The sequence below is a fragment of the Euleptes europaea genome, chromosome 3 (genome assembly GCF_029931775.1).
Source record: "Euleptes europaea isolate rEulEur1 chromosome 3, rEulEur1.hap1, whole genome shotgun sequence".
Lineage (NCBI taxonomy): Eukaryota > Metazoa > Chordata > Lepidosauria > Squamata > Sphaerodactylidae > Euleptes > Euleptes europaea.
In genome coordinates, this window is record NC_079314.1 from 11,753,888 (window position 1) to 11,815,723 (window position 61,836).

The 61,836-nt window shown below is 45.5% G+C and overlaps 2 protein-coding genes across 2 annotated transcripts; both read left to right on the top strand.

Moving 5' to 3' along the window:
* The first annotated feature begins 20,106 nt into the window (after positions 1–20,106).
* LOC130474652 (phospholipase A2 inhibitor gamma subunit B-like) lies at positions 20,107–27,806 on the top strand. The gene is made up of 5 exons (XM_056846344.1): positions 20,107–20,155; positions 22,368–22,484; positions 24,727–24,876; positions 26,366–26,506; positions 27,580–27,806. Exons 1-5 carry the CDS (start codon positions 20,107–20,109, stop codon positions 27,804–27,806), a joined length of 684 nt encoding a protein of 227 aa, XP_056702322.1.
* A 10,343-nt stretch (positions 27,807–38,149) lies between these two features.
* On the top strand, positions 38,150–52,610 carry LOC130475053 (phospholipase A2 inhibitor and Ly6/PLAUR domain-containing protein-like). The gene is made up of 5 exons (XM_056846767.1): positions 38,150–38,207; positions 45,112–45,228; positions 46,748–46,897; positions 48,944–49,084; positions 52,398–52,610. Exons 1-5 carry the CDS (start codon positions 38,159–38,161, stop codon positions 52,604–52,606), a joined length of 666 nt encoding a protein of 221 aa, XP_056702745.1. The 5' UTR covers positions 38,150–38,158; the 3' UTR covers positions 52,607–52,610.
* Positions 52,611–61,836: the final 9,226 nt, after the last annotated feature.

Here is a 61,836-nt window from a genome sequence, read left to right on the forward strand (position 1 = left end):
CCTCCTCAGCTCCACCCCAAAAATCTACACTGGGAAAGGGGAGTGAAAGCGAGAATAAAAGCAGCGCTGCGATGGTAGCTGCCAATGAAACAGTGTTTTAATTTGCACAGCCAATCAGATCTCTAATGGCCAATCAGAAGCCCTGCTGGGCAAGAGCCCCACCTGGCCACACCTAATTTCTAGAAACACTAGGTGGGAGTTAGGAAAGGTGATTGTGGGCACCAAATTGGGGGCCCTGACTCTACGGTATCAGGCAGGGACTTTCTCTCAGACTTGCTCACTTTCAGTGCAATCCTAAGCATGGTTACACCTTTCTACAGCCATTGACGTCAATGATTGTACTCTTCGAGCCCACTGATAGGTGTAACATTGCTTAGGATGGCACTTTCAACAGGGCCTGAACCTGGGACATTTTACATACAGTTTCAAGGCAGGGAACCAGGGAGGATTATGGCTCCAAGAAACACATTCCAGAAATAGTTCACATTTCACTAAAGAAAACCGGCCAGACTAGGGTTGCCAGCTCCAGGTTGGGAAACACCTGGAGATTTTGGGGGTGGAGTCTGAGGTGGGTAGGGTTTGGGGAGTAGAGGGACTTCAGTGCCATAGAGTCAATTGCCAAAGCAGCCATTTTCTCCAGGTGAACTGATCTCTATCGGCTGGAGATCAGATGTCATAGCGGGAGATCTCCAGCCACTTCCTGGAGGTTGGAAACCCTAGGCCAGACCTATGCATGTGGGCATGTGGCTTTGGATTGGGTCCAGTTAAGATTGTCAGGTGCCCCTCCCCATGGCCGGTGAATTCCAAGCCCACCCTCCATTGTTTACACTTAATACTGTCAGCTCTAGGAGAGAAAGGGGGAGATGCTGACGGTGCAAGTGCTGTGACGTCACTTTCAGGTGATCATCTGTGATGTTCTAGGAATTGACCCAATCTCTATGGCATTTACCATAGAGATCTCTGATTGGGTGGCTTCCTAGGGCTTTGCTTGGCTATGTGTGTTTGTGTGTGATATCATTGTGACATCATGGCGGCAGCGATGCTTCTCCTTCCCAGGATCTGCCCCCCCCCCCCCAGATCCTAGGGATCACAGGCACAGACCTGGCAACCCTAACTCTAGTAGCACGGCCTGGCCAATAATGGTGGTGCCATTGTAACCCAGACTTGGATGTGCTACATGCAGAAAACAGGATGGGAACATGCAGTGACGCCAGTGGCCCCAGATACCAAAAGCAAAGACTGAAGCCAGAGGCAACTAAGTACATATGTAGTGTTTTGCACTGATACAGTTTAGAGGACATTATAGTCTGGCCAACAAATCCCAAATAGACTCAGAAGTGCTATTTGGAAGAAAACACGAAATAAAGTGTCTCAAAGCAGATGGCCCAGGTGAAAAATTAGGTTTTCCAGGCAGTGCCTGCAGGAGGGTTGTGTGTGTGTGTGTGTGTAGGGGGGGGGGGACATCCCATGAGAAAAAAAAGGAAAATACTAATCTACTTACAGGGAGTTCTTACCATAGAGTTCTTGATGATTCCTAGAGCCATCTGATTCCTACTCTACCACAGGGTTTCTGGCGGTTCCTAGAGCTACCCTTTGCCAGCTCCAGGAATGACCAGGAACACTGGAAGGCCTTATTTTTCTTTTAAAATTTTCTCCTGCCACCACTTCCAGCAGGATCTGGTGGGCAAAGGGACCTGGGGGCAAGGACCCTCTGGCCTCCACCAGGGCTGGGCAGCCCTATGAAAAATGCAGTGAAGCAAGGCTGATCTGCCAGTTGTATAAGGCTCCTATGAACACTATATCGCAGAGGACAGTGGTCCCATTTTGCAGCAGAGGCACTGACTGCATATCAAAACAGAGACGACAAAGAAATACACGCAAATGCTCAGGTTGCCAGGTCCCTCTTTGCAACCGGTGGGAGGTTTTTGGGGCTGAACCTGAGGAGGGTGGGGTTTGGGGAGGGGAGGGACTTCAATGCCATAGAGGCCAGCTGCCAAAGCAGCCATTTTCTCCAGGTGAACTGACCTCTATCGGCTGGAGATCAGTTGTAATAGCAGGAGATCTCCAGCTAGTACCTGGAGGTTGGCAACCCTAGCAAACACACAAACCTGGCAGAATGATGGGAATTTTGGAAAGTTGTTGGGTTTTTTTTTTTTTGGTCCACCTTGACCATGCCAACAGAAAGGCATGTTGTGTTGATGGGTGAAATAATTGTGAACGGCTACTACTGGAAATGGAGGCCTCCCTCTCACCTCTCGGTTTTTGTTTTTCCTGTCCAGGGAACGTGGTCTCAATCATCACCACGAAGGCCTGCTCCACACAGTCTAGATGTAATTTCTTAAAACACGGGGCCAGAGGGTGGACTGGAGAATTCGAGACCGTTGTTAAAAACATTCAATGTAGCAAAGCCCTGGCACCGTCTGGATCCTTCTTCCTGGCTCTCTCTGGCTTCCTGCTCCTGAAGTTACTCTTGTAAGAGGGCTGTCTGCCTGCAGTGCAGCCCTGAAGGATGCTCTGAATGTTTCTGTGGATTCTTCTCTAGAACCTGCTATGACAGAGGGACTTATTTTGAATATTAAAATGGTTAGAAATATATGGCACTCAAAAGGCTTTTTGAAATACAACTGAAACATAATTATATTTTCCTCCTTTTTGTGCGATTTAAAAGTCAGGTTAGCAAATCTTCATAACAGGAATGTAGACTGTAACAGAATAACAGAACTGAGAAGTCTGAGATGGTTAAGCTCAAGTGATATATTGTACTTCCAAATGTGTCACGGTGGTTCATGTACAAGTGTTTAAACCTTTATTTTCTACTGAGTGTTTCGGTTTCTTTCTTAAAATTAAATCTCTTTTACAATTTCTTAAACTGAGGCTTCTTTCTTTTACACAGTGGTTCTTTAGTTGTAGGAGTTAGGAACCTTAACACACTTCCACAGTTTCTCTCTCAAACTAGCCTGGGATCTCTTGTTTTAGAAGAGCTATTTGCCATTAAACTCATAAGAATTATTTTATAAATCTTAGAGCTGTTTTTGCTAGATAAATGATTATGGATCCTGTCCTGATCCAACCCCCACCCCAAATTATCCAATTGCTAGGGTTGCCAACCTCCAGGTGGTGGCTGGAGATCTCCTGCTATTACAACCGATCTCCAGGCAAAAGAGATCAGTTCTCCTGGAGAAAATAGCTGCTTTGGCAATTGGACTCTATGGCATTGAAGTCCCTCCCCTCTCCAAACCCTGCCCTCCTTGGGCTCCACCCCCAAATCTCCAGGTATTTCCCAACCTGAGTTGGCAACTCTACCACTTGCAAAAGCGGCCATTTTCTCCAGGGGAACTGATCTCTGTCTCCTGGAGATCAGTTGTAATAGCGGGAGATTTCCAGCCACCACCTGGAGGTTGGCAACTTTATTTATGGCATTGTACCCCACTAAGGTCCCTGTCCTCCCCAGGCTCCACCCCAAAATCTCCACAAGTTTCTGAACCTGGATCTAGCAATCCTGTCCCCCCTATCACTCGCCAGTGGCCTGGGAGGACTTGGCAACCCTAGTCTGACCTTATTTATTCATTTCCAAGTTGTAAGAAGATATAAGCGGGCACCACTTCTTCGCAATTGCAAATTTCACTGCACCCAGAAACCAGAGGTCAAGGAACAGCAGGGATTTGATTCAAAGTGCTGGAATTCCCCTGGATTTCATTCATGTTGAGAGCCAGTGTGGTGTAGTGTTTAAGAGCGGTGGTTTGGAGCGGTAGACTCTGATCTGGAGAACTGGGTTTGATTCCCCCCTCCTCCACATGAGGGGCAGAGGCTAATCTGGTGAAGTGGATTTGTTTCCCCACTCCTCCACATGAAGCCTGTTGGGTGACCTTGGACTAGTCACACTCTCTCAGCCCCACCTACCTCACAGGGTGTCTGTTGTGGGGAAGGGAAAGGAAGGGAAGGTGATTGTAAGCTGGTTTGATTCGTCCTTAAGTGGTAGAGAAAGTTGGCATATAAAAACCAACTCCTCTTCTAACTTCGGAGGTTCCATGAAATAGTCAGCAGATCTCCTCTGGATAACCAGATGTTTGGCACACTTCAGATGTGAAATGGGGCTGGGCAGAGGAGTGGGGAAATTGTCCTGATGCCGTTCAGCAAAGGGGTGGTTCCCCCCCTCTTCTAGAACGTTTCCCCTCTCGTATACACACTCTAGCTATATCAGGTTGAGGCAGAGAGACGTTGCTGCTTTGTAGGTTCCCACTCTAGCTGCCATTCCAACTTCAGCATACCTCTGGGTTTAAGCAGATTAAGGCTGCCAGCCCCCAGGAGGACTCCTGGAATTACAACTGATCTCCAGACTACAGTTTCCCTGGAGAGGGTGGATTGTATAGCATCACATCCCTTCTGAGCTTCCTCCCATCCCCAGTCTCTGCCCTCCCAGGCCCTATGCCCAAATCTCTAGGAATTTTCCAACCTAGAGTTAGCAAACCTACCTGGAGGAAATGGAAGTTTGGGAGGGCAGACTCTATGGTATACCATAAAGCACAGGAGAAACAGAAGTCCTAGAGTGGCATCACTTCCCTGCTGAGCTTTTTCCATTCTCCAAACTCTGCTTTCCCCAGGCACCACTTCCAAATCTTCAGGAATTTTCCCAGCTGGAGTTGACAACCCCAAAGCAACCCCGTTTGAGTATCTACCCTCTTCACACCTTTGTGCTATGGTAGAGTTTTGTGGGCTGCTTGATGGGAGACTTGGTGGCTAATAGCTCCAAGCCTTCCCTCGGTGTGGGGGAACTGGATGATGAATTTATAAGGAAATTTCCCAGTGGGACTTTACCCTAGGGCCTTGGCAATTCCGGCAGTGCTTCGTAGTCCACTTGGCTCAGACCCTTGATTAGGAATGATGTCAACTCACCAACTGCCTCATCTTGCACCATTCATGGAAGGAAGCTATGTAGGGTAGTGAGCCCTGCGACAGCACCCCCCGGGGTCTTTGGGGGTGGTGGAGCCTGCAGGTGGTAAGCATCATGGACGCTCTGATGTCACAGACCCCACCCCCACACTGCTCTAGCATTAGGGTTGTCAGCTCCGGGTTGGGAAATACCTGGAGATTTTCGGAGCGGAGCCTGAGGAGGGTGGGGTTTGGAGAGGTGAGGGACTTCAATGCCATAGAGTCCAATTGCCAAATCAGCCATTTTCTCCAGGTGAACTGATCTCTATCAGCTGGAGATCACTTGTAATCACAGGAGATCTCCAGCTAGTTCCAGTTCCAGTGCAAAAAGAGCGCCTGTATGTAAATGAGCATTTAGGAATAACTTGATTATAAATTTCGGCGTATCTTCAAAGCGGCCGTTAAGTAATAAGCCGTTAAGTAATAAGGATAGAGTAACAGCCTTATCATTACCAGACAGCAGATAGATTAAGCGGTAGTCATGAGAACATACAGGAAAGTGTGAAATCAATGGAGCAATCAAAGAAGATCTTATAGAAGAATACAAATCACAACTGAATAAAAAATGGGTGTTTCTGTCTTTGCCTTTCCTCATGGGCATTCTCTCTGTTTGACTGGGGTTTTCAAAAATCTGCCAGTTAATTCATTGAGGGGTAAGGCAATTTGTCTGGCCAAGAAGAAAAGTCTTCGAAAAGTTGGAATGGTTAAAAATTCAAAATAATCTGGGAGCAGTGGAAAAGATGGGGTGCTCTGTCCCCAGAAGGAGGGTGCTCATTTCCTTCTTGAATCACCACATAGTTCAAGATGGTCTCTTCATTCTAATTCCGTATCTTATTCATTACTAAATAGGGTTGCCAGCTCTGGGTTGGGAAATACCTGGAGATTTCAGGGGCAGAGCCTGAGGAAGGTGGGGTTTGGAGAGGGGAGGGACTTCAATGCCATAGAGTCCAATTGCCAAAGCGGCCCTTTTCTCCAGGTGAACTGATCTATATCGACTGGAGATCAGTTGTAATAGTGGGAGATCTCCAGCCACCACCTGGAGGTTCCAAAACAAACACAATTATGAAAATATGCCGGCGTAAACGCTCAGTTCATATCAGTTCGTTGTCTATAATGTTCATAAATATATCACATAGCAGCGGAAACCAGACATAGAGCAATGGAGATCCGGTAAGCTTCCATTTCGTGTAGACTTTCTCAAGCCTTCAATCTTTCCGTGCAAAATTCATTCAAAATTAAAAGGAATGTACCTTTCCTGTATCTTGGGACGGCAAAAGCTTACTTTTGCCGTCCCAAGATACAGGAAAGGTACATTCCTTTTAATTTTGAATGAATTTTGCACGGAAAGATTGAAGGCTTGAGAAAGTCTACACGAAATGGAAGCTTACCGGATCTCCATTGCTCTATGTCTGGTTTCCGCTGCTATGTGATATATTTATGAACTTATAGACAACGAACTGATATGAACTGAGCGTTTACGCCGGCATATTTTCATAACTGTGTTTGTTTTGGGACTTCACCCATTGTTGTATATTTGTTGCTTTAGAAGTGTACCTGTTTTCAATATTCCCATTATATTCTTCTAAATTGCAAGTATTGCTTTGTCTCTTTCCTATATTGGAAACATTTATTTGGTGCCATATTTTGAATTCCATGCTCCTGTAAGAACTTGTAAGCCGTTTGTTTGATCACAACCACCTGGAGGTTTGCAACCCTATTACTAAAGGGAGGTCTGAGGGAAAACTTGGATAGGAAATCCGTAAACTTAGAGGTTGGCAACTCTATCTACCATTCCCTCTCGTCATAAATCTCTTGTCATAAAGACAAAAAGGTGTGAAAAAATAACATTCATTGTGCGGCTGAAAGGGAGAGAGTACCCCGTGAAATGCTGGCCCTGGGGCTTCCTACCTCTCCAGGAAGTGAGGGCCTCAATGCAGATTTGTACATTCTCACTTCCTAAAATAATCACTTGGGTGGGGCCAGACCCGTGAGGGGGGAGATCAGTCTGTTACTAAACAAACCAACAAAAGAAATGCAAACTTGGGTGTTGAACTTGGGTGGTTGCTCCGGGCAGTGGGGGCATGGCAGAAAAAGGGGTTCCAAATTTACATGCGTCAAACTGCAGTCCTAAGAACATTTGCCTGCCAACCTCCAGGTAGTCAAGGAATCAAAATAATGCACTTGTACAGCTAACAATAAAAGCACAGACTCAAACTGAAATGCAATTAGGTCTATTCAAAAGAACAACCTCAATAATAAGAATAAATACATGCTCAAGGAGCAAAAGACAAAAACCAATCAAAATTCACAGTTACAGTATCCCAAAGGTAAGTGTAAGTATATAATTTCTCTAAAAGGTAAATAGAGGTATAATAGGCAAAAAGTCCAAACATCCAACTGGTAAGTATGCACAGGCAACGGAGTAGTTATAAACCGCAATGGGCTTCCGGTAAAGTCCCCATTTCATATTCTTTTTTCAAGCTTCAAATGTATCCGTGTGCCAATAACCTAAAAGCCAAAAGAGAAAATGCAAAACCACCAATAATATATACTAAAATTACTGTTAAAGTCAATTGATTCATATTATATACATACCCTTATGGGAAAAGAAGCTTATAAGCTTGCAGTTAAATATGGACAGCTTTGGTAAAGCGTCTAAAGTGACTTATGCTGAGTTACATTAATATAACATTCTCTTAATTCCACAGGTGTCATCAGTTTGCAGTCAAGCTGGATGTTACCGTATATACAGAAAAATAAGCACCATAACATTTTACAGAAAGCTAGAAAGGTCCATAAAGGAGTTTAAACCATTTGGAATAATAGTATCAAATAAAAAGATAAAGCGGGACTCTTGTTGTGACAATATTCTATCCATATCCTGGTTCTGAAAAGGTCTACCATGGTACTGCCATATCACAAAAACCTGCATTTCTGAGTCAGAATGTTTGAGATCCCTATAGTGCTCCGTGAGTGGAGCCTCTAAATTTAAATTTCTAATGCTAGACCTATGCTCCCCGATACGGAGTTTAATAGCCCTCTTCGTTTTCCCCACGTACAAAAGGCCACATGGGCAACGGATCAAATAAATAACACACTTACTATTGCAATTACTAAAATGTCTTAATGTAAAAGTAAAGACATTTTAGTAATTGCAATAGTAAGTGTGTTATTTATTTGATCCGGAAGAAAAAAAGGGGAATGAAACCCAACCTAAAAACAAAAGCTGGGTACCCGAGGTTGGGTGAGAGGAAGATTTATATAAATCTATGTAGAAATATTACAAATATAATTTATTAGAAGTGCTATGCAAAATTTAAAATTCTTTAAAAGCATTAAAATAGCACAATGGCAAAACTTAGGTTGATATCAATAACCACAAACCCAAAGGCGTTTTGGCCTCTAGGTCCTTCATCAGTGGTTAGTTAAAACCTTTCCAGCTAGTACCTGGAGTTCCAGCTAGTACCTGGAGGTTGGCAACCATAAAATACCTGGAGATTTTTGGGGGTGGAGCCTGAGGTGGGAAGAGTTTGGGGAGGGGAGGGACTTCGATGTCATAGAGTCCAATTGCCCAAGCGGCCATGTTCTCCAGGTGAACTGATCTCTATCGGCTGGAGATCAGTTGTAATAGAGGGAGATCTCCAGCTACTACCTGGAGAAGCAATGGGTGAGCTAATACCCATTGTTTAGCTTTGTGCGCCGCAGGGGCCATTCAGCTCTGCTTCCTATCAGGCCATTTTCCCTTCCTGCTCCTGGCTTGGCAGGCTAATAATGCAGCCTCTGGCCAATTCTAGCCGTTCAGCAGAGCAGGTTATTTCTCAAAATGATGATAATATGATTTGTGGGAACAAGGGCAGTTCAATTCATCCATCACAGGTAATTTAGTCAGATATGAGGTCACTCTTTGGAACGGCTGGAGCAGACCCTGAAGCCAGAACGATTCCTCACATACAGACAGACTCCTCAGGCTTCTGGCACTCTCTGCAGCCGGCCTCCTTCTGAAAGCTCTTTTCTTTTCAGCGGACTCTGAAAATGCAGAAGGCGCACACGCCCAAAATTCTGTTAAGTTAAGGCTTGTATTGTCTCGGAAGAACTGGACCCTCTTGTCTTAATCCATCACGCTGAGTTGTTCTATTATACGTCTGTAACATGGCCAGGGACAGATAGTGTTGTGTTTTGTCCTGTTTTTTTTTTTTTAATCTTGATTCATTGCAAAGGGAATTTCCAGCCACAGGCAATAGCAGCTAGGGATGTCAGATTGCTGGAATTACACTTCACCTCCAAACTAGAAATCAGTTCCTCTGGAGACAATGGGTTCTTTGGAGGGTGGACTCTATGTAGGGTTGCCAGGAAATTTTTTGGAGTGCAGCCAGAGGAAGGCGGGGGTCGGGGAGGGATTTCAATACCATAGAGTCCAATTGCCATAAAGTCCAATTGCCAAAGCGGCCATTTTCTCCAGGGGAACTGATCTCTATTGGCTGGAGATTAGTTGTAATAGCAGGAGACCTCCAGCTAGTACCTGGAGGTTGGCAATCCTATCTCTATGGCATTGAGCCCCACTGAGGTCCCTGTCCTCCTAGGGTTGCCAGATTCAGGTTGAGAAATATCTGGAGTTTTGGGGGATGGAGTCTGAGGAGGGCGGGGTTTGAGGAGAGGAGGGACTTCAATGCCATAGAGTCCAATTGCCACAGCAGCCATTTTCTTCAGGTGAACTGTTCTCTATCGGCTGGAGATCAGTTGTAATAGCAGGAGGTCTCCAGCTAGTACCTGGAGGTTGGCACCCCTCCATGCACGTTTTATTCAGAGTGTTGTTTTTTAAATGCATTGCCTCATGCCTGTTTTATTACTGATTCACAGATTCTAGAGTGGAACATCAGAAAGGAAAACTGGTTGAGAGGCAGCGCTCTCCTCAGCTCCTCTGGCTCAGGTCTTTCCGCTCCCCACTCCTGTTTTTGGCAGGTCTGGCTTCTGGTTTGGCAAGAGTGCTGGCTAAAAGTCGGGAGTATCCTATTGGGTCTGACACTTGTCCAAACAAGGGCTGGGCCTAACTAGGCCAAGGACTTTTATGATTGCCTTGAGCTTTGCAGATGATGCAGCCCACACAGTTCATCTCAGAACTGAATGTTCTCTGGGTGCTTCTATACAAAAGAGCTTCTGATGTAAAAAAAAAATAATGAATGGGAGGATCAAATTTTAGAAGAAGTTGGTTTTTATATGCTGACTTCGGCCTTTTATGCATGGTCGGTTTAGCCTCCTTCATTCCCTGTTTCAGCCAGGATCAAAGTAACTCGGGTTGGGTCAAACTGTATGCATTGGCTGGAATGATCAGGGATGAAACCCTGCGCTAATGGAGGCATGTATACAGAAATTGCGGGAGGAGTGAGCTCCTCTTTCCTGGTTGGTTGAAGGACCCAGCCACACACCCCTCCCCCTGTTCCTTTTGATTGGTCCACCAAAATTGAGCAACATGATTGGTCCATCCACATTTAAAAATTTTAAAAAATATTTCGATATATCGAGTCAGCGACATTTCGAATTAAAAATTGATGCAAGGCGTCCTATCACATTTCCGAGCACACGAGACAGACTGCGGGGCAGTAAAATTTAAGTGATTGCCATAGTCCTCAGGAGGCGGGTTTGATTTTTCCCACCCCTGCTTGTGTCGGGGGGGGGAACGAACCCAAGCCCTCCTGCACCTTGGCCTCCACCCAAAATGCGATTAGGTCCAGGGTCTCCCTCTCCCTCCAAGAGACCCCGTGAATATCGGCAGCACGGATTTGGGAGGCCATGGGATAAGACGACTATCACTGACTATCACCGACAAGCAAGGGATGTTAATGAGGAATTGAAAATAGCGCCCAAAAAAGCCGAGCGGGAAAATGCAAAAGGGCGAGTAACGGCTCCTGCATCCCAGCCACCCACCCCGTGCCCAGTTACAAATAAATAAATACACAAGACAGCGAAGGAGGAATCACAGTTAATACAAACAGCACCACATTTGAATTTTGGCCATTGACAATCTCTCGACTGTTTGGAATTTCGAAATAGCGAAGTAGTGAAAATAAAAAATTAAACAAAAAAAAAGGTGGCAAGTTCGCGCAAATGACGATGGGATGGGGAAGGGTTTGGAAAAGGGTGGGCCGTTATGCGAGGAGTCTTGACCCGAGAATGGCACATGCACATGCTGTGGATTTGGAATGAGCCAGGATCCAGGGTTTGACTCGGGTCAGAAGAGGAACAGGAAAAGCTGTGTTCGTTTAAGGTTGAAACAGGGCCCGTTGACGCACTAGCAACTTACCTTGCAAATTACATGCATCCAGTACACAAGAATCCAGACAGCTTTTAAATTCCTGTTCCCACCGCGCCTCCTTTCCCCGCTGCACTTGAAAATCCCCAGACCGGCAAGCTTCCAGGCATGCCCAGTCGGCGCTCCAAGCAAGGACAGCGATTGGTTCAGCTTTAGTAAGGGAGGCTGGGGGAGTGCAGGGGTTGGCTGGCAGCAGGATTGAGGACGCATTGCATGTTCCCACTTCAAGGCACCGAGTGTGGAGGACGTTTTATTTTTTTAACTCGCCTTATCAGCGGATCCTCTTACCGCGGAGAAACTGCGCTCTGGAGACGTCCTGGGCATCCTTCGGGTGAGTTGCTGTGGGAACATGCAAGGAAATAGGGCTGTCAATTTGGTTCGGCCCGAACTGAAAATAAGCCGAATTTCCCTTGATTCGGCGGTTTGTAGTTCGGGAGGAACCAAACTCAAAACTGGCGGGCAACCGGGGGGGCTGAATTCAGCGAGTTCGGGAGTTCGCGAATAAATTCGGCCGATTCAGGGCCGTCAGTAAGCAGCATAACCTTCAGTAAGCAGCATTCTCCTCCCCCGGCCAATCGGTGGCCAAGCTGGGTCTTCTTCTGGCCAATCAGTCAGGATTGAGTACTGGAGGAATCAGCTGATGTGCGGCTGGCCGGGGAAAGAGATAGAGAGAGGGAAATCCTCATGTGTGTGTAAGGGGGTGCTTGTGCACATTCGCTCCTTTCCGTGGCTGCAGGGGGCGCATTTTTTGGGGTAAAGACCCCAAACTTTCAGGGGATATTCAGACAAGTTTTCTTAAGAGACCACCCAAGTTTTGTAAACATTGGGTCAGGGGGTCCCGAGATATGGGCTCCCCCCTTTTTCTTTCCATGGCTGCAGAGGGCGCATTTTTGGGTGTGCCGACCCCAAACTTTCAGCGGAGCATCAGACAAGGCTTCTTAAGATACCCCCCAAGTTTTGTAAACATTGGGTCAGGGGGCCCGAGATATGGGCTCCACCCCTTTTTCCTCTCCCCCCTTTTCCATTTTTGTGGCTGCAGGGGGCGCTTTTTTGGGGGTGCAGCCCCCAAACTTTTATCATAGCTTCAGAGAATCCCTCTTAAGAGACCACCCAAGTTTTGTAAAGATGGGTTCAGTGGGGGCTGAAATATCGGCTCCCCCCTTTTCTCTTTCTGTGGCTGCAGGGGGCGCATTTTTGGGTGTGCCGACCCCAAACTTTCAGCGGAGCTTCAGACAAGGCTTTTTAAGAGACCACCCAAGTTTTGTAAACATTGGGTCAGGGTCCCCCGAGATATGGGCTTTCCCCTTTTCCCTATTGGGATGAATGGATCACCCTCGAGAGATGCATACATATGGATCTTATATTGGATACAAATGGAATCATATTGGATTACCCAGCCTCCCAGCCCCTCCTGCTGGAACAGAAGACAGCCACAGTAAGACCCCTTTGGGGGCTTTAATCTATAATTTTTCTTTTCTGTGTGTGTGTGGGGGGGAAAGCAGAGTCTGTGTGTGTGTGTGGGGAGGGAGCAGTTTCTGTGGGTGGGGGGGGGGAAGCCAAAGGGGGCTTTTGCCAGTTCTGCCTGGGGTGTGTGTTCCCCCTCCAGTCTCTCTCTCCCTGGTTTGAGGGGGGGCTTCATTTTTATTCTTCAGGTTTTTCCTCATTCATAAGATCAGTTAGGTTATTTTGATGCTTGCTCAAAACTGGTTTTCAAATGGTGACTTAAAGAATGCATCTGCCTGGTCCCAAGTCCAATGCAAAAGGAGAAATTCCACCCCCTCCTGCTCATTATGCATAGCTAGCTGCCTCTGTCCCTTTCCATGGTATGCAAACTCCCAGGTGTCAGGTGTTGCTTTGCACTGTTGCAAAGGTGTTGCATTGCGTGCTTGTGTTGCTTTGCAGTTGTATTGTTTTGCAAAATTCTTTGCATGTTTGCAAAGGTGTTGCTTTTCAGTTGTGTTGCTTTGCAAAGTTCTTAGCACCTGCCCCGCCCTTGCTCTCATCAGCTGTTTGTCGGGGCTGGGAGCTTTGTGCGTGGGCGGCAAGCTCTGCTGAGAGATACACATTAAGGGTGGGGGGGACCCATATCTCAGCCCCCCCTGACCCAATCTTTACAAAACTTGGGGAGTCTTTCAATATACGTCCTTTGAAGCTCTGCTGAAAGTTTGGGACCTCTAAGCCCAAAAATGCCCCCCCCCAGAGCCGCGGAAAGGCACGATTGTGTTTTTAATGGCTTTATTCGGCCGAATTTTTTTCCCGAACTTTGAATTCCCGCCGAATTGAACGGATCCGAAGTGGGGGAGTTCGGACTTCGGCATGTACCGAACCCACAAGGGCCAAATTCGGCCGAATCCGAACTGTACCGAATTTTTTTTTTTGACAGCCCTACAAGGAAAGCCCGCGGAAGCCGGCGCCGCAAATGGTAAGTGCGGACACGGCCAGGGTTGAGCCGAAAAGGAATCAGGTAACATGCATTTTCAAAAACTGATCCTGGCTGAAACAGGGAATGAAGGAGGCTAAACCTACCATGCATAAGTGACCTTCCTCTTCCACTTAAGGGAGACTCAAACCGGCTTGCAATCATCTTCCCCTCCCCACAACAGACTTCCTGTGAGGTAGGTGGGGCTGAGAGAGCTCTAACAGAGCTGTAACTTCAAGGTCACCCAGCTGGATTCGTGTATAGGAGTGGGGAAACAAATCCAGTTCACCAGATTAGCCTCCGCAGCTCATGTAGAGGAGTAGAGAGTACCCGGTTCTCCAGAGCAGACTCCACCGCTCCAACCACCGCTCTTAACCATCACACCACACTGGCTTACTGCGCCACAGCCATTTTTCCAAAACATTTCAGCCTCGAACGGTCAGGGTCCCTCTGAATATGTAGCTGAAAATGTCATTTGAAGATTTCCTTCCCGTTTCTGAAAAACAGCTTTGCAAATATCTCGACCTTTCCTTTTTATCCCTGCCTGTCTCATCTCTCTCACACCACTCCTCATTCGGTCATTGAATTTCAAGTAAATGGAAGCTAAATTAAATTAGCCCAGAGAATTGGTATGGAGAGGGGGCCGAGAGACAAGTTCAGGCAAGGAACCAAATGGAACAAAATGAAAACTTTACTGTAAAACGGAGACAAGCAGCTGGTTTGGGTGAATTATTATTATTGTTGTTGTTGTATGAGATTTTAGCCAAAATCATTTAATCAGTACTCAAGTTAAACTTTGGCAAACACTTGCCTCCAAAATTTCACAGAAAACTAAGGGTACCACTATTCTTAAGGCTGCCAACCTCCAGGAGGGGCCTGGAGTTCTCCTGGAATTATCACTGGTCTCCAGAAGAACAGAAATCACTTCCCCTGGAAGAAATGGTTGCTCTGGACTGGAGGGAGGACTCTTGTCAAGAGAAATGGTCACCTCTGTATCAATCAACCTAACAGTTCAAACATCAGCATCTGGCCATGTCATAAATTTAAAGCAACAGCCTGTTTCCTGATATGTCATCCACGTTTTAAATGTAGCGTGGGGAAAGTTGCATCTCAAACACTGACAAACTCTTCCTTCTGCTGTTCCCAAGATAAGATGGAAAGCTTGAGATTGAATCTCTGCATTTTAAAGTGATTTGACTTAACTGCCCTTTGAGATGTCAGGCGGGAGGGAGGGAATCTTGCTTCTCTTAAGGAGTCCAAACCCAGTATTGGTCAAACTATCAGAAGGAGATTTATTCCAGGGGCCAGGTCTTGGGACAAGGGAATCAAATAATCCTTGCAAAGACGTGATGGGCCGGAAACCCCCATCTTTGACAACTCTATCACTGGACTTGCTGAGGTCCCTACCAGCCCCAAACCCCATCTTCTCCATTCTCCATCCCCAAATCTCCAGGAATGTCCTAACCTTGAGCTGACATTTCTTTCCTCACATGAAGTCTTCTTTAACCCAATGCTGAAACATGTTGTCCACGATCCCTCCCCCAAATTTTCATTTATGTGGCAAGTTTCGTGAAGCAATTACTCAATAAGCGATTTTCTAAGCACCCTTTCCTTAATTAGCTATGTAGTTTCATGTGCTTTTGTGGTTTGTGATTTGATGTGGCGTATTTCGCTTGTGGTTTCTCCTTTTATGTGGGTGGCACAACACCTATTAGTAAAACATAACGTTCCATTCACTGTACTGTCCAGGAATTACACCCTTCTAAGCCAGTTGAAGTCAATGCACTTAGAAGGGTGTATCTCTGTTCAGGACTGCATGGCTGTATTTGTAGCTGGTTGACAGATCACACCCAAAGAGTGCTTGTTAATGGTTCCACTTCGAGAGGAATGACAAGTAGTGTGCCTCAGGGATCTGTCCTGGGCCCTGTGTTATTCAACATCTTTATAAATGAAATGAATGAAGGGATAGAGGGGATGCTCTACATTTGGAGATGATACTAAATTGGGAGGGGTTGCAAATACCGTAGGAGACAGGATGATCTTGACAGGCTGGAAAACTGGGCTAAAACCAGCAAAGTTCTCGACACTGGCTTTTCGGGCCGAACAGGGACAGGAAGCTGTCTACAGGCAGCTCTGCCCCCTGGCACGCCCTGGGAATGCCCCCTGGGACGCCCTGGGAATGCCCCCTGGGATGCTGGCACACACCCCAGAACGCCAATGCAGGGATTTGTGCCAGTGGGATGCCAGTGGAAGACCCAGCTGGCATCCCTGGGTGGCGCTGCCATGGCAGCGTTGGGAGACTGGCATCTGGGCCTCTCCACCGGTGTTGGGGCCATTCAAAGCAGCATAAGTAGCCCAGGAGCCAGCACCGGGGGGGGGGGGGCAACGCCGGCGCAGCCCCTTCCTGGCCTCCTGAGAACTTCTGTCCTTGAAGTTCAGGAATGGGCTGTTAGTAGACCATACGCTGAACATGAGTCAGCAATGGGATGCAGTAGCTTAAAAGGCAAATGCAATTTTGGGTTACATCTATGGTGTCCAGTTCATGAGAAGTGATGGTATCGCTTTACTCTGCCCCATTTAAACCTCACTTGAAGTATTGTTTTCAGTTTTGGGCACCACAGTTTAAGAAGGATGTTGACGAGATAGAATGTCCAGAGGAGGGCAAAAATGATGGTGAGGGGGTCTGGATACCCTAAGGAAAGATTGAAGGAGCTGGGTATGTTTAACCTGGAAAGTTGACAACTGAGAGTGATATGGTAGCCACTTCAAGCATTTTCAAAGGCTGTCATATGGAAGATGAAAGGGCAAGAGTCCAGTAGCACCTTAAAGACTAACAAAAATATTTTCTGGTAGGGTATGAGCTATCATGAGCCACAGCTCACTTCTTCAGATACAGCTAGCATGTGAATCCATCTGTCTTTAAGTAGAGGAGAGTGAATTCAGACAAGCATTAGTATGTAAATGTTAACAGTATGTAAATGTGAATAGCAGGCATGATGGGATTAGGTGTGGTATTCAGAAGAGTCTGTGATGTCCAGGGGAGAGATGGGTGTGGAGAAATCAGCATTGGTAATGAGCCATGAATGCAAGGTCTTTATTCAGCCCAGGTAAATGCATTGACTTTAGTTTGAATATCAACTGTAATTCAGAAAAACTGCTGAATGAAAGGAGACGTCCCGGGGAGCGAAGCAAACATTTTTTCATGGGCATCCGCGCAAGAAAACACGTGTCCACAAGAAAGATTGTTTCAAAAGTGGTTTGGATTGCCTCTCTTTTAACCCGGCTTATTTTGCTCAGGGGGGGGGGGAAACCGATCTGCAGTGAATAACCAAAATTTGACTCCGACGCAAACGAGTGTCGAAACAGCAGCAAATCTCCGTGAAGAATACCCCCCTGTGTTGTACAGGGGATTGGAGTAGATTCCTGAGGTTCCTTCCAGCTCTATGTTTCTAAGGAGACTACTGGATTTTTTAAAACTAGTTTGGCCCTGAAAACATCAAAAAGACTCAGAAAAGAGGTCTTTATGTAAAGCTAAATCCCAAGATTACATGAGAATAAAGAAACAAATAATTAAAGGTGGAAACTGTCTTGTTTTACTGAAGATTTTTTTGTATTGTTCTTTTAAAATATTTTACATTTTTTAAAAATCATGTCTTTTACTCTGCTCTGAATCACTGGTGCGGAAAGCTAAAAAAAATCTCACAGGAAGAAAATTTGTTTCTGACAGTGAAGCTTAAAAAAAACATTTATTACATTTACAGGAAACTTTTGACTAGCAAACTTTCTGCCCCATTACTCCTGTAAGAAGAAGAAAAATATCTTTCTTCATGAGACAGAGCATCTTTTTAAAATTTGTTTGCTTATTCAGCAGGATAAAAAAATCAACATCCCTGGAAATAATGTGTTGCAAAAAGGGAGGGGATTATATGCAAAAACCAGGATCAGCATTTCCAGATTATCTTTTGTTAACCGAAGTCAACTAGAGCAGAAACTAAAGCATTATGAAATTGTACTGTAATGGGAGAGAAATTCTCTTGTCACCACACATGAAAAGTGATAATGTCGTGGCCATTTTATGTGTAAAGGGGGGAGTCCGTGGACTTTGAGTGGTTTTCTCTGTATCCTTTTGTGCTGCAGGCTTTTCCTCCCATTTGAAATGGGGCACCATTTGGGGCCGACCCGCAGTGGCTTGAAGTATTCTGCTGCACCCTCCCCCATTTTACTGCTGCTGCCAAACTCCCTCCACTCAGAGATGATAACCTGCCTTGCCCCTACATTATCCCAGCTCTTTTAAAAAATAGCACAACAAACCCTGCCTGCCCTTTAGAGCTTCCTGAATTCTTGCACGATTAGTACTTCTTGTAAAGCTCGGGTAAAGTTTCCATTTATATGGCGATAGGTAACCAGAAATGGTGACCAAATTCTTGCAAGAAGAAATAATCTTGCAAGGCTGCAGGAACAGGCATAGGTTTGTCTGTCTCCAGGTGGGACATAAGAACATAAGAAAAGCCCTGCTGGATCAGACCAAGGCCCATCAAGTCTAGCAGTCTGTCCACGCAGTGGCCAACCAGGGGCCTCTAGGAAGCCCCCAAACAAGACGACTGCAGCAGCACCGTCCTGCCTGTGTTCCACCGCACCTAAAATAATAGGCATGCTCCTCTGATCCTGGAGAGAATAGGGACCTGGAGATCTCCTAGAATTTCCAATGATCTGTCGAGATCAGTTCCCCTGGAGACAAAGGGCTGTATGGCATTGCACTCCACTGAGATCCTTCCCCTCCCCAAATTCCACCCTCCCCAGGCTCCACATCCAAATCTCCCAATCTGATGTTGGCGACCCTCTCATGGCAGTGGCCCAGCATTCCCGCATTTTGCTCAGGACTTGAATACGGGTAGAAACCCTCAACCTTAGCACACCACATAGCTTTTTCACAGGAACCTCAGAATCTGTTCCATGTCAAAAAAGGCTACTCTCCCCTAGTAGGGGATAGATGCCACCTATATACCATTTTATATAGATTCTCTCTGATTGATAAACTTATTGTGAAATTTAAACCTTTTGTGAATATAAATTCCCAGTTGTCATCATCCAAAACATAGCCAAGCTTCTTACCGGTATTCCATTTTTCATAATATTTATCTATTGTCGTTCTGCTTTTTTGTAATAAAGCAATGTAAATCATAGAGTTTATCTGAAACTACCAGTTTTTTTAAATCGTTGAGAGATCGTAGTACTAACTTACCCCTTTTAACTAATGCATTTAAATAGTTCTTAATTTAAACCTGTTTGAAAGGTGTTAATAGACTTTTATTTTCTTCTGTTAAGTCAGAGTAAGCAATTATTTGTGATACTTTTATTCAGTGTTTATATTTAGCCTGATCATTTAGCTTATAGCCAAGCCAGGTTTGTGTACCTATATTTTCCATTGTTACTGACGCTAAAAAGGATCCTTCTGAAACCAATTTATTTTTAATCCGATCCCAGGTGCTCATTAAGGTGTTGATAACCATGTTATTGTTGTTATATTGCTTTTTCTTATATTTCTTTTCAACCCAAAACCATTTATCCAGTGAAAGATGCACAAATTCTTGTTCAGTATTGACAGATGATATGTCAGCATCCGGATATAACCAAACCATTATCTGTTCTATTTTAGCTGCTAAGTAATACAAGCTGAAATTCGGACAGCTGAATCCTCCTTTATCTTTTGAGTCAATATATTATTACTTTTTATTCTTGCTCTTTTCTTTTGCCAAATAAAATTGTTACAAATTTGTTGCCACTCATTAATTATTTTTCTTGGGATTTCTACAAAAAGATTCTTAAACACAGCGTTTAATTTAGGAATAATTTTCATTTTAATTAAGTTAACTCATCCTAATAATGACATTTTTAGAGTTTGCCATACTTGTACTTGACTTAATTTCAAGGGTAATTGGATCACAGTTTAGCTTTATATTGTGTTCGATCTATACTGAACCAAATGCCAAAATATTTAATTTGTTCAACCACGTTCATTTCCTCAAATCCCTCAAACATATTTTTCTCACTTCCTTTAGAATCCGAGAAGAGCTGTAAAATCTCTGTTTACCCTTGTTTAGTTTATACCCTGAAATTAAGGAGAATGTATGTATTTATTCCAGTAATGCTATACTCTGATGAATGTTTTATCTGATGTGCTGGTTTGGGTAAACACTGTAGTGAAAACAGAGAAAAACAAATACTGGATTCCTTGGCAGGCCTTCTCTGATCATGTAGATCACCCCACCCTTGTTTTTTCCAAGCCCTCTGGTCTTTGGCACAAGGCAAAGACCAGAGACTTCCCCTTTCCTAGAAGTGTTGATCTGTTTTCTTCAGCACAGCACCGCAGCTGCTTCAGATAGAGGCAGAGACTCGGCTACATCCACAGCATCCATCCCTGCTCTAAACCCAGACCCAGATATCTGGAACAATGCAAAACCTTCTGGCCATCTGCTTCCTTGCCACCTTCATAGCTACAGGTGAGCTTCCTGGGCCATTTGAGAAGGGAGAGTTGGGGATTGATGGGATCCATGACTTCCCTTCTCCCAGTAAACTCACTGCATGTTTTTGTCAACACAGAATAGTCATCTCATTTAGTGCAGAAGTAACAGGATATTGCATTTCTGAATGAGTGGAGGAATGAACATTTACGCCCATATATCATGCGACTGTCTCAATATGCTGTGTGTTTTGCATTACTGGTAGCTATTAGCAATGTGCATGCAGAAATTAATCAAAACCAGACCCAAATCTCTTCCTATTAGGTATTGTTAACATACCAAATCAGATTCTGTAAAACTTAATAGCACTTGGTCATCTACCAAAAGGTTTTTCAGAAGCTATGGCTATTCTGGCACTTCACTTTCTACTTTGCAGAGTAGCCGGAGGGGAGAATAGGGTTGCCAACCTCCAGGTACTAACTGGAGATATCCTGCTATTACGACTAATCTCCAGCCGATAGAGATCAGTTCACCTGGAGAAAATGGCCACTTTGGCAATTGGACTCTATGGCATTGAAGTCCTTCCCCTCCCCAAAACCCGCCCTCCTCAGGCTCCACCCCAAAAACCTCCCGCCAGTGTTGGAGCACTCGCCCTCGCTGCCCCCTCCTCCCCTGCCCCCGACAGCCAGCTGGGAGGTGCCCGATGCCGCCGCACCAGAGCTGCCGGTAAGGGGGGAGAAATTCGGGTGTGCGCCCTGGAGCAAGTCCTGGGTGGAGCTTGAGGCCCGACCCAGGACACTTCCTTCCTTCCTCCCTTCCATCCTTCCTCCCTTTCATCCTTTCTTCCCCAGTTCCTTCCTTCCCTTTCCTTTCCCAGTTCCTTCCTGCCTTCCTCTTTCTTTCTTTCTTTCTTTCTTTCTTTCTTTCTCTCTCCGTCCCTCCCCCCTTCCTTCCTTCCTTCCCCAGTTCCTTCATTCTCTTTCCTTTCCCAGTTCCTTCCTTTCTCCATCCCTCCCCCTTCCCTTCCTCTACTAGGGCTGCCAACCTCCAGGTGGTGGCTGGAGCCCTGGCAACCCTAGCAATAATGTCCGGTGGCTGAGCAGAGGACGAGCCCTGGAAAGATGCATGCCAAATACAAACAACTTTTTATTGAAAGGTAAAAGTTTGCAGCACTGAAAGCTCTGTTATTTTCTTTTAACGCAAAATATGTGAATGTATGAGTTGTTTTTTCTAAACTAAAACCTCAATATTCAGGTTAAATTGCCGTATTGGCACTTGGCGATAAATAAGTGGGTTTTGGGTTGCAGTTTGGGCACTCAGTCTCTAAAACGTTCGCCATCACTGCCATAGAGTCTGCCTTCCAAAGCAGCCAGTTTCTCCACGTGAACTGATCTCTGTCGCCTGGAGATGGGTTGTAATAGCTGGAGATCTCCAGCCACCACTTAGAGGTTGAAAAAAACAGCACTATGACCTTAATAAAAAATACACCTGTAAGATATAAGAATGACTCAAAGGTGCTGAATGCTAAACATTTACTTATAAAGACAAAAATGAGGACATAAGCAATCTATCTATCTACCTAACAACAATGTGTCACGAATATAAAATATATACAAAATATTCATATGGGATTGCCACACCTATAACATACAACTATAAGTTGTGTACTATGACTGGAGTACAAAAAGTGGATCCCTATTTTACACATTCATAAAAATACAGTCTAATGCATATATTGACTTTGAATAGTGGTCCCATCGAAAGGATTGTGACGTGCTATTCCTTGCTGCCGCAACTTCCAAGATTTAAAGGGGCAGAGCTCCCAATTGCGTAAGCCCTGAGTGTGGCTTGCAGTTCATGCGATCCGTAGTCCGATTATGAATGAAACGTAAGGATGGCGAGATAGGGCGGGATCCAATTTGCCTATTTCAAAAAACAGCGTCTTCAGTCGCATTTAATTCATAACAGGGATCGTTGTATCACAATTACAGAGCAGAGCTAAAGCTGACAATGTTGCTTCCAGTCAGAAAGCAATTCCACGGATTGTGGCATCTTAATGCTTTCTCGGAGGAGCACTTTGGGAACCTTCCATCCCAGGCATTGTAATTCAATGGTAGCTGTACTAAGCTCCGGGTTGGAAATTACCTAGAGATTTTTGGGGTGGAGACTGAAGAGGGCGGGGTTTGGAGAGGGGAGAGATGAGAGAGAATCAATCTGGTGGTTCTCGTTTCTCCTTTGCCCTACTTTTTAGGGGCATCCTTGTCGTGTGAGGTCTGTGAAGGCATTGGAGACACCTGCGAGGGACCTTTGCACACTTGCCCCCCTGGTTTTGACACCTGTGGCATCATCCAGGAAGAGGCAAAAATGGGTAAGTGCCAAAGACACCATACTGGCAGCAGAGCTCAGTGGATGTGGGGCAAATAATCAGAACCCACTGCAGTTTTCCCTTCTGCAGGCCAGGTCGGATTAGTCATAACGTTTAATTTAATTTAATGTATTCGATTTATAGGGTGCCCTTTCCTGGACAAGCCAGGTTCAGAGCGGCTAACAACACTCTAAAACAATTCAAAACCAATTTCACACTTTACATAAAATTTATAACAATAAAAATAAAACCAGGCGCCATCTCTCTACTGATACTAACAACATAGCAGCAATAATATTTATACCATTTGTGGGGTTATAGCAGAGGTGGAGAAAAGGGGAAGGGGAGGCCAGCCAGATGAAAAACTTTAGGGGGGGGGGCTTCCTAAAGTGGGTGCCACCACCAAGAAATCCCTGTCATTGGTTGCTGCCAATTTCATCTCCGTGTTTGAGGGCCAAAAAAACAGCGCTTGAGATTAACATATTAACTACCAAGTAGAAAAATATAAGGAGGTAGTCCTTCAAATACTCTGATCTCCAGTAATGTTGGCAGCATCGGCTCAGCAAATGCCAGGAAATTTTTAGGGTGGTGCCTAGGGAGGGTAGACTGACATTGTTTCCAGGTGACATTCTAGAATCTTTACCATAGAGACAGGAAGAAATTCCTCATTAGCACATTATCTTGATACTTACAGGACAATGATTAGCACATTACCTTTGATAGTTTTTGCAGGACAATGATTCAGCTCAAACCCAACCCCTTTCTGACTATATATTACTCTTCCTACACACTTGACACTGAGAGACACTGTCCTTCAGTGTTACTCCTCTGAAGATGCCTGCCACAGCTGCTGGCGAAACGTCAGGAAAGAAAATACCAAGACCACGGTCACACAGCCCGGATAACCTACGAGAACCAATGAACTCTGACCGTGAAAGCCTTCGACAATAAATTCCCAGAGCATCACTATGAAAGACATTTTCCAGCTGGTTTTTCTCCCACTCCCCAATTTCTTGGGGGCTGGGGACTGAGGCCAAGGGCAGGGGTTTAACCACCATGAGTAGCAAAGCCAGGTCCCCCCTGGCCACCCATGGGGGATGGGGGTAGAGGGTTGCCAGATACAGGTTGGGGAACTCCTTGAGATTTGGGGATGGAGCCTGGGGAGGACAGAGACCTCAGTGAGGTACAATGCCATAGAGTCCACCCTCCAAAGCATCCATTTTCTCCAGGGGAACTAATCTCTGTAGACTGGAGATGAGCTGTAATTGTGGGGGATCCCAGGTCCCACCTGGAGGCCGGCATCCCTAACCATGAGTGGGCAAATGGTAAGCCTAGTCTCAAGCCATTGAGGGCTTCACCGATCAACCAGCTCTTCACCGATGGCAAGTTTACATGACAGCAAGCAGGCCTTAACATTTCTTGACCCCAGACAGTCCAGTGTTTTAAAGGTGATAAGCAGTGCTTCGAATTCTGCACAGAAACAAAAAGGAAAGCAGTTGTACCTCTTCTGTCTAGGGTTGCCATCCCCTCTTCTGTCTAGGGTTGCCATCCCCTCCCCTGGCCACCAGTGGGTAGCGTTGCCAAGTGCAAGGTGGTGGTGGGCAAACCCCTGCCAATCCACCCGGCTGCCTGCTGACCAGCTGAGGGTCGGTGGGCAAAGCGTGCATGCACGCCATCCCAAGGCGCCACGTCACTTCCAGTTTACACCCAGAAGTGCTGCATCACAATGGGGCCTTTACCACTCAAGCTGGTAACGCGGTACGTCCGGGTGTAAATGCTTCGCAAGGTAAATGGCCCCTTGCGATGTGTTTTACACCCAGAAGTGCCGCGTCGCAACAGGCCTTTTACCAGGCCCCGTTGCAATGCAGCACTTCTGGGTGTAAACCGGAAGTGCTGCGATCGCGTCGGTGTGGCCGCGTGCGTGATTGCACCTCACCTCCACCCCAAAAACCTCCTGCAGGAGGCCTGGTAAGCTTACCAGTGGGGGATGAGGGGACTAGGATAGCCAGATCCAGGTTGGGAAACTCCTGGGGAATTAGGGATGGAGCCTTGGGAGGTCCAGAACATCTGTGGGGTAAATATGCCATTATATGTCAAATATATCCATTTTCTCCAGGGGAACTGTTCTCCGCAGTCCGGAGACAAGCTGTAATTCCAGGGGATCCCCAGGTCCCACCTGGGCATCCCCACGTTTGTCTTATTTACTTCAAATCCCTTGTTTCTTTCTCTTTTCTCATCCATACAGGAATCCTTGTTAAGATGACCGTGAAGACCTGCTTCCCAGCCAGTGTTTGTGAAGAAGGCCTCACTGTTATAAATTTAGGCAAAGTTGGAACAACAGTGAAGAAAGTTACCTGCTGTGTGGGGAACGAGTGCATGAGGGTCCTTCCCGCCTGTATGTCACAGCTGAGCCCCTCTTTCCTCTCCTTACTCTATCATACTTAGGGTTGCCAACCTCCGGGTACTAGCTGGAGATCTCCCGCTATTACAACGGATCTCCAGCCGATAGAGATCAATTCCCCTGGAGAAAATGGCCGCTTTGGCAATTGGACTCTATGGCATTGAAGTCCCTCCCCTCTCCAAAGCCCGCCCTCCTCAGGCTCCGTCCCAAAAATCTCCAGGTATTTCCCAACATGGAGCTGGCAACCCTAATCATACTGCTCCAAAACTCTGAAAAGGAAACCAAGCCTTCTCCATCTCTAGTTCAGTGCCAGATTTCTTACTATTGATTGTCACAATTGAACAATTACATAAACAATAAAGGAATCCCAATGTGTGAGTAATTCTGCTGCTCTGCACAGATATTTTTGGGGGGGTCTCTATTTAATAGTACCTCCCTCCCCATGGATGGCCATATCTGGATCTGGGCCGCCCAGCTCAGATTCCCCGCCGTCAGTGGCTTGTACTGGAAGTCCAGCAAAGCAGAAAACATTTTTGCAACGAGGAGCCAAAAGCAGAAATCCAGACTCCTAGCAGATATACTAGGCCTGGCCAATCTAGGGACTTCATGGGTAGGGTTGCCAACCTCCAGGTGGTGACTGGAGATCTCCTGGAATGTCAGCTCATCTCCAGACCACAGAGATCAGTTCACCTGGAGAAAGTGGCTGCTTTGGAAGGTCGACTCTATGGCTTTACACTCCGTTGACGTCCCTCCTCTCCCCAAACCCCGCCCTTCTCAGGCTCCACCCCCAAATCCCCAGGTATTTCCCAACCTGGACCTGGCAACCCTATGTGGCCTGCCAATCACAGGAGTATGTTAGTCAACTGTTTTGGGAAATTCCTTGGAAGGATCTTGGGGGGGGGGCGGGTATGATGCCATAGAGGCCACCCTCTAAACCTGCCATTTTCTCCAGGGGAACTGATCTCTGTAGTCTGGAGATCAGTTGTAATTCCAGGAGGTTTCCAGGCCGTACTCAGAGACTGGCGACCCTACACGGGAGCTGTTGTGGCACAACCACGCCACACTGAGGAGGAGACCTAAGGTTGCCCATCTCCAGTTGGGATCTGGCAATCTCCAGGAATTACAACTGATCTCCAGATGACAGAGATCAGTTCCCTTGAAGAAAATGGCTGCTTTGGAGGGTGAACTCTATGACATGATACCCTGCTGAGGTAGAAACCCCACTTGCCCCAAGCTCCACCCCCAAATCTCAGTTCCTATCCCAGAATTGGCAACCCTAATACAATGACCTATAGTTCACTAGGGTAGGCATCAGCACAGGGCCGATGGTGTGATGTCGCTTCTAAGAAAATGCGGAAGTGATGCCAGTCCTCTCTAGGAATCACCAGGTTTTACAGCAATGATCCCTGTGATTTATTCCTCATGACCTTGGAAGGCTGTTCTTCTTTCAGGACAAATCTGATTGTCTCTCTCTTTTATGCAGTGCCACCCATCGATACCGCTCTCAATGGGAAAAGATGTCCAGCTTGTTATTCTGTCCATGGTTTGGCATGCCAGGAAGAGATTGCCCAGTGTGCTGGAGATGAGCAGTATTGTTTTGACTTGGCTGGGACTGTAACTGTAGGTAACTATACATATTCACATACAAATAACATGCATACTCATACACTGGGCTTCTTGTCTTTTTCCAGTGACACTTCCTCAACAACTGCAGGTTCACAGGGTTCACCCAGCTCCACCTGTAATTTCATACAGCCCCTAGAGGCCCCTCCCATGATCCTTCCTGACTGTATCACTTGATAAGGACTAATCTCTTTTTTAAAATCAAAATGAGGCAATCCTCAAGCAAAACTGGAAGCAGAAAAGACTGTTGCTGCCAAGGAGTGTTAGAATTTATTGGGCCCCTTCTCCATCTAAAAATGTGCCCTTAATGGGAGGGAAATGAAGCTGCTTCACTAGGGTTGGCAGCTCTGGATTGGGAAATAGCTGGAGATTTTGGGGGCGGAGCCTGAGGAGGGTGGGGTTTGGAGAGGCGAGGGACTTCAATGCAATAGAGTCCAATTGCCAAAGTGGCCATTTGCTCCTGGTGAACTGATCTCTATTGGTTGGAGATCCGTTGTAATAGCAGGAGAGCTCCAGCCACCACCTGGAGGTTGGCAACTCTATACTTTATCCTGGCCTCCTTGGCCCACTCAACTCAGCCAGGGTTGCCATCTTTTAGGTGGGGCCTGAAGATCTTCCAGAATTATGACTGATCAGCGGACTACACAGATCAGTTCCTCTGGATATAAATGGCTGCTTTGGAGGATGGACTTTAAGGTCGTATACCCCACAGAGGTCCCTCCCCAAACCCCATGCTCCACCCCCAAATCTCCAGGAATTTTCTGCCCAGTGTTGGCAATGCCCAGCCCAACGCATGCTCTTTCTCCTTGTCCCACTCTTTCAGCAGACCTTATATTTAACACCAAAGCTCCACCCCCAGACCAAACCAGGAAGTGATGATGATTCCCCTGGGTCCCAGCTTTCCCGTCTTCTATGACCTTTAATCAGATTGCAACTGATTCCTAATTGGGTGACTGTAAGCCAGAGAATATGGCGAGAGAGAGAGAGAGAGAGAACGGTCGTAAAAAGATTGTAGTCCCCAGGCATTGCAATTCTTCTGATACTGGCTATAACCTCCTGGAATTCTTTCAGCAGGGGGAATGACCATGACAGTCATCATGAAGGGCTGCACCAATCATGCCGCATGCAATGACACACTTCATGGTTCAGGCGCATTTGCCGGGATTAGTGTTGTTGCAACAGCCAATTGCACACTAGCCTCTGGGACGGCCAGCTTTGTTCCAGAATTCACCGGGCTCTTCTTCCAAGCCTTTGCTGGAATCCTACTTGGAAAGATCTTCAGTAGACTTGCACTAGGATGAAGATTCAGGGATTCTGCTGGAGCAGTTCCTCCTCCGTGCCTCTTGGTGGCGGCTCTTATGTCAAACTCAGACCACAGACTTTGAAGAGAATGCATGGCCCCCATGAACATGTTCATACCTACCCCACACCCATTCTGGTATGGTCTCTGGAAGCAGTAGGTACTTGTAGAAGAATAGGGTTAATGGTCCTCAGGTTTGGCTTGGCGTTTCTTCAGGATTACATCTCTAGACTACCAAGATCAATTCCCGAGGAGGAAATGGCAGCTTCAGAAGGCAGATTCTACAGCAACACATCCCCACTGAATTCCTTCCCCTCCCCAAACTCTGCTTTCGTCAAGCATCTCCTCCATGTCTCCTGGACTTTGCCAAGTCAGAGTTGGCAGAAGAAGGGGGCATCCAAGCAGTGTTTGAAGGAGGCCGCATCTGCTATGCTTGGCAGATGCCATTGTGTGTGTGTCTGTAAAGTACTGTCAAATCACAGCCGACTTATGGCAACCCCAGCAAGAGTCTTTCAAGGCACATGAGAAACGGGTTGTTTGCTGTTGCCTCCGTCTGCAGAGTCTCCGTTGATGGTCTCCCTTTTAAGTTCTGACCCTGATTAGCTTTTTAGATCTGATGAGATCAGCTGTATCATACTGCCTTCCCTCCCACAGATGCCATTGGTGGATGGGGATGGTTTGTTGGGGCTACCCCAAAGAGAGGCAGCAGCACTGTTTCTGAAGCGTGGTTATCAGCGTTCAGTGTGGAACCAATTTTTTTTGTCAGCCCCAGTGGTGGACTACTTTTTTGGGACCCTGAAGTTTGAACTGTTATGGGGCCCCCTTTGCAACCAGCAACGAGACAACATCAAACAAGGTCCAAAGGGCCCTTGCTGCCCTTGCAAGGACCTCGAGGCCCAAATGGCAGAGAACAGGGTGGTGGGGTGGAGTCCTTGAAAATGGGCCACACAGTGACATCCCACCACAAAGAGGTCTGAGTAACCTCAATGGGGTTGTTCTATGGCAGATCAACAGATTTTTTTTTTAAAAAAAAAATTAACCACTACATCTCAGATTTTGATTAAAATTGCTATACTGGGTTATCTCACATGTCAGTCACTGGTGTGAATAAAAATTTCCTAGGCTATGCCTTAAACCTTTCGAGTTATGGGGGGATGTCTTCAAAGAATTCTACCACTAGAAATACAGTAAATGAGAAATAAGCCAAGACTGCCACATCCAAAACACTCAACTGAATAAGCAAAATATAACATTTTTACTCTAGAAAACAGAAATATCTCAGTAAATATGGGAACTGAAGCACTAGTTGTGTTACAGGCCCTATGATATGAAAGCCATTTACCTGCTCTGCATGGTTTTTACCAGTCACACACGAGAAGGTTTCTTCTGCACAGATGCAGCTTGGTTTCAGTTGAAAAGGTTTATCCTTCATGCCACATGAGAATCATGGGAAATTGAGTTTTCCCATGTTTGTAATGGCCGCATCCTTCCTTTCTTGAGAGTTGTGGGAAAACTCAATTTCACATGATTGATTGGAACCCTGCAATTAACCATGGGGAAATTAAGTGTCTCGAGGGAGGAAGCAGACAGTGGCCACTACTTACAAGATTAAAATGTAAGTATTTTTAAAATTCTTGGGGGGGGCATTTTTGAGGCAGAGCCCCCAAATTCACAGCGTAGCTTGAAGGGACTCTCCTTGCATGACCCCCGAAGTTTGATTAAGATTGGGTCAGGGGGACCAATTTTATGGAGTCCGGAAGATGTAGCCCCCCTCCTCCATAGACAATCATTGCAAACTTCGCAATGTTTCTCTAGGGAGAAGGGGGTGACCCCTTCCAAACCCCATAAAATTGGACCCCCTGACCCAATCTTCACCAAACGTTCGGGTTCGTGCAAGGAGAGTCCCTTTATAGAATCATAGAGTTGGAAGGGACCACCAGGGCCATCTAGTCCAACCCCCTGCACAATGCAGGAATTTCACAACTACCTCCCCCACGCATCCCCAGCGACCCCTACTCCATGCCCAGAAGATGGCCAAGATGCCGTCCCTCTCATCATCTTCCTAAGGTCATAGAATCAACATTGCGGACAGATGGCGATATTAGATCATGGCTAAAGGCCTGGTTTGAATATAAATGGGTGGCATGGCTATTTACGGTAATTGAGATTTGGACGTTATAAAATAAAATGGATTATACAGAAGATGAAGATATTTAGTATGATTTCCAATGGCATTTAAACTTAAAGGATATTTTTTAAATTCATGCTATAATGGCTGCAAAATTGTTAGATGCAGCCAAAGGGAAAGGGATGGATGTTCCAGAAAAAAGGGGATTAGATTAAAATGTTAGAGCTGGAGGAGATGGAGACTAATTCTTGGGATAACGGGAGTTTTGGATGAATTACAGTGAACATATATAATATCTGGGGAAAATGGAAGGTTACCTTTTTACTCTGATCCAAAATGTAAAATTTTATTTGATATGAAATTTTAGTATGAGATTAATATTAGGATCAGAATACAATAACGATGGATAGTTATACTTTATGAAGAGGTAGATGCAGGTGGGGGGAAGCCTATTTGTTTTATGTTTATTTCTAATCAAGACAACAATTGATGTATTTGTGACATTGATATTGTTTTTGAATTGTTGTTGATACTATGAAGAATTTACAGTTTTAAAAAACCAATAAAATTTATTTTAAAAAAACCCATTGCGGACAGATGGCCATCTAGCCTCTGCTTAAAAACCTCCAGGGAAGGAGCACTTACCACCTCCCAAGGAAGCCTGTTCCACTGAGGAACCGCTCTGTTAGAAAATTCTTCCTAATGTCTAGATGGAAACTCTTTTGATTTAATTTCAATCCGTTGGTTCTGGTCCGACCTTCTGGGGCAACAGAAAACAACTTGGCACCATCCTCTATATGACAGCCCTTCAAGTACTTGAAGATGGTTATCATATCCCCTCTCAGTCTTCTCCTCTTCAGGCTAAACGTACCCAGCTCCTTCATCCTTTCCTCATAGGACTTGGTCTCCAGACCCCTTACCATCTTTGTTGCCCTCCTCTGGACACGTTCCAGCTTGTCTACATCTTTCTTAAATTGCGGTGCCCAAAACTCAAACACAATACTCTAGGTTGAGGGCTAACCAGAGCAGAGTAAAGCAATACCATCATTTCACGTGATCTGGACACTATACTTCTGTTGATGCAGCCCAAGATCACATTTGACTTTTTAGCTACCGCATCACACTGCTGACTCATGTTCAGTGTTTGGTCTACTAAGACCCCAAGATCCTTTTCGCACACACTTCTGCTAAGACAAGTCTCCCCCATCCTATAATTATGCATTTGATTTTTCCTACCTAAATGCAGAACTTTACATTTATCTCTGTTGAAATGCATTTTATTGGTTTAAGCCCAATTCTCCAGCCTGTCAAGATCATCCTGTATCCTGGCTATGTCTTCTACCGTATTTGCTACACCTCCCAATTTAGTATCATCTGCAAATTTAATAAGCATCCCCTTTATTCCTTCATCCAAATCAGTTATAAAGATATTGAACAACACATGGCCCAGGACAGATCCCTGAGGCACTCCTTCAAGCTACACTGCAAATTTGTGGGCTCTACCTCAAAAAATGCCCCCCCAGGACCCAAAAAAGTTGAATAATTATTCAGCTTTTTCTGGAATTGCCTATTCGACTTCATCTTTCTTCCCAGGTTTGTGCATTTGGTAAACCTGAGCTGGAAATTTACTGAAATGGCTAATTTCGGGTTTATTTTCAGTTTGGGTATATCGATATGCACAAGCCTAGAACAGACACTTGTCTCACAACAGAACATAAAAGTGACATGGTCAGCCTGAGAGGTTTTAGCATACCTTGACATAAGGTAGGCCCTAATGGGTTTCACAATTCAGCTTCTGTGGTAGGTACTACCAGAGTGTATGTTTTCATTAATTATATCTCAGCCATATAAATAGGCATAGAAGCTTAGATAGGCAGATTCCTTTCCTTATTGCATTAGGCAAGAGGATCTCAAACACAGAGCTTGGTACGTATGAATTCTTAATGTTTTACATATTAAAATAACAGGCATTTGAATGAGATCATTATATCTTTAGAACTTTTAAGAATTTTTATAAGAGTGTACTTGTATTTTATTGCATTATTATATTCTGTTTCATATATTTTCTAAGTTCATATATTCTGCTTGAAGCTTTTACAATAAAAATACCTTTTTTTCAAGTTCACATAAGTGTGTCCTGCCTACTGTAGGTGTTTAAGCTAAGTAAGATAAATACCACCTCTTAGGAAGGTGTGCATTCCAGAAGTTTATTCACTGAAAAGCACAGACTGCTTCAGTTGCTGGCTAATGAAACCAGTAGAAACATACACATAAAAATACCATATGTGCTACCTATGGACCAAGCTTCTAAGCACACCTTGACCTATACATCTTTAACCCTAAACACTAGCAAAGATATAATCGAAAACTTACCAAAAACGAAGAAAAAGAAAATTTGGAGGAATGAAAATCACACCACCCAACATCAATGTACAGAAAAAAGTATTGGTCCATTCTCTAATAGAGAGGTAGAAGGCCATCAGAGTGGGCTCATTAGGATAAAGAGGTGATCTGATTTTTGGTGTTAAAATGCACAAGTGAGACAAATGCAGCCTGAATTGAGAATTTAGATGTCTCTTTATGGTTCCAATAGGCTGAGCGATAGAACTATTAAGCCTTGCACCGACAAAGGATTCAAGGATCTAGCTGCCATAATGTAGGTTATGAATGTAGGCTATGAATAGATTATGGTGAGCTCAGTGAGCCCATGCAGCTGGGGGTTTGGGCGCTGCCAGCCCCCGAGAAAATTTTGAAATTTGACCATTTTGAGGCCATATGAAATGGGTATTAGAGCATATTCTAAGGTCAATATTAAGTACTTCAACCCACTGGCATATGATTCTACCACCAAAATAGCCTTATTTTAATAACAAACACTTAAAAAAAAAAACCTCCATAGATTTTGTTGAAAAATTCACTCTCTTTTTTTTTTAAGTTGCTGCAGGGCCCTTCTGGGATTAGGGGTCCCTGAAGCTTAAGCTTCATTAGTTTCATAGTAGATCCGCCACTGATCAGCCCACACTGAGCACATTGGTACGGTTACCAACTCCGGGCTGGAAAACACATGGATATTTTTTGGGGGGAGCCTGAGGAAGGTGGGGTTTGGAGAGGGGGGAGACTTCAATGTCATAGAGTCCAATTGCCAAAGTGACCATTTTCTCCAGGGGAACTGATTTATGTCACCTAATTAGGTTCCCTCTGCTCTCTTGCCAATATTGGCCTTTTATGCACAGGTTGTTTCCACTGGATATGCTGCTCTCTCAGTGCATAGGGGTGCCAATCTCCAGGTACTATAAATACAAACAACGTGCTGCTGAAGTAGTTACAACCAAAATTACAGCACTGTGGCCATCAAGCAATAACACATACAGTACTGAATGCCAACTCTTTAATTATAAAATACACAATAACTATTGTGTACAGTTGCAAAGTGCATTGAATATAGTTTGAAAGTGCATTATTCAGCGTGTGTGAAAGCTTCTGATCTCCATCTCCATTTTTCTTCACAACAACCCTGTGAGGTAGGGTAGGCTGAAAGGTAGCGACCAACCCAAGGTCACCCAGAGAGCTTCCATGGCAGAGCAGAGATTTGAACCTGGGTCTTCCAGATCCTAGACTAACACTCTAACCAACAAACACCACCATATTCGTCTGAAATCCAGAGTGGCAGCAATTATTGAATTGTTTCTACTGCTCCACAAATGCAGTTATAGTATGTCTTGATGCTGCAGCCCATGTTAGGTGCAGGGAATCTACATCAGGAGTATGTGTCAATATAATTGGATTGTTATTCTGGGAGTATAGGACATTTGCCCAAGAAATCAACGGAGGCATTTTAGGTATCTTTCCGGGTTCAAACTGGGTCACTTGATTAAATCAGCTAGGTTCCATTCCAGTAGCACCTTAGCGACAATCAAGATTTCAGAATATGAGCTTTCGAGGGTCAAAGCTCCCTTTGTCAGAATAAATCGGGGATTTAAGACTTACAATAGAGTTTTCTAAGTGTTCTTAACTTGAAGTGAAAGCATTCATTGTAAAAAAAATTCAGCCTCAAATAACTGTATGTTTCCTGGGGTGCCAAAGGCAGTTCTGTCGTATAGTTTCCTTACCTTGGAATCTTATGCCCTTCTATGAGTTATACATCTATAATTTAAATCTTATGTCCTTCTACGTGTTCTTCTACATCTATGATTTTATTGGTGGATTTTTATTACAGATCACTAAGATGACAATCAAATTAAAGAGGAACATACTTTTTAAGACAAAAGAACTGTGCCAAAGTTCACCAACAGAGAGTGGTTTGGATTCTAAGCTGGGTGAGCCGAGTCATGCAAGAGCAAGGAGATTCCCTGCCTCCTCGGCCACCGCCACCATTGAAATTGCTCGTGGGGAGGGGAGTTAGTGGACAGATTGGGGGGGGGACAATGTGGGAAGAGAGGATTGGTGAAAATGACTCTTCCCTGCAAATGGAAATGCTGCTCCTTGGACCGACAGACCAGCAATTTAGGATCTTCGCCAGTCTGTTTAAAGATTGAAGTGATCTGACCTGCACCATTTTTGTCCTGTCTTGGCCCAACCCTTAAAAATTTTCCCCTTCCTTCCAGACCATCCCATTAATCGACTTCACTTCAAAGAAGCGCCTAGAAAGAGCATGGCTGCCATATTACCGAGCGATTTCTGCTTTTTGTATCCGGTAGCAGTCACCCCAGGCGTAGGCCATGTCCCTCACGCCTAATTAGGTTCCCTCTGCTCTCTTGCCAATATTGGCCTTTTATGCATGGGTTGTTTCCACTGGATATGCTGATCTCTCAATGCATAGGGTTGCCAACCTCCAGGTACTAGCTGGAGATCTCCTGCTATTACAACTGATCTCCAGCCGATAGAGATCAGTTCACCTGGAGAAAATGGCCACTTTGGCCATAGGACTTTATGGCATTGAAGCTCCTCCCCTCTCCAAACCCCACCCTCCTAAGGCTCCACCCCCAAAATCTCCCGCCATTGGTGAAGAGGGACCTGGCAACCCTATCAATGCACAGTATTTACAATCGAATTCTCAAATTGCTCTGCACAGGGTTCCCCCCCCCCCCCGAAGATATTCCTGGAGTATTTGGGATTAAATTTCTGCACAACCAGAGAAAATGTGGAGCATTTGAAGTAATGGGGGAGTGGTCGTCGTTGTTACGTGTCTTACCACCCCTTTTTTTGGTTTATGTACGCGATCTAACGATAGATCGCTAGGTCACTATTGAAAAAAAGTCACTCATGTGGTGTTTATTTCGAAAAACACACAATCATTTGTGTAGGGGCCATAAGAGTTTGAGTTACAGAAAGGGTTTGGGTGTCCCGGTTTGCTCAAAGCAGGGCGCTGGCCAATGAGTCTTCCTTGCCCGAAGCAAGCCAGTTTTAGCCCCTCACTCCTTCAGCCTGGCTCTGCTCGCTGACTTATTTTATCTTCACTTTCCTGTGGCAGTGGGGTCAGAGGAAGCTGGGTGTTTCACGTGCATCCGGTTAAACATTCATAATGCAAAGCCACTGGCTCTACACGCTTCTGGCAGGGAGGAGGGGGAGTGCCACGCTCCTGGCCAGGAAAGAGAGAAGCAGCACAGGGGATTCCAAAGGCCATCTGCAATATGAATCCCAGAGGTTCCTTCGAAAGGAGGAGAAAAGATGCGGGAGCTGATCTGATTGATGCCCTGTGGGACGTCTGCCTGCTTTGCCTAATCTCTGCTATATTTTTTCCTTTTCCTTCCTGCTATAATTCTAGTTCCTTTTTTGCAAAGCACTGTGCATCCACAAACATTCCTCGGAACCCTTCCTCAGCTCTCCTCTCTGGCAGCTTTCCAAAAAATGTGTTTTACAGCCTCTTTCCCCCTCCCCATTAACAGTTTAAAAGACATCCCACAAAACATGGAATCATTTAAAAAAAAACCCACTACTCTTTGGTTTGTTAGAAACTGGAGTCTTGGCACTCAGCGGTTTCCTGATTTAAAGGCTAGTTTAGTTTATTGGTAGGGTCCCCTCGCCCCCTGCAATTTAAGTAATCAAAGCTTTAATCTGCCCCAGAATTATGCAGGGCACGGGAATCTTTTGTTGGGCCTTATCCAGATTGGAATAGGGGGCGCCGATGGAGGCTAAACACTCACATTGTCATTTGTGCTATTTCAGTGTTTTATCACTAATCTTGTAAAAAGGAAAAATGGGCAGGGGCCATCTGACGAGGACAAGCTCAATAGAGAATGGAGAAATAAGCAGCCTTGTGAGTCATTAGTGATTATTCCAGTCCTATCAATAGTCCTGCTCTCCCAAAAAACAACAACCACAAAGATGGCTTTGAGGGAGGGATTGGAGGAAGGGGAAAGGACAGTGGGAGGGAGAAGCGAGAATGTGGGTGAGGGGAGACAAACTCGAACTAAATCTATGCACTGGAGTTGCAATCGATTTGGGCTCGATGCAGACATTAACCTTGGGGTAAAACAGCATCCAGAAAATGCGGGGAGGGAACTAAGTGACTTCTAAAGGTTGGATAAAAGGTGCATAATGAAAACAAAGCCCTGAAGTAGTCAGGGGGTGACCACGATGGAAACAACCCCTGCATAAAAGGCCATCTTAGCCTTGTCCAGGAATAAAACCAGAGCAATTGTGAACAGAATGGCAGGGGTCCATTGGTCACCACTCAGGGGGTCACTTGGGTTGTGCAGTGCTCAAAACCCTTCCTCCCCTCATCTGTTGATTTCTAATGACAAAACTTGAGCAGGGAGCGAACATACATATGTGTAGATGGGTCAAAAGCATTCAGTTCCTCCACCACAGCCCACTACACTGGATTAGGTTAAAGTTTCCAAAGGGACATGCAGTTAAATTTAGCCTCACTGATATCTCATCTCTGTCCAAGCATTCTCAATCAATAAACCTTTAATGGCATATCCAATATTACAAAGAAGAAAAAAACAGTATAAATACAACTATCAGCTAAAAAAGCTAAAACAAACATAAAACCATAACACAGAGTTTCCCAAATTTTTCATTGTTAACACATCGACTAAAAAATTGGCCACCGCCACAGTGATCTCTACTGTTGTATCATTCAATAAAATTTGACATTTTATTTCATTAGGAAGATAATATTTAGAATGTATCCAAGTATTTAACCATTTCTTCCTAGCGGATGCATATAATGAGCAATCTAGCAATATGTGCTCGATTGAGTCCAAAGAGTTGGAGCCACATTCACGTTTCCGTTCATGTTTAGGAATATTTTGAAACCTTCCATATAACAACTTCGATGGGAAGGCATTTACTCGCTCAAGAGAAAAGACTCTGCGATGGCTAGGACTATCAAGATTGTATAGATAATAGGGGATACATCCCGCAACATTAAGATTTAATATAGCTGATGAACAGACAGGGGGTTGAGACGGCTGTATTTTTTGAAGTTCAATATCTAAAAGCCTCTGTTTAATCGTCTGTCCAAGCATTCTTGACTTGCATTGCTGCCCATCTACGGCAAGGGCAGAACACATGTTCTTTCCCTATGCACGCATGTCTGAGCAAAGGAGAGGCCGTGCCAGGTCTCAGTGGCCAGAACATAAACACAGCCCATAAACCATGGCTGGATTTCTGTCTGCTAAGCCTCACACAAAGCTTTCTTTTATGGGTGAGCCGAGGAAGACAGTTGCAAAAGGAAAAAAAAAAAAACAGATTTTGAGTCAGACCACACTAACGGTTCTGCTGCTGGGAAAACATTTCGGAACCAGTCTGTGTGACGCCTGCAGAATTGTTCACAAACTAAAGAAGGATGGGAGACGCTTCCAGATTCTCTCATTAACTACAGAGGGGGGAAAAGACTCTACCCACAGACTCTACCCTGACATGCTGCAAAGGATCTGATGCTGTGTCCAGTTGGAAGGGCGGGGAAGGCTCCTGTTTTCTCAGGCACATCCCAAGTGTGCCGGTTCTCGCCGGATGTGTACAGATTGTATGGCACTAATGCAGAGAGAAAGAAACTGGATGTATTCCTGTGTCCTCAAGCTGTGGCCCCTCCCCATTGATCGGGGTGGGGGCAGCGAGCATAAGGGTATTGTCCTGATGTCTCCTCCTCTTTCTGGGAAATATTTTTCAACTTTTGTTTCTGGAATACCCACTTCTGCATCAGAAGCAGAGACTTTGCAACCATTCAAAGTTTCCGAGTCCAGGTTGGATCCCAGCTGCAGGTAACATCTGGAAACATGAATTTCCCCCTCGCCCTCTGCCTCTTGGCCACCTACGTGGCTCTGGGTGAGTATCTTGGGTTGCTGGAAAAGGGAGAACATTTGGGGCTGGTCTTACAACTGTCCGTTTTCCCACTGCAAGGACAAGCAGGCTACGTCAGTTTTGGCTAAATTTGTGCTCCTACCAACCTGTCATTAAATCTTCAGAAGCTGTAAGACGGGCAGAGCTCCTGTTTCATGATTTAAGATGCTTCTTCAGTGTATCGGTAATTAGGCACCGCCTGAAGATTTGCAAAACAGGAGCATAGCCGGATTCCTGTCCCTACCACTGGACCACTGTACTATTATTGTATATTTCTCCCCCCATTACTGTAAACATTGCATTTCTGTACACATGTTCACTATTTGGCCACCATTTGTTTTTCTTGTGCCAATAATTGGTTATGTGGGGTTTTTTTTTATGGCGTATTGAGTTTTTGGTCTGTTTTGTACATTGTGATCCCATGTGTTTTGTGTCTGTCACCCCAACCCCACCCGGGATCCAAGTGTGCCTTCTCCCAGATAATCCTCTGCAGGGGTTAATTATTTTCAACAGAGGTTTCTAGCAGAACTGTCAATTTCACCACTATGAACAAACGTGCTATTTCTGAAAGTGGGGATTATTCACTGGGGTGTGGCCTGCAAAGCGCGATCCTGATATATATGGTAAAGGTCCCCTGTGCAAGCACCGGGTCATTCCTGACCCATAGGGTGACGTCACATCCCGACATTTCCTAGGCAGACTTTGTTTACGGGGTGGTTTGCAAGTGCCTTCCCCAGCCTTCTTCCCTTTACCCCCAGCAAGCTGGGCACTCATATATGTACAGATGCTTTTTTATGACAAGAGGCCAGCCGTTTCCCCATCTCCTTGAACCCAGGGCTGGAGAGAGAGTGTAGGATTTTCTGGCGTTTGGAAACTGGCAGCTTCAACACTAGCCTTCTTTACTGCCTCACACACATTTGGAACTACAACCCACATGCAGATCTAGAATTAAGTGAGGCCCCTCCCATACAGGTCTTGATGAAGGGAAAAAGAAACTAGTCTATAAGGGCTCGTTGAAAGGCACACACAAATATGCATCACAGCCCTCCTTCTTCAAGCAACTACTGTCTTCTTATCGATTAACTGTCAAATGATCAAAACCACTTCAGAATGGGGAGTCGGAGATCACTAGTACCTGACTCACCACTATCTCATAACGTGGGCCTTCAATTCTGAGGGCAACCCCACCTCCGAGAGTGTTGGGCACTTTTGAACATTATCCTTGAAGGAAGAAAATAAAGTTGGGGGGGGTTGTATTTGGCTGGCAAGAAGGGCATTAGCTGATTACAAACATATAGTTTTGCTTTTTGGGATACTGTTGCTGTTTCATAGATTATCACTATCTGTACCAACATCTATTTTCCCTTTTCTTGCTCAACATCCACCTTGCATGTGGATCAGGGTTGCCAGCTCTGGGCTGGGAAATAGCTGGAGATTTTGGGGGTGGAGCTCGAGGAGTGCAGGATTTGGGGAGGGGAGGGACCTCATCAGGGTAAAATGCCTTAGAGTCCACCCTTAAAAGCAGCCATTTTCTCCAGGGGAACTGATCTTGGTTGTCTGAAGATCAATTGTAATAGTGCAAGATCTCCAGGAGGTTGGCAACCCTAATGTGGACAGTCCCAGGTGTTCAGTCTCTAGCATCTCCAGTTCAAAGGATCAGGTAGGAGGTGATGCGAAAGACCTCCACCTGAGACCCTGGAGAGAGCTTGATATACCAGGATAAGCCAGCGTGTTCTTGATAAGGGGAGGGGCTGGGGCTCAGTGGCAGAGCATCTGCTTTGAATGCAGAAGGTCCCAGGTTCAATCCCCACCATTTGCAGTTAAAAAGAGGGGGTAGGTGGTGTGAAAGATCACCCCCGAGATCCTAGAGAGCTGCTGCCAGTTGGCAAAGCACTTCTGACCTTGGTAGCCCAATGGCCTGACTCAGAATAACGCAGCTTCATGTGCTCTTGCTAAGGAGAGGGGCCCTGGCCCAGCGGTGGAGCATCTGCTTTGCATGCAGAAGGTCCCAGGTTCAATCAGGGTTGTCAATGCCCCACCAGGGGCAGGACATCCCTGCTTAGCTTCTAAATTATGATGATATCTGGTTATCCTGGGCCAGTCAAGTCAGGGCAAGGGCCTTATCTTAAATTATTTGGCAGGCAAGTGCCACCGTTGGGAATCATCTGGAGTTTTCTGGCTTCTTCTCAGACCTAAAGATTAATAACCTTGTAAAAACAGGATTTCTGGTTGGCAGGTACACTTATGGCCTGAGGTACTAGTTTCCCCACATGCATCGCAAGGTCTTTTTCCCCCCTTGAGGAAACATTAAGAAGTACTCAGTCTGAAATGATAGAACATAACATAAGAACATAAGAAAGGCCCTGCTAGATCAGACCAAGGCCCATCAGGTCCAGCAGTCTGTTCACACAGTGGCCAACCAGGTGCCTCTAGGAAGCCCACAAGCAAGACAACTGCAGCAGCATTATCCTGCTTGTGTTCCACGGCACCCAAAACAATAGGCCTGCTCCTCTGATACTAGAGAGAATAGGTATGCAGCATGACTAGTATCCATTCTAACTAATAGCCATGAATACCCCTCTCCTCCATGAATATGTCCACTCCCCTCTTAAAGCCCTCCAAGCTGGCAGCCATCACCACATCCTGGGGTAGGGAGTTCCACAATTTAACTATGCGTTGTGTGAAAAAATACTTCCTTTTTTCTGTTTTGAATCTGTCACCCTCCAGCTTCAACAGATGACCTTGCGTTCTAGTATTATGGGAGAGGGAGAAAAACTTCTCCCTGTCCACTCTCTCCAAACCATGCATAATTTTATAGACCTCTATCATGTCTCCCCTTAGCCGCCTTCTTTTCAAGCTAAACAGCCCTAAGAGTCCTAACCGCTCCCCATAGGACAGTTGCTCTTGTCCCCTAATCATTTTGATAGCTCTTTTCTGCACCTTCTCAAGCTCTGTAATATCCTTTTTTAGGTGTGGTGAGCAGAACTGTACATAGTACTCCAAGTGTGGTCTCACCATAGATTTGTACAAGGGCAGTATGATATCAGCAGTTTTATTTTCTATTCCTTGTTTAATTATGGCCAGCATAGAATTTGCCTTTTTTACAGCAGCCGCACACTGGGTTGACATCTTCATTGAGCTATCCACTACCACCCCAAGATCCCTTTCTTGGTCTGTCGCTGCCAGCACAGATCCCATCAGTGTATATGTGAAATTGGGATTTTTTGCCCCAATATGCACCACTTACTCTTACTCACATTGAATCTCATTTGCCATTTTAATGCCCATTCTTCCAGTATGCAGAGATCCTTCTGGAGCTCTTCACAGTCCGGTTTTGTTTTAACCACCCTAAATAATTTGGTGTCATCTGCAAACTTGGCTACTTCACTGTTTAACCCCAACTCCAGGTCATTGATGAACAGGTTGAAAAGCACGGGTCCCAACGCAGATCCCTGAGGCACCCCACTGCTCACATCCCGCCATTGTGAGAACTGGCCATTGATTCCTACTCTCTGCTTCCTATTTTTCAGCCAGCTCTCAATCCATAAGAGGACTTGTCCTCTTATCCCATGACTATGAAGTTTGCTTAGCAGTCATTGGTGGGGGACTTAGTCAAAAGCTTTTTGGAAATCCAAATACACAATATCCACAGACTCATTCCTGTCCACATGCTTATTGACGCTTTCAAAAAACTCTAATAGGTTAGTGAGACAGGACCTACTCAGATGTAGTCTGAGATCGAGCAGTGGAATTCTGTAGCCCTGTTTAGGTGCCTTATTCAGTGTCGTGTGCAGATTGGCCATGAGGTTGCATTTTGCAAACAGCTCCAACCATGTGAAGATTTTTCTCCACCCACAGCTCCTTGGAAGAAGGGTGGGATTGGGTTGGCCTCAGTGATTCTGGCCCCCCTGGCAGAATTAGAGGGTGGGGCCCCAGAATCACTGTTTGTGTGTGGGGGTCCTGCCTTTAGGGCTCCGAGGCCATTGGAAGCTGCCTGACAAACAGCACAGGATAGGGTTTCCAGGCTGAGCTGGGCAACTAATGGGAGAGTGTGGGGCAGGAACATGGTGTGTGTGCGTGTGTGTGTGGGGGTGGCATTGCCATACAATGAGTTCACTAAGCGTAGAGGAAAGGCTGTTCTGCCTTCGCAGGGCAGCTCCTCTATTAAGGTGGCCGAAAGGTATTCTTGAACAAAACACTAAGCCCAGGAGTTTTCCTGTGCTCAGTGGGTAAGCTGCCACCAGCCCTTATTCAAGCTCCAGACAGAGGATAAGTGCAGCTTCTGCCTAATGATACCAAATCAGAGCATAACACTCTCCCTGCAGAGTAAGAGGCCCGGCAGGGAAAAATTATGCTAGCAAGAGGTTTAGGTTTGAGTAGGTGGTCAAACACACTAAGTCACTCAGATTTAGAGCTTGGAACCCGTAAAGTCAAAAGACACAACCAAAATATAGGTTAAATGTTTATTCCAAAGATTTATGCTCGCTACAAGAAAGGTTCATGAAATGGTTTAGGCATCAAAATAATAAAGGCTTAAAGATAACTGGCTACACAGTTAAGGTTCAAAAGCTTGGCAAGGCATAGAGCGAGTTTCACAAGAAATGTTACCAGTTCCACAAAGTTCTCAGCATCTCGATTCAGCTTGCAGAGTTCCCCCCTGAAAGGGCAAATCAAAAGGGTTTTTGATGAAGCAAGGGTCTGGGCCAGCCATCCCCAAGCAATCATAACTTTGGATTGAAGCTGGTCTACTTTTATTGTCACAATCCCAATAGCGTGGGCCCACTTAAGCCAATGAGATTGCGAAGAGGTCCATAAACCAGTAATTGATTGACGTGTGAAATCATTTGACCCCCAGTTGAATCAGAATAAGTCACAGATGCTTTGAGCCTGCAGAACTACCCGCACCTGGACTTACTCAGCAAAAGATAAGTCATCACATGACAGCTTTGTTACCTTGGAGACTAATGGCCTTCAATTTAGGTAGGAAGGAGAGCTGTAAAATATTGGCAGCTGGACGTTATCTGCTCTCCTCCACAAGAATGCATCCTTTAGAAGTGAGAGTCTTCTCACGGCTGTAAATTGCTGGCTGGCCGGTTTGACTCCAGCCCTTCAAAGTTTGATATCAGAATATAGCCGGCCAAAAAGCCTGAAGCAAGGAAATTGTAGCAAAAAGGAATTGGGGGACCCACTTCTTTTACACTAAGTTCCGGAGAGTATAGGGCTGCCAACCTCCCATTAGTAGCTGGAGATTTCCTGTTATTACAACTGATCTCCAGCTGATAGAGTTCAGTTCACCTGGAGAAAATTGCTGCTTTGGCAATTGGACTCTATGGCATTGAAGTCCCTCCACTCCCCAAACCCCACCCTCCTCAGGCTCCACCCCAAATATCTCCAGGTATTTCCCAACCCGGAGCTGGCAACCCTAGGAGAATACCTGGAAGCAACATTGATATTTCTAGGAATCGTTGGAAACTCTATGGTTCTAGTTTTTCCTAAAGCTACCACTGTTGCTTTTGAGTATCCCCCCCCCCAAAAGGGATTTCATTGCATGGGCAATGGTGAGTTGTTGTTTTTTAATTTAAAATTTATTTTAATTTTAATTTTTTCCTACTGCCACTTGGAGCAGTGGTGGGGAATGAGAAGCTGGGGCAGGGGAACCCTTGCCCTGACTGGGGTCTTGGCAGCCCTAGCAAAATAACTGGTAGTACAGATGTTAGCTGCTTCAGACCCACAACTGTGGGAAACATCCAAGAGGAGGTCTGTAGAGTCTTAATGCTTTGGCTTTTTAAAAGTCCTGGAAGATGTTTTATATGAAGGTCTTTGCATAAAGTATTCCAGGAATTGTTATGAGTCAGACCATCTGGATATGAAATGGTATGTGGTTTGAATTTGAGTATAAGAATCTGCATTTTATCTAGGATTTTATTTGTGAAGGATTTGGTCTGACGTTATGAGCCACTCTGAGTTTTCTGGAAGAGCAAGGTACCAATGTTTCAAAATAAAAAAAGGTTTGCCCTGCGTTGCTAAAGTGAACATGCATGGATACCAAATCAGGTGAGATGCAAATGATCCAGAAGGGAAAATGTCATCCTAAGAGAGAGCAGGGAGTTAAATCTAGAAATATGTTTTATTGCTTTATTGTTGGTAAGATTACTGGATTTTGTTTTAATTATGTTGGATGTTTTAATGAATATGTTTATATTTATAATGTTACTGTGGCTACCCACTTTAAGCCCGGCCTGGCTGGGGAGGGCGGGATAGAAATTTAATTAATAAAATAAATAAATGTTCCCCCTTGAAACCAATGGAAACAGCTGTTGGATTGACTTTCTGATACAATTGCAAATTATTATTATCATTATTTCCCAGCATGAGAGAATTTTAAAGTATTTTTTAAATGGCATATGGGCCATGGCCCAAAGCCAAATTTGACTGTTTTCTGCATATCCTTACTTGAGAGAAACTGGAGTCTTCTGCCCTGAAGATGTTTCATGATCTCACCCCAGAGATCACACACCCCAGAGATCACACACTCCTCGCTGTGTGAGTGCCCCTAAACTGGATGGCTCAGGCTAGCCTGCTCTTGTCAGATCTCAGAAGCTAAGCAGGGTTGGCCCTGGTTAATATTTGGATGGGAGGCCACCAAGGAAGTCCAGGGTTGCTATGCAGAGGCAGGCAATGGCACAACCACCTCTGTTGGTCTCTCACCTTGCAAACCCTCACCTTGCAAACCCTGTGGGGTCATCATAAGTCAGTTGTGACCGGATGGCACTTTCCAGCACCACCTAGCTGTAGGTAAAATTTGTGACAATTCTACTTATTCTAACACTGGGAAAAAGCAAGGGAAACACAAGAATCCATCTGTCTTTCTTCTTTTCCCTCCTTTCAGGGGTGTCTTTGTCATGTGAGACTTGCCAGGGCTTTGGGAATACCTGCAGTGGACAGTGGCAGACGTGTCCCCCTAATAAAGATTCCTGTGTCTCTGTGCAGGTTGAAGGCTCAGGGGGTAAGTTCAAAAGACCAAGAGGTCCAGTGAATGGGGAACATCTTCTGAATCCACACAGCTTTCACTTCCATGGGAAGGTCTGGGTTAATCATTCAAGAAAGCTACTCTATGGAGTAGGGGCCCAGTCAACCTAGGGTCCCTGCTATGGTGTAATTATCTGGAGTTTCCAGTTCTCACGGAGCCATGGCTCCGTGTTAGGGCATCTGCTTGGAATGCAGAAGGTGCCAGGTTCAATCCCTGGCATCACCACTTGAAAGAATCTGGCAGTATGTGATGTGAACTACCTCTCCCGGAAACGCTGGGGAGCTGCTGCCAATCTGAGTAGGTAATACGAACCTTGATCGACCAAGGGTCTGATTCAGAAGAAGGCAGCTTCATTTGAAAGGTCTATTGTAGAATGCCTTTCCCCTGAACATTCTTGAAGTTCTTGATCATCTTAGAATATGGAAGGTTTCCCTAATCATAATTTAAAGAAGCAGATGTGCTTTACCTCCAAACTGAGGTAAATTAAGATTAATGACAGCCTGATTATATAGATGACTAGAATCTTCATAGTGGGATTAGCAGAGAAAACCCGCCCACTATCCTTCAGATTTTATTGGCGTAAGTTTTGTAACCCCACCCTTTCTCTTTTAACCACACTCATTGAATATCTCCCTTCCAACCATTGGCCCAACCGCCTTTATTTCTGATCCTGAGTCAACGTGCTGCTTCTAACTACTAGAACATCCAAAGCCCTGTAGCCATAATGTTGATATCAGTTCAAGGGAAAGGGGTGGGAGAGCAGAGTCAGGCCTAAGACAATCATGTAGGGGGAGAATTTGGGGAGACTTAGGGTTGTCAACCCCCCATTGGGGGCAAGGGATTTCCTGATCTCAGGCCCCACCCCTGCAGCCTGTCAGTTGACCGGGGGAGGGGACTTACTGGCAGGGGAAGCAGGTGTAGACCACTGTTGCTGGCAACATGGTGATGTCACTTCCGGCATGTACCAGAAGTGACATTATCGTGTCGCTGGAGTAGCAGCAATGCTCTGGTTTTTAGGCAAAAACTCTATGGTAGAAGGAGGGACCTGGCAACAGGATTTTCACCTCCTGTGATTCTTCATGGATGGCCCCCTAACTTGTCAAATCTAATTCAGAGCTTTCTTCTTGGAATCTCCCTTTGGGCGAATAATGCTGACTCGAAGGTCAGCAACTGAGAAGTGGCTTGCAACAAGTACTGCTACTGTGTTTTGGAATCGATTCTGGGCTATGTTGAGCAATTCTTTGCCCTTGGGAATATGGCAGCTCAGTGGCAGATCACTGGTTTGCATGCAGTTCAGGTGGCATCTCTACCTAAACACCTCAAAAAACACATCTAGGAGAGACCTCACCCGAGACCTAGGGAACCCTATCACCATTGATTGTGATGGGCGCGCAGATGGGCTAAGGGTCTCAAAACAATAGATGATTTGTGTACAGGATACCGTAGCATGTCTGCTTAATTGACTTCCTTGTCCTTTCTTCCTAAATCTCTGCAGTGTTGCAGGCGAAGGTTGTTATGAAGACATGCATCCAATCAAGTGAATGTGTTCAACCCCCCTCATCTATGAATTTGGGCAAGGCAGGACGACTGTTGACCCAGATTACCTGCTGCGAGGGAAACAAGTGCAAGAAGGACCCTCCCGCCTGTATGTCACTGCTGTGGTCTCTCATTCCCTTCCCCCTTCTCACATTGCACATCAGTTTCTTAAACATAAACATAGCAATTGCTCTTCTCCACAGACAAAGGCTACAATTAAATTCCATCCAGCTGATATGCATGGGATAGACAAAGTCGATAGAGCTGCTTCTCCCCTCTCCCATTATACTAGAACTTGAAAACACTAGGTTTGGGACGAGCAAAAAAGAAATACAGCTTTACTTAACAAGTAGTGAAGTTGTGGAATATGCTGCAAGTGGATGCAGTGATGGCCACAATCATAAATGGCTTCAAAAGGTGCTTAGATAGATTTGTGGAGGATTAGGTCTATCAATGATGGCTTACCCACAGTGACTACAGAAGATCTCTGAATAGCAGATCTAGGAGGCAGCATCAGGGAAAACCTTAAGCCTCTATGCCTTCTTTGTTGGCCCAGCAGGGCAACTGATTGGCCACAGTGTGCAACAGGATGCTGGACTACATGGACCACTGGGGTTTTCTTATGTTCTTATATAACGGTGCTGCAAGAATGTCCAGTAAATAACGACTAATGTCAGTTTTGATGAACCTCTGCTGCTACTGCTGCACAGATCTTTTCTGGATCTCTGTTCGATAGTCAGTCCTCCCCTGGGAATAAACAGCTTGTATCTGTCAGGTCCAGACTATGGTGATGGTTGGATGGCCATACCTGAATATGGTCCTTCCAGCTCGGGATCTCTGAGGTCAGTGGCTTGAACTGAAAGTCTGGTGAGCAGGATGGTACCACTGAAGAGGACAAGGCAGAAAAGCAGCCTCTGCCTGGTCGCACCATTCCTGGCCAATCCAGAAGCTTAGTGCTGCCGGGGGCTATTGTTGTACAGCCCATTCTGTTCTGCATGGAAGAAGGTTCTGCAGCCTGAAGAGAGCCAGCCGGCTTTCCTGGGGGAATCTATATTTAAGATACCGAATCTTTGAAAGTAGCATGTTCAAAGGCATTGTGGCAATACCATCACAGGAGGGGCAGCATGGTGCTGTGGTTAAGAGCAGTGGACTCTAATCTGGAGAACTGGGTTTGATTCCTTGCTCCTCCACATGAGCAGCAGATTCTAATCAGGGGAACCAGGTTCAATTCCCTACTGCTCTATATGAAGCCTGCTGGGTTACCTTGGGCCAGTCACAGTTCTCTCAGAACTCTCTCAGCCTTGCCTACCTTGCAAGGTGCCTGTTGGGGATGGGGGAAAGGAATTTATAAGCTGCTTTGAGATTCCTTTTGGTAGAGAAAAGCAGGTTGTAAAAACCAACTCTTCTTCTTCATGTGGGGAGGGGAGGGTTGCCAAAATGGGTTTGGAAAATTCCTGGAGATTTGGGGATGAAGATTGGGGAGAGTGGAATTGGGGGAGGGGAGGGAGCTCAGCAGGGATGTGATGTCACTCTAGGACTTCAGTTTCTCCTAGACTATGGTATACCATAGAGTCTACCCTTCAAAACAGCCATTTTCTCCACGGGAACTGATCTCTGTAGTCTGGAGATTGGTTATAATTTTAGGAGATCCCCAGGCAGTACCTGGAGATTGGCAACCCTAGGGCAGAGGCTTGCTTTTGCTCCACCTACTTGCAACAATAAATCCTTCAGTCCTCAAGACAACACGGTCAAGAAAGCTGTGAGTGTTGTGGGCCGTAGGTGGGTTCATAGAAGACATGATCCAGACTCAGCAGAATGAGAGGGGTTTAAAAGAGGCCCAAGTAGGGTTGCCAACCTCCACGTGGTGCCGGGAGATCTCCTGCTATTACAACTGATCTCCAGCTGACAGAGATCAGTTCAGCTGGAGAAAATGGCCGCTTTGGCCATTGGAGTCTATGGCATTGAAGTCCCTCCCTTCCCCAAACCCTGCCCTTCTTAGGCTCCACCCCACAAACCTCCTGCCAGTGGTGAAGAGGGACCTGGCAACCCTAGGAAGAAGTCATGTGCCTTTGATCCATGTGGGATTCTTCCCCCTTCTAGTCACCTTGGCAGGACTTCCTGCGGGACCCATCTTATTGTTTCCTTTTGCTTGCAGTGCCGCCCGTAAACACGACGCCCAACGGGAAGAAATGCCCGGCTTGCTACGTTGTGCACACTCTCAAGTGTGAGGAGGAGACCATTGACTGTGCTGGAGACGAGAACTATTGCTTTGAGGTCTCCGGAACAACAAACTTGGGTAACTGATCACATAAACGAACACTTATATGACACAGTTTCTTATTTTAGAGTGTCAGTCCGTGCACTCCTGTTCTAGAAGGTACACACTGTCAGCATTTGAAATTTCATTGAGCAACAAAATGTGTGTGCTTTTGGGATCACTTTTGGGTGTTAAAAAAACCCAAGCACCTTCCAGGCGCAGGGCTTGCCGGGTCCTACACTGGTTCTACCAACAACATTTTCTGGCTGTACCCATGACATAGGCCAGGGGTCCTCAACATAGTGCCTGAGGGCACCATGGTGCCTACTAACACTTCCCCTGGAGCCTGCCAAGTGTTTTCAGAAAGGGAGCAGGGCCAGGCGGGGCCTTTGCCAACCTTGGCTTCTCTGTTGCCAAGAGGCAAAGAGGTTCTTCTCCACAGAGGGATCTGAAGGCAATAAGCACACCAGCAGTGGTGAAGGGAAACCATTTTATTGAAATCTATATAATAACGAGGTATCAGCAAGTCACAAGAATAAACAGAAGCCATTTACGCACGGGTATTTGGTTCACAATCCCTGCGGGACTGCTTCGAGGCTTCCTTTGCATTATTCATGATTTTACCAACCTTCAGAGGTGACTTTGTTCCCGCCTTATTCTTCCCCCGCAGTTCTAGGATCCTATTTTAGAATGAATTTAAATACTGCTTCGATGCAAGAGCAACGCAAATCCCTACCATTTCCATGCATAGCTCTAACTTCGGGTTTCTCTCCCCATGCCCATTTTGGCTTCTCCCTCCCTCGTGTCTGTCCCTCCCATCCAATCCCTTCCCCCAAAGCAAAGCACAAAGGAGTTAAACTGTCATGAAATGTGCAGGAAGACCCCGAAGAGAGGCTGCAAAGGTTGGAAGGCAGCTCCCAGCAGGGAGCTGTTGAGGAAAGATGGGAAGGAATACCCAGCAAAAGCACACACAGTCCCTTTAAGAGCTGACCCACCCCTTCCAAGTAAACTGCAACAAGGCGTTTTCAGGGGGAGGAACTCAGAAACTATGTGATTCACTAGGGATGCATAATTGATCACAAGGTATCCCTGGAATTTGCGGGGAGGGGAGAGACTTCGTGCATATGATGTTTGAGAATTTGGAACAGAAAACTATGCAGCAAACCAAACATAAACTTCCCCTGCATAAATGACCAGAGAATTAAAGAGATAATATACCCACACCCCTTCTGCTACAGGAACCCTGAAGAATGACAGTAGGTGGACTCCAGTAGGTGGACTCCAGAGTGCTCAGTGCTGTTCCGTGGTCTAGCCTGGGTTTAGGGTTGCCAGCTCCAGGTTGGGAAATACCTGGAGATTTTGGGGGTGCAGCCTGAGGAGGGCAGGGTTTGGAGAGGGGAGGGATTTCAGTGCCATAGAGTCCAATTGCCAAAGCGGCCATTTTCTCCAAGGGAATTGATTTCTGTCGCCTGGAGATCTATTGTAATAGCGGGAGCTCTCCAGCCACCACCTGGAGGTTAAATGAATAACAGCAAGCACTGATGGCACACAATTTATGTAATGAGAAAATCCCATACAATAAATTACAAATTACAAGATGTTTTGTAATGCCTGAAATACTATAAGTGTATACAAAGCATGATAACACACTGAAAGGCGAAGCCGCTCCAATCGGAACGGAGGCAGGACGGCGCTCCGTGGAGAGTTAGAAAACCCGGACAAGAGACCCGTGGCGCTGGAGACATGTATAGAGGCTTTTCAACAGTAATTTCTTGTCCAAAAGCCGTAGCTAAGAGCCATCCTGTGATCTGTAAGCTACATGCTTCTCAGCGTCTGAGATAGTCATCTCTCGCTGCATTATACTTCCTTGATGGACAAAGCCACGGCGAAATGGGTCTTATCGGTTTCCCATCTTGGGATGAAGTAAATACACCATATTACAGCTGCCAAACATTGGTTTGGCAGCCGTGTCACCACCACCGTGTCTACTTTTTGGTTGCGCCCACCACACTGCGTCAGAATTCCAAAGGGGCCCACAGGCTCAAAAACCCCTGACCTAGGCTAATAGTTTGGCACCCCCCAAGTATTATTTATTTAGAGAATTTATACTTCACACCTCCAGACTTATGCAAGATGGCTCACAAAGTAAAAGAAAAAAAAATGCAATTCAAATAAACAACATAAGAACAATCGATATTAAGACACTAAAAAAATACAAAACACATCAAAAAATAACCAGCCAGGAGTGTAAAAACATCGGGAAACAACTTGTAGGAGCCTAAAATGATATCTGTCAAACAGTCCTTGGGTGAGAAGAGGTGATAGAAAGATGGGACCCTTCAAGTTCTTACATCATCCCCCAGACTGGTCTGTCACTCAGCCCCCAAAGGTCTTAATCGGGGGTTTGCCCTGTCCACACTGTGCCCTAGTTTCTACCAGCCTACAGAACCTTGGATAGAAACTAGGTTTCCCACTGCTGCCTTGACAAATGGCAGGAGATTGGGGGGGGGGGCGTGCCTGGGGTGAGTGGAGGTTGAGAGAGGATGTGATGTCATTTTCAGGTGATGCTGTAGGCTGCCTCCCCTAGTCTATATGGTCTTTACCACATGGTCTTTGCCATAGAGACTAGGGGAATTTTCTTGAGTATTCTATGTGGAAGTCATTGTTTCTTCTGTTCCTCAGCACCTCTGGGGTGGGAAATTGGGGCTGGGAGTGAGTAATTCCCTGCTCTGGGCAAATAAATGGGGAAGCTTAACTCTCTCTCCCCTATTCTTGATTATCTGTATCTATCAATTTCAAACATACTCCCATGGCCCTTTCTGCTGCCCCCAACAATGCCAGGAAGTGATGAAATTCTCTTCCCTGGTTCTATCTTCCCTGGAGTCGAGTAACTTCAGTGATATTAAATTAGGTTCCCAACTTGGTAAACAGTCACTCACAGGGTTGCCTGGAGTCCTCCCAGAATTACACCTGATCGCCAGACTATAAAGATCTGTTCCCCTGGAGAAAATGACAGCTTCAGAGGGTGGACTCTTTTTTAGGCTGCCAACCTCCAGGTGGTGGCTGGAGCTCTCCCGCTATTACAACTGATCTCCAGGAGACAGAGATCATTTCACTTGGAGGAAATGGCTGCTTTGGAAGGTGCACTCTATGGCATTATGCCCCACTTAAGTCCCTCCTCTCCCCAAACTCCACCCTCTTCAGTCTCTACCCCCAAAATCTCCAGGTATTTCCCAACCTGGAGTTGGCAAGCCTTGTCAGCAGCCATCCTACGCAGAAGAGAGGGAAGAAAAATAGTCACAGACATTGCACTTTTGAGTCTCATTGCAATCTTCTAAAATTCTCTCCCCAGGAGGAATGTCCGCGGAGATGGTCATGAAGGGCTGTACCAGCTCAGTTTCATGTAACAGCACGCACGACAGCGGATCGTTTGGTTCGATCAGTGTTGTAGCAAAAGCCTCTTGTACTCCAGCAATTGGGGCAGCCAGCTCTGTTGTAGCATCATTTGGATTCCTCCTCCAAGCCTTCATGGGACTTCTGCTTCTGAAACTTCTCGGCTGATTTCTTTCCCCCCCTCAGGAGAGGGATTCAGGGGGAAACTGCTTGAGCAATTAGCACTTGCTTGTGGCTTGTTATGTCAAATATAAACTATGCATTTTGCAGCGAATGTGTCATAGAGCTATCAAAAGGTCAATCCGGTGGTTGTAGTTGCTGGAGAGGCGGGGACTTTTCAGCGGTGGTGCCTAACACCAGTTAAGAGAAGCGGGGTGTGGTGTGCTCACCAGCAGATGCCATTGATGGGTTGGATATGGCTGTGGGCTACAGATGCGGCAACCAGGAACTTGGAGATTGACTGACCATGCACAGCCGTGAGTCTTAGGGGGCCAACTTCCAGTTGGGGCTTGGAGTTCTCCTGGAAGTATCGCTGATCTCCAGACAGTAGAGTTTAATTTCCTTGGAGAAAATGGTAGCTTTGGAGGGTGGACTCATTTGGCATCACATCCCTGCTAAGTAGGGTTGCCAACTTCCAGGTGGTAACTGTACAAAGAGGCAGCACGTGGCTCAAAATAATAAACATCAATATCAAAAAACAACAATTGTGTTTATCTTACTGTCAAATGTATTGAAAATAGACCACCAAAACAAATGAAAAGTGTGTCAAAAACACACACACAATAGCCTCGCAGGGCTAGCCTCGCAGGGCTTAAGGCAGTGCCAATAGGCTGAAAATATAGGAAAGCCGAACAGCTAAACAAAAATAAAGCCTCCCGGGCTGAATATAAACCAAAAAAGATATGGTTATAAGCAGTACACAACAATAGTGGTTTTTTTGTTTTGTTACTATTGTGTTTGTAATACCACCATTGTTGTGTATTGCTTACAACCACCACTATTGTTGTGTACTGCTGGTTGTAAGCAATACACAACAATGGTGGTATTACAAACACAATAGTAACAAAACAAAAAAACCACCATTGTTGTGTATTGCTTACAACCACCACTATTGTTGTGTACTGCTGGTTGTAAGCAATACACAACAATGGTGGTATTACAAACACAATAGTAACAAAACAAAAAAACCACTATTGTTGTGTACTGCTTATAACCATATCTTTTCTGGTTTATATTCAGTCCTGGAGGCTTTATTTTTGTTTAGCTGTTCGGCTTTCCTATATTTTCAGCCTATTGGCACTGCCTTAAGCCCTGCGAGGCTAGCCCTGCGAGGCTATTGTGTGTGTGTTTTTGACACACTTTTCATTTGTTTTGGTGGTCTATTTTCAATACATTTGACAGTAAGATAAACACAATTGTTGTTTTTTGATATTGATGTTTATTATTTTGAGCCACCTGCTGCCTCTTTGTACAGTTACCACTATTTTCAGCATAGGTTCCTTCTTTCTCCAGTTTAACTTCCAGGTGGTGGCTGGAAAGCTCCCGCTATTCCAACTGATCTCCAGGCGATAGAAATCAGTTCCCCTGGAGAAAATGGCTGCTTTGGCAATTGGACTCTATGGCATTGAAGTCCCTCCCCTCTCCAAACCCCACCCTACTCAGACTCCACCCCCAAAATCTCCAGGTATTTCCCAACCCAGAGTTGGCAACCCTACTGCTGAGCTCCTTCCCTGAACTCCACCCTCTCCAGGCTCCATCCCTGAATATTCAGGAGTTTCCCAACCTACTGAGTTTCCACTGAACTATCATGGTCAATAGCCATTGATTGGTCTCTTTCCCGTGAATTTGCCTAATCCCCTTTTAAAGCAATATAAACTAGCAGCCATTATTGTTCCATGAGGCAATTATGCATTGTGCCAAGTACTTCCTTTTGTCTGTCCTGAATCAGTCCTTCCCATCAACTTCACTGGATACTGCTATTTTTGCAGCTATTTGTATACACTTTCTCTATACTATCCATAATTGCATAATCTTCTATCTGATCACTGCTTAGCTGGCTTCTTTGGTCTTTTATGCTTGGCTGTTTCCCTCGCTTTCACCCCTCCAATGACTTCAGGTCTTTGTTTTGATTATGCATGCTGTTTCTGACCATCAGAGGTCACCTCACTCTCACCCTGCATTTCCCCAAGTTTTCAAATTCGCGATAAAAACAGGTCCCTGAAAACGTGGGGAAAATGCAGGGGGAGAGCAAGGCGACCTCTGACGGTGGGAAACAGCGTGCATAATCCAACAAAGACCCAAAGGTGTCGCAGGGGTGACAGTGAGTGAAACAACCATGCATAAAAGACCTTTCTAAACTTAACAACCGCATCCTCCTTACTCTCTCCTCACATGAAAGGCACATCAATCTCTGCATCATTTTGGCTGCCTTTCTGTGTTCTTTCTAACTCTGTGATATCCTTTTTGAGATGGGGTGCATGTGACCAAGAGAGTTTTAAAACATTCATAAAATTGAATGATAACATTGGGGTGATCTCTTTTCTCCTGTGCATTACTGAATGTTAATCCCGTTTAGATCCATTTCATTTGAGGGACCAGAAAATGGTTTTGGGAGTAGGCAATCTGCAGGTAATTCTCTAGATTAGTGGTTCCCAAACTTTTCGGGCCACTGCCCCCTTGGTTCCACAAACTCAACCCCAGCACCCCCTACCCTACCCAACAACACAATTGAAGGGGCCCACCTCTAGCGCCCCCCTGCTGTCCCCTTGCCTCTTAGTGCCCCTCTAGGTAATCCCACTGCCCCCCAGGGGGTGGTACTGCCCACTTTGGGAACCACTGCTCTAGATGAATAAAGGGTTCTTTTTCAGATTTTATTTGTAGTATGATTTTTAAAAAATGATCCAGTTGGTATCCAGTTAAGAGCCAGCATGGTGTAGTGGTTAAGAGTGGTGGTTTGGAGCGGTGGACTTTGATCTGGAGAACCGGGTTCGATTCCTTACTCCTCCACATGAGCGGCGGAGGCTAATCTGGTGAACTGGATTTGTTTCCTCACTCCTACACACAAAATAAGCTAGGTGACCTTGGGCTAGTCACATGCTCTCAGCCCCACCTACCTCACAGGGTGTCTATTGTGGGGAGGAGAAGTGAAGGTGATTGTAAGCCGGTTTGACTCTTTAAGTGGTAGAGTAAGTCAGCATATAAAAACCAACTTTTCTTCCTCCTCCTCCTCCTCCTCCTCCAGAAATGTACAATTGGACTGTTATGGTCTCTTGTATAATGTAAGTATATTTCCACAAGGTATACTGACTAAAAAATACAGAAAAGTATGTAAATATCACCAGGGGATGTATGTTAAGCAGCCATTCTCAATATTCGGCTGAATCTAGGTGAGTGATGTCCCTATACTTTTACAGAAGACTTTTAAGTATGTTTTTTGATACAACAGACATTTCGAAGAATATTTTGCCTTCAGTTATCTCCATTCTAGGTCAGTCTAATTTGGTCAGAAGGCACACCAGCTGAAAATGGATTTTAAGTCACAGTTTCTAATTTTCATACGGAGGTTAGTTATAAACTGGGATTTTATTTGGATTATATTCATGAGGAATGCATTTTGTATTTCAATGGGTGAAAGAACTCCTTAAACAGAGATTAGCTTTTCTTAAGACACCTGGTGTAGTGCTTCAAAATGTAAGAAGAACCCTGCTGGATCAGACCAGTAGTCCATCCAGTCCAGCTTCCTGTCTTACACAGTGGCTAACCACAGTGGCCGAGGTAGGGTTGCCAGGTCCCCCCTCTCCTCCAGTGGGGATCGCACACGGGTGGACGTGAGCGACACAGTCCTGTCACTTCCAATTAACTCCCAGAAGCACTGTAGCAGAATGGGACAATTTACCACTCAACCCCCTATTTGAGTGGTAAATCGTCCCGTCGTGCTGTGGCGCTTCCGGAAGTAAATTTGGAATTCACAATTTGGAATTCCCCACTCAGAAAATTAGCCACTGAAGAAGGCTGAAAGTTCAAATGTATCTGGTTGAAAAAGAAAATCAGCTAAGCCATCCTAAGCAGAGTATAACCCTTCTAAAGTAAACTGAAATCAATTGGCGTAGAAGGGTCTGACTCCACTTAGGATGGCCTTGTAAGATGCATTTTCAGGATATTTTGTTGAATGCTGTATTTGAGTGTGTATTATATAAACATTGTGCTGACGATTGATTGATAACTTTACAATTGATTGATAACTGAATTGATTGATAACTTTACAATAACATTTGATCACAATATTTTATTCCAGTTCTATATTCCAGCCCTGTTACATTAAAGTGACCCAAACGGCATGCCCTGTTCCAAATGAAACCACTATATAGATCAGGAGCCCCCAATATGGTGCCAGTGAGGCGCTAGGGTGCCCGTCAACTCTTTTCTTGGCACCCACCATGTGATTTTAGAAGGGGGTTGAGGCCAGGTGGAGCTCTTGCCCAGCAGGACTTCTGGTTGGCTACTGAAGATCCAATTGGCCATGCAGATTAAAATAATGTTGTTTTGGTGGCAGCTGCCACCACAGTGTTTGTCTTATTCTCTCTCCTCTTTCCCTGTATATTTTAAAAATTACCCCTCTTCTCCCCTGTGCTTGGGCTTTCTCTGTGTGTTTAGCTCCGTCACCTGTGTGTTTAGCCATTTTGGGACTGTGCCCACCACCCTAAGTGCCTATAGGCTCAAAAAGGTTGGGGGCCCCTGATACAGATCTATGCACAGGCATGGCGATTACGGCTGCCAACCTCCAGGTACTAAAAGTAGAATAGGGCTGTAACAATAGCAATTGGGCAAGGAGAAAACAGCACAAGCTCTAAGTTTAAGAAAAAACAATGCTATTTATAGAAAGAAACTATATACAACTAAGTGCAGCAAGACATATCAACTATAATGCCATGGAAGTACTAAGCAATATCCAATTAAGACGGATTACAATGAAAACTCTAGAAATTCCCAAAGTTGGCAAGCAGGACTTGAGATGGAATGGCTTGAACGACAAGAAAAGGTAGGTCATGCGCAGTAGCGAACTTGAAGGCAAACACTATCTTAGACATGCGCAGTGGAAAGAATAGTTCACAGCAGAAGGGCTGTAAGGGCAATCAGCAGTTTGTCATGCGCAGTCAGCAAACAGAAGGTAAGTTCCGTCAGAGTAGCTGTAGGACATGCACATTAGGAAAAAGGACGTCAGACGTGAAGCCTGGCAGTGGTATTCATGCGCAGTACTGAAAAAGCCGTCCCAAGCCGTTTGTAGCGATCTCAAAGGAAAGATGAATGCACAAAATAATAGTCTAATAATACCAAAGTCCATGGCATAGATAAGGAGATTCGTGGAGTGGAACGTGTTCTCTAGATTACATTCACATTTTACGAGGGGGCTTCTTCAGCCATTAAATATATTCTCATGCAGTCAGCATAACTAGGACCTGTAGGTTCAAACAATGCAGGAAGGAAGAGTCTCTCAGTGCTATTACAACTGAGTCTCTCCTGCTCTTACAGCTGATCTCCAGCCAATAGAGGTCAGTTCACCTGGAGCAAATGGCCGCTCTGGCAATTGGACTCTATGGCATTGAAGTCCCTCCCCTCCCCAAACCCCGCCCTCCTCAGGCTCCGCCCCAAAAACCTCCTGCCAGTGGCAAAAAGGGACCTGGCAACCCTAATGGTGATAGTGTCAGCATCATATTCTGACCCATTGCAGAGAGCATAGAATTCACCTTTTGAGCTGTCATTTCACTGTTTGGTTCACAGAGCCCTGAGACCTGAACTGCTGCTTATTTGCAGACTTTGTGGTTGGCCAAGGACAGTTTTTTTGGATGGGAAAATGACACAAGCAGCAGCATTTCCCATTGGGTGACAATGTCTTGAGAGGAAAAGGCTCTCGTCCAGGGGTCCCCAGTGTGGTGTCTGCGGGCGCCATGGCTCCTGCTGATACCCTTCCTGGTGCCTGCCAAATGTTTTTAGAAAGAGGGTGGGGCCCGGGGGCCCAGAGAGCTTCTGACTGGCCATTGGAAATCCGACTGATCCTGCCAGAGCAGTGTTTGTTAGCGACTTCAATATGTATACGTGTGTGTATGCAAGATTTTTTTTTTAAAAAAAACAATATGTTCATTTTGGAAAGCATCCTGTTAAACATAGCTTCTGCCTGAAATGCTGAAGAACAACAATCAATAGGGTTGCCAACTCTGGGTTGGAAAATTCCTGGAGATTTGGGGGGGGGGTTGTGAAGCCTGAGGAGGTCAGGGTTTGGAAAGGGGAGGGTATAATACCACAGAGTCCACCCTCCAAAGCAGCCATTTTCTCCAGGGGAATGGATCTTGGTCTCCTGAGATCAATTGTAATAGCGGGAGATGTCCAGGTGCCACCTGGAGATTGGCAACCCTAACAATCAAGAGTTATGCATACCCTCACGCCTTACCATTTTGTGGTATGCCTCCCGTGACAGCCATTTCGGGGTTATGCCCACCACCCTGTGTCAGATTTCCAAAGGTACCTGCTGGCTCAAAAATGTGGGAGCCGTTGTGCTCTGAGTTTCACCAAAAATAAGTATAAGTGGGAAGTAGCGGTTTCAAGGTTAAAACTGGAAGGACAAAATGTCTTGCTCAGTGAATAGGGGCCAACAGTTGTTTAAAGTTTACCGCACGTTTCTTGCCAGGAGTGGGAATCTTTCACAGGGCCATGACCTGTGGATTTGTTTTTCTGATTGTGAAATCCAAGCAAGGAGGAGGCTTCACAATGGAATCCCTCCGGGCTGCTCCTTGACCCAAAGCCCGGTTTAGCAGAGGTCTACTGAGCAAATCGTACAGCTGTTGCGCTTGATGGAATCTGCCCCCCTCCCCAGTTTGCTCACTCGCACAACACTGTCCATGCATTGCAATGAAGAAACAAACCAAAGAAAAGTTTCTTCTAAACGCCCCCCACTCGTTCTTCCCTCCTAAAAATACCCCTTTCTGCACAGTATGGTGTAGGGGTTAGAGCAGTTGCACTCACTCCGTAGTTTGCATTTTCCTCTGATAGTCCCTCACAGTGGTTCCCAACCTTTTTTTGACCAGGGACCACTAGGACCTTTTTGTTCGGTGCAGGGACCCCAAGGTTCAAAATAAAAATTCCGAGAATTTGAAAATAAACTTTAATCATAACTGTTAGTTAAACATTAAACTTAGAATAATATTTGAATATATTTTTTATAATAGAGAACTTTTAATTGTAAATCAATGTGATTTTTGAGCTTGCATCCTTTTTACAAGCTGGGCAATTCTGGGGCTAATACTGTTGCTCAGAGCTACACGAATATCACCACTTGCTTCCAATCAATTTCTGTTCTTGTTCTTAATTATAAGCAAAGCAGAAAACCTTGTTCGCATAAATAAGTTGTGGAGAAGAGCATAAGAAATCGCAAGGCGAATCCCCGAACTGTAGGATATGAAATTGCTTTTTTACACCAGAACTCTTCAAGAGAAACTGATTCAAACGCATCCTTACAGTGCCTATCATTTCGGAATTCAATGAGCTCTTCCTGGATTTCTTCTGCAACCTCTTCAACAGCAATACCAAAAGGATTGCAAATCAGCTTTTGGGTATCTTTTGATTCGGTCTGGTTATATTACGGGAACTTTATAACTTTGTTTCGCGGACCTTAATTTAGTTCTTGCGGACCCCTGGGGGTCCACGGACCCCCGGTTGGGAACCAGTGCTACAGACGATTATTTATGTTGGCTAGATCGAATGCCATTCTATCAGGGGAGCTACTGGATCGTATAAATAAGGTGCCGTATTCTGAGCGAGTGTGTCGATGTGGCTCTGGTCAAATAGACAACCTTCACCATTCCCTATTCGGCTGTGACCTGCTCAGTGTAGCAAGTGACAGATGGATAAAACCTTTTATCCAGGACCCTGGGTGTGAATTGAATAATTTGAGGTTTCTTTTAGCAGGGGTGAATTTTAATATCACATTGGCAATTGCCAAGTTCTCCCCCCAGTTGATTAAGATTAAAAATTATTAATTCTCGATTGTATATCTATATATACAGCAACACAGCAGCTCAGGCAAGAGACTTATGGGTGAACTCGGGCTGGTCTCACCCTGACCTACCTCACAGGGTTGTTGTGAGGATAAAACGGGGGAGATGAGAATGATGTAAGCAGTTTGGGGTCTCCACTGGGAGAAAGACACAGTATAAGTGAAGATGAAGGAAGGAAGGAAGGAAGGTAGGTTTAGTTTTGCCGGGTTCTTTGGGAGTGGTGCTTTTGTACAACACAACAACCAAGTGGCACTGTGAGCCCCTTCAAAAATAACATTTGGTATACAGAAAAACATTTCCTCCAGTTTTTTAAAAGCACTTTCTTGGCACCCTGCAGGTAGGGTTGCCAGCGCCAGCTTGGGAAATACCTGGAGATTTTGGGGGTGCAGCCTGAGTAGGGAGGGGTTTGGGGAGGGACTTCAACGGGGTATAATGCCATATAGCAGGGGTGTCAAACATAAGGCGTGAGGGACAGATCTGGCTCCCTGAGAGGTTTTATCCCGCTGGCGAGGCCGGCGAGGCAGCCACCCTCCACTCTTGATCTGGGCTGGCGAGGCCTGGCCCGGCCTGACCAAGTGGCATTTATGTCATATCCGGCCCTCGTAACAACTGAGTTTGTCACCACTGCCATAGAGTCCACTTTCCAAAGCAGCCATTTTTCCTGGTGAACTGATCTTTGTTGCCTGGAGATCAGTTGTAAATTGTAATCCCAGGAGATCTCCAGGCCCCACATGGAGGTTGGCAACCATACCTGCAGGGCTACAAAAGAAGGGCTCTGTAGTGGAGGGACATTGTTTAACCTCCCAAAACAGGGCTGTGTTTTCCTTGCAGCCCTAATTTGCATGGTCACAGAAGTGTATGCGCGCATGTGTATGTGAGCATTCTTTCCTTTTTTATTGGACTCTACTTCTTAAAGTTTACTGAAATTCCCTGGAAGGAGTCAAAACCTCTAAAGTAAACACAGAACAAATCCCATTTGGTGCAGAGCTGAGAGACTCTTTTCCTCTTCATACCAGTTGTGGAAGTCAGAAGCTTTAAAACAATGGAAGCAAGCAAGGCTCTTGCGGGCAACAGGAGCATTCCATGCTTGCTTCCGTTCTCTTCTCAACATCCAGTTAATTAATGCAGTTAATGCAAAACCCACTGCAGACTGCAGTAGTGACTTCCAGCTGCCGTCCCAAATAAACACGAATCCAGAAACTGCGGGCAAAACCCGCGGGGAGAGCGAGGCGACCTCTGACGGTCGGAAAATGCAAGCATAATCGAAGCAAAACTCCAAAGTAGTCAGAGGGGGTGACCATAGGCTTCCTGTGCTCCGACGGGAGGCTATGGGGCTGTGGGTGTGATTCT

Excerpts from the sequence above, each read along its gene's own strand:
- LOC130474652 (XM_056846344.1), top strand. The coding sequence starts at position 20,107 with ATGCAAAACCTTCTGGCCATCTGCTTCCTTGCCACCTTCATAGCTACA. Across the intron at positions 20,156-22,367 it reads TGCCACCTTCATAGCTACAG|GGGCATCCTTGTCGTGTGAG; the intron begins GTGAGCTTCCTG and ends CCTACTTTTTAG. Across the intron at positions 24,877-26,365 it reads CATGAGGGTCCTTCCCGCCT|TGCCACCCATCGATACCGCT; the intron begins GTATGTCACAGC and ends TCTTTTATGCAG.
- LOC130475053 (XM_056846767.1), top strand. The coding sequence starts at position 38,159 with ATGAATTTCCCCCTCGCCCTCTGCCTCTTGGCCACCTACGTGGCTCTG. Across the intron at positions 38,208-45,111 it reads GGCCACCTACGTGGCTCTGG|GGGTGTCTTTGTCATGTGAG; the intron begins GTGAGTATCTTG and ends CCCTCCTTTCAG. Across the intron at positions 46,898-48,943 it reads CAAGAAGGACCCTCCCGCCT|TGCCGCCCGTAAACACGACG; the intron begins GTATGTCACTGC and ends TTTTGCTTGCAG.